Source organism: Zingiber officinale, chromosome 4A (genome assembly GCF_018446385.1).
Source record: "Zingiber officinale cultivar Zhangliang chromosome 4A, Zo_v1.1, whole genome shotgun sequence".
Classification (NCBI taxonomy): domain Eukaryota; kingdom Viridiplantae; phylum Streptophyta; class Magnoliopsida; order Zingiberales; family Zingiberaceae; genus Zingiber; species Zingiber officinale.
In genome coordinates, this window is record NC_055992.1 from 14,735,683 (window position 1) to 14,807,771 (window position 72,089).

The window sequence follows — 72,089 nt, forward strand, 5'->3', positions numbered from 1 at the left end:
TTTTGTCGAACACGCCTTGTGCAAAAGCGCACATCTAAGGTTTCATTACCGCATTTCGTCAAACAGACCTTGTGCATTGAGTCGAGGTTGTCGTCGGAACAGTACCGAGGACGTCGGGGTGTTGGCGGTGGGACCAGACTGCGGCCACCGCACGTGGAAGCCCTGGGTGACGACGCTGCCGAGAGGCCAAGTGTCGATCAGGTCACGGCGGAGGCCCACTACTGCACCACCACGTCGCCTTTCGCTGGGCCGTCATCGCCATCAGTAGAAGCGGGAGCGGGCTCTCGGGGACACGCTCATGCTTCTGGTCGGAGGAGGGCGGAAAGGCGGGCGGCGGAGCATGCTGGGGGATGTGCGACGAGCACAGGAAGCGAATCGAGCAGGCAACAGCGTTCCCATCGCGGCGGCGAATAATAGCGTGGCACGTGTTACGCATCAAAAGCCATCATGTTATTTAGTGTATTCGACGAATCCATTAGATCATAAAACTGATAACCCAGGTTATCAATTGAAGCTCATGTTCCTTCCCTTTATCGTTTTTTTAATAAAATAAACAAGAATAAAAAAGAATAAATAAACAAAATAAAATTAAAAAAAGGAAAAACTCTGGTCCATCATCAATGACGACATACCAGTGCGGGATTTTCAGTGGAGCAGGTGCTTTTTCGGTTTTTCTCTTTAAAAATGCTTGTAAATGCATGAAAAATGTAAGCTATTTTATCCCTACTCTTCAATAAATAATTGTTTAAAAAAAACAATCAGCAGAATAAAACCAACACCGGAATCAATCTAATTACATCGCCCCATCCAGACATGTCTCCTCGCATCAAGACATGCTCATCCGAAGCCATATCCACAACAAGACAGGCTCGGAAATCGCCATTACTCTTCTTAATTAGCTGCATTTATTTGTTTCTTTGTCTCCATCTTCTAGGTTGAGTTTTTTTTGATGATTTGTACAACCACTACAACTAATTTGCACTAGTATTTTCATGTCACTGCGATTTTGGAAGCTTTCTCTTCTTCCTCCTCCTCTACGTTTCTTAGCGATTAATCATTTACGTTCTCTCTCAGACATGGAAGTGGGGCGTTGTAATCATTTCTGTTCTTTCTTATTTAAAGCTCGACCTCATCCATCATCATCACCTCCATTGCCAGTGTCTCCTCCATGCTTGCTCCTGCTCTGCTTCACTTCCATCCTCATCTCCCCCCTAGTGGCCTACCTCTTCATTAATTCCACCACCACCACCTTCCTTCTTATTATAACTCCTCTTCTTGATTCCTCACTTCTTCTGCAGATTTCCCAAGTAGTCCTTCATGGGCTTGGAGCTGGAGATAACGGAAGCCTCGCCGGAGAAAGCGAAACGCTCGGGGGTCCCGGTGTGCCCGCCGGCGCCGAGGAAGCCGTGGAAGAGGAAGAGCAAATTGGTGATAGGCTTCAAGAAGTACCACCCGGTGCCGGAGGATCTCGAATCGCTCTTCCTTCCGCTTCCCCCGTGCAAAAGAATTCGAATGATCGTACCAAAGTTTGTCGTTAATTAAGTGTACCTTTTTTCCTTTCTTTTTTCTTAGTGACGATCAATGAGAGAACAAACAAGATCACTCGGTGTGTTTGTTTTTTTTTTAATATCTCTTTGGCGATGTATATAAATCATGCCTTTGATTGATCTACGGATTGCTTAATCCTCGAGGAGAAGAAGATGAAAAAAAATAATAATACAAGATTGGCACGAGGATGAAAACTACTGGTGAAAGCATTCAACCATTAATGCAGTATCACTGTTCTCAATAGTCTAGAATCTTGCTCTGCAAGTCGCAAGCAAATTTTTTTTTTAAAGAAAACAAAAAAGAAAGAGATCATCTTAAAGTCGATCAAAATGCTACAGTTTTTCAAATCCTCATTAATGAGATTAATTTTTTGCAGCGCGAGAAACTGCTCGAGGGCAAACGGAGCTTCTTTGTCACTTGTGCTGCACTATTTCTGAAGGATTGTTTTGTAAGGAAACTGCAGGAAATTTATGTAATGATTTATTCAAAGATTGATTCCCACATTCCAAATAAATCTCGTACTTAAAATTCCTTCACTAGCCTCATTAAACCACACACAAAAAAGAATGAGAAAAAAACTTCCCTTTTTCATTTCTTCCTCCTCCACTCTATAAATCCTCCCGTCCCTTGTCTTTCTCCTTCCAGGAGTAACCAGGCCACCAATATATCTATCTCCCCTGTTTCAGTTCATGGAAGAAGAACTGGAAGAATGCAACATGAGCCTTGCTCTTGGAATCAGCGGATATGGATCGAAGAAAAGTACTAGTAATCGCACTACCACTACGCTTCAGTTTGATGCTCTGTTTCCGAATCATTCAAAAGAAGTGGAAAATGTAGCGAACGGAGGAAAAGAAACCAGCAATTGCAGCAGCGAGGAGTTTCTCGGCCCCAAAAAAAAGCTTAAGCTGACAAAAGAGCAAGTCTTCCTGCTGGAGCAAAGCTACAGCGAACGCGACACGGTTAATACGGTAATAAAACGTGTTAAAAAAGTGTTTTATATGATTGAATTTGAGTTTGTAATTGCTGTTTAAATGGTTTGTGATTGCAGTCACAAAAGCAGGACTTGGCCGATCGGCTAAGAATTCAACCACGGCAAGTGGAGGTGTGGTTCCAGAACAGGAGAGCCAGGTGCGATGCCCAATTCATTTTCTTGTCCCCCTGTTTCGATTGATTTGGAAGGGAAAAAGATTCTGTGGGCGAAATTGATTGAAAGGTTGGATTTTGATTCAGGACGAAGACGAGGCAGATGGAGTTTGACTACCAGTGCTTGAAAAGGTACTGCGAGAGGCTGTGCGAGGAGAACCGGCGGCTGAAGAAGGAGATGATGCATCTGCTGAAGGTGGCGACAGTCACCGCCTCCATGTGTCCTTCGTGCGAGAGGAGGGACGGCCTCGCTGCCGCCGCAGGAAAGAGCGCGGGTAAGTTGGCGCCGGAAAGAGCGCGGGGCAGTTGGCGCCGGTGAACGCCTTGCTTCTCAGCCGGCGAGGTTAACCGGTTACTATATGAATAAGAGGGAGTGAGTTTTGTATCGCTAAATCGAAGGAAAGATGGAACTTGTTTTTTATTTTTCCTTTTGTTTTCCATAAAAAACATTGTCTTTAATTGAATATATGTGTGTTTAAAATCACATTTTCAATCAAAATGATCATATTTATTACGGGATAAAAGGACAACTGGCATCTAGCTTATTGTAATGACTTCAGATTTTAATAAAAATAAGACATTAAACCACTCTTATAAAAGTAAGAACGACCTTACTCTCCTTACTTTTCTATGTCTACAATCTAATTTATACTATTACTAAAAAGATAAACTCAATCCAGAATATGAACAGTAAAAAACACCTATTAAATTGATCATAGAAATACGTATCCACCAACCAAAGAGAAATTATTCCAATAGTATGGATTATTTTCCCTATTTTTCTCTATATTTTTTCAAATGATCATGCTATAGACAAAACCAGCCATTGATATCTAATTAAATTTTATAGTATTCAAATTTATTTATTAAGATAATCAAGCCGAGTCAAATTAAAAAATAAGAATTTTATTGATAAATATAATTGATGAACATTATTTACTAATTTCATTGAGTTGTGTATTAAACTAATATAAATAAATATTTATAAAATTTAATATTAAATTTATTCACGAATATTTGGTTGAAAGTATATCCACAAGCAACTCAAAATATATATTAAAAAATAGTTTTATCTTTATTTTTACTTTATTATTATTATTTATTCTTTTTTATATCTGAAAATTTAAAATAGGCTTGTTTGAAAAATATAATAATATTTACACTTATCTCATTTTTTTATCGTTCGCCCCCAGATTATACAAAGGAAGATAAATTATGGAGTCAATTTATTGACGATCGTCAAGTGGCTAGGGGATGGGAAAAGTTCGGTTATGTAAAGGGAGGTAATCACGGAATTATCTTATAGGTGATTGTCAAGCGACAAAGGGGTGAGAGGAGTTTTTTTTTAAGAGTATGCACATGATGAGAATTAATCTCTCTCATATTATAGCAAATCTGTTACCCTCTCATTAACTGGACACCCGGGAATAATAATTAATAATCCTTGTCGTTTATAGTAACGGTACCCAACCCATAAACTCTAAAGATAAAATCTAATCCGCTTAATTCTGGAACTAAAATATTTTTTGAAAAAAAACAATTACCTATTTCAATTAGAATGAGCAAATCTAAATAGGCCCCGACAATAATGTTGCAGGCCGTTCCGCAGGGAACGATCTGCAGGTTAATAATATTCACGTCTTCAACACTTATGTACTTGTACATAAATCTTTTTACTATAGTCCTCGATCTCGAGACGGTCTAGTGACTAACGCATGAGGTGTTATCATCATGAGGTCTGAGGTTCAAATCTCAATAAAGTCGAGGTACATATCTCCCTTATGTGCTAGTCATTATTCCAAAGACTAGTAGTCATCAATGATTTACCTTCTTGGTCCTGAGACGAATTGAAAGGGTGTACTTTTACTATAAACCAATAGTATTAGTAAAAACATTTTTTCAGTATCAACCATCATTCTAAATTTAACAGAATTTTAAAAATATGAACATAATATTTCATGTTATCCTTCTCACAAATTATATTAATGATATGTTGATGGTATGAAATTTGTTTCATGTACCATAGAAGTCTTGGGACAAAAAACTCTCATACCCTCGCGAGTTATTTAACCATCGGCTGTATATATATATAAGTGGAACCAGTGATTTATCTCTCACAGTCGGAGGACGGATGAGAAATATCTGAATGAAATAATCGTAGCGAAGTAACCTTATAAGCATCTTGAATTCATCCATAGAAATATTAATATATTATGTGATCGAGGTTATATGAGTTGAATAGTTGAACGAATAAAATAATTTTTCAAATTTGGTTTGTATATTTTACTCTATATATTTCTGGGTGACTGAATAGGAGTCTAGATGCCCCCCATTAATTTTTACTGATTAGGATGCCCGAATAGGCCTCCAAACATCCGGACAGATCTCTAGACACCTAGACTCCTACTTAATCACTCATGATTATGCATGATAAGAATGTGCAGATAAAAATCATATATATATATATATATATATATATTTCCTCTCTTACCTGCATATAATTTTTTTTTCTCTCTTGTATTCATTTTTACTAATTAGGATGTCCGAGCAGGCCTCCAGACATCCGGACGAGCCTCCAGACACTTAGACTCACACTTAATCACTCATGACTATGCATGATAAGAGTGTGCAGATAAAAATCATTATATATATATATATATTTCCTCTCTTACCTGTATATAATTTTTTTCTCTCTCTTGCATTCATTTTTACTAATTAGGATGCCCAAACAGGCCTCTAGACATCCGGACGGACCTCTAGACATCTAGACTCACACTTAATCACTCATGACTATGCATGATAAAAGTGTGCAGATAAAAATTATATATATATATATATATATATATATATATATATATATATTCCTCTCTTACCTGCATATAATTTTTCTCTCTCTCTTGCATGGATATTGGTGCTACAGCCCCAACATGGTGCAAATGTACATAAATCAGCGAACTATATTGGTGCAAACCAACACCATGTTGCTACTACTTTTTAAAGATCAGTACCAATAATGATGTAAACCAGTATAAAATCAACACCACATGGTGCTTGCAGAAATAAGCACCAACATGGTATTGATTTATGCAAATTTACATCAATGTTGATACCGATATTTAAAAATCAGCACCAACATGGTACTGATTTGCACAAATCAGTACCAACATAATACTAATTTATGCTAGTTTGTACCACTGTTAGTGTTGATTTTTAAAGACCAACACTAATGTGGTGCAAGTTTGTGCAAACTAGCACCAATGCAGTACTGATTTGTATAAATTTGCACCACATTGGTGCTAGTTTGCACTAACTAGCACCAACGCGTTAGTGCTGGTACGTAGAAATCAACACCAATGTGCATACAAGAGAGAGAAAAAATTATATGAAGATGAGAGAGTGAAATAAAAAATTAGTTTTGACTGTGTTAGACCATCTTAGATGTCGCCCATCGTCACTCAGGATAAATCATCCAAGATATCATATATATGATACGTTGTGGGTTGTTCTACAAAACAATTCGTGATTACTTGATCCAGACACCTCAATTCTTTTTTAAAAATAAAAAATTATTTAAATCTTAAACCCTAAATACCCCCTCTCTCTCTCTCTCTCTTTCTCTCTCTCTCTATATATATATATATATACACCGTGGGTACTTAAATGCTTTTAAAATTTTTTTGAATAATATAATCTTAACCCCTAAATTATAAAGACAAAATCTGACTTAATCCCAAGCTAAACAAAAGTAAATAAAATAATTGTGTATTTCAATTGGGGTCAGGCGTCCTGATAAAGCAATCACAGATTGTTCCGCAGTGAACGGTCGCTGGTTAATAAATGTTAGATTTAAAAGAAATGGTGTTAATTAATTTCAATCCTATTATTTTATACAATGATTATAGTTAACAAATCACGTGATTAATCATAATTCTTTTCCCACGGGTCAAAGTCGAGGTTTATTTATTTTTCAATTACATTATTTTACAATTTTTGAAAAGTAATGATTTAATTAAGAAAGTTGCTCGGATTTAAAATATTAATTAATGCATGGGTTGGAGATTCTAAATTTACAATTAATACCTAGTGCTTCTTATTTGAAATGCAAGTTTGTCCTTGCCAATCTAGGTAAATAGCTGATATTTTAAGGCATGAATTTTAGAATAAAATTCAACACGTGACCGGTTGGCATTCAATAACTGTAGAGTTTTCGACTCTTAAATAGGGAAGTATTATTAAAAGCTAGTTTAGGGATGTACTCTTAATATTCGATGACACTCTAGATTTCTCCAACATAAAAAAAATCTTTCTAAAACATATAAAATTGCATATGCAGCATTAAAAATTATAATAGTACAGCCCTATTTTTTTAATAATATAAGTATTGAGACTATCAGTCCAATCAATCCAATCTAAAGATAGACTATCGGACTCTAAATATTAATTATAGATAAATTTAGAAGTATGTGCGATTTGTCAACAAATCGAGCAACCTATTAGATTATAAAAATACTAGAAAGGAGGTGAATAATATTCGTTAAAAATTATAATTTAAAATAAGCTACGTAGTAGAATAAAGAAAATAAAAATGTAAGTTAATATAAGTAATTTTTTATTTGATTCGGAATCTTCGACGACTCCTACTCTAAGGTCCATATTTGTTGAGTGCTTTCGTTGGACAATCACTATCAATTCGAATAATGAGTTACAAAGATTGAGTACAAGAATTGAAATTACTTGTCATCGACAAAAAGAAAGGAAATTTGAAATCTTTCGGTCTTCGAACTTCGGAGCATACTTTCAATATCATTAGAGCTATTTTAGACCAGCACGCAAGAATGAAACTTCTAGCAGATGTTATCCTAAAGTTGCTGTACGGAGACCTTTATATAAGTTCATTCCGGGCGCTTGGAGTCCCTCCCGGGCTCCTATACTGTGCTGACGTGGCGAATTCTCTATTAGGGTTGAAATGTAGCTAGAGGGGGAGGGGGGGGGGGGTGAATAGCTCGTCGTGCGCTCGTCGTCTTACTTCTTGATGATGATAGGCAGCGGAAAATACAAGAAACAAAAATACAACACTAACATGAAGGATTTACTTGATATCCACCTCAAGAAGAGGTGACTAATCTAAGGATCCACACACGACACACACTCTCCACTATGAAAACACTCCTTTACGGTAATTACCGAAGGCGGAGAAGCCTGTACAGGACTCACACACAAAGATACACAAGAAGAACAAAATACAAGTTGATACAATACTAAACCTTACATGATTTTCACGGTAGAAACCCTAGCTTGCTTTTCTTCTTGCGTGTTGTTGCCTCTTGAACCTTGGAAGTGCACCAGCACTTGTTTCCAAGAGCCTCCAAGAACTAGCTGTGAGCTGTGGAGAAGATGCTGTGTAGATCGGAGAAGAATCGCATTGCTGTGGAATGAAAACCGTGCGAAGAAGAACGCCTGCCAACGGAGATAACCTGCACCAACGACCGGATCTCAATCTATTGAATTGCTCTCAATCGATTTGGGAGACTTTGGATTGATTGATCGATTGATCCAGAGCGCCTCTGTGCTCTCTGGAACTCGCTTGAATTGATTACCCTATCGATTCACTAACCCTCGTGCGATTTCTGTCTCTCAATCGATCACTCGATCGATTGGTGGCTCCTAATCGATCGGGTGATCGATTGGGAGGCATTCTGTGCAACACCGATTCCTTCCCAATTGATTCACCGATCGATTGGGAGGAAGTAATTGTCGCGGGACTCACCCAATCGATCAACTGATCGATTGGGCATGAGTCAATCGATCAGTTGATCGATTGGACTCACTTGTGACTTGCCAAATCACGTCCAAAGTCCCTAAAACCGACATCCGGTCAACCGTGACATGTTGGGGCATCATGCCTAGCATCCGGTCACCCTCAACCTGCCAGGACTTCCTCTCCAAGTGTCCGGTCAATCCCTTTGACCCACTTGGACTTTTCTCCTCGTGCCAAGTATCCGATCAACCCTTTGACCTACTTGGACTTTTCCATACCAGGTGTCCGGTCAACCTTGATCCACCTGGATTTCCATGTGCCTGGCTTCACTCACCAAGTCTTCTCTTCTGCCTAGCTTCACTCATTAGGACTTCTCATCTGCCCGACTTCACTCACCAAGACTTTCACCTAGCTTCACTCACTAGGGTTTCCCATCTGCCTGGCTTCACTCACCGGGACTTTCACCTAGCTTCACTCACTAGGTCTTTTACTTGACTTCACTCACCAGGATTTCTCAACTGCCTGGCTTCACTCACTAGGACTTCTCCTCTATCTAGCTTCACTCACTAGGTGTTTCACCTGACTTCACTCACCAGGATTTTCCAATTGTCTGGCTTCACTCACTAGTACTTCTCAGTCAAGTATGCAGTTAATCTTGACCTACTTGACTCTTCTTCACATTTAACTGGTCAACCTTGACTAGAGGATAATTGTACCAACAATCTCCCCAAATGAACGATTGCACCTGCAATCTTCATATATTGTCAGTCTCCATGTATTGTCAAACATCGAAATCCAAACATCAAGACTCAAACTTGAGCCTTCTCAAGCTTAGTCAACCAGGTCAACCTTGACCTAGGGAATATTGCACCAACACTCTCGTCGAAACTTGATCCATTAATTTTATCCACTTCCGGGCACCCAAACCCCTCCAGGAGCCTGGACCGTTGACATGGGTTCGGCTAGTCGTCGAGCTCCAACTCATCTTCGGGGTGAAATTTGTGGTCCGGGCGCCTGGACTAGCTTCAGTGCTTGGCAGTTGCCCCCAACGAGGCTAGTCCAGGCGTTCGAATCCCTTTCGGGCGCTCAGACTCTCTTTTTTTAACAACTTCTTTTTCTGTAAAAAAGGGTTAGTCCAAGCAACCAAAAAATATATTTACCCTACAAAACAAGGTTAGCACAATATAATAAGATAATAGTAATAATTAGATCTTGTCTCCCCAAGACTAAGATCTAGTCAAGATTTCAACTTAGGTTTCCCAAATGGACCTAAGTTGGACCGACGCCTACAGTTCCTTCAACGGGGAACGCACCCTCACTTCTCCTCTAGTTGTTTACTTTTTACTTATCAACTGTAATCGCTTGACTTGCCTTTGACCCATCAGGTCTTCTCACCAGTTGTCAAGTCCATAGACCTAAATAGACTTCGGTCGGTTGTCAAGCCTCGCGGACCCAATCGGACTTTCCACAAGATATTGGGACCTATCTGTACTTCACATTAGCTATCGAGTCCTATAGGCCTTGCTTAATTTTAGCCTGGTGTCAGGTCCTTTAGACCCGTCAACTCTTGCACACTTGGTAAAGCAATTAAATTAAAAACATTCTAACTTTAATCCACTTATCATTCATCAAAATCTGAGTTAGATTATTAGTGTAAATTGCACCAACAATCTCTCTCTTTTTGATGTAATGACAACCTGAGTTAAAGTTAGAAAAAATAATATTGAAAAATAATATGCAAAATACAAACAAATGATCTAAGTTATTTTTAAATTTGTTCATTTGATCAAATTTGTTTGTCTTTTTCTACATTAACCCTTAGGCATTCATAAAAAAATCTAAGGTAAAAGAAAGACAAGCATAAGAAATAAGGTCAGTCATTAATGCAAAAAAAAAAGGTAGCCTGGTGCACGAAGCTACTTTAAATTATAATTTAAAGTAACTACTTTATATATTTAAGATTGAGGGAGAGGTTTGGAATAATTTGAAAATATTTTAAGAGCATTTTCTAAGTAAAATTTTTGGCAAAGTTGTTTTCCAAGTAAGGCTAGATAAAAAAGCTTTTAAGGAAATTTCTTCACAATTCTTGAGTAGTCTTTTTTCAAAGAGAAATTTATAAGTTAATTTTTTTAAAATAAGGATTAAAATAATTCTTAAGTAAACTTTTTCAAAAATGTCTAAATAAAATTTTTCAAAAATTTCTAAATAAACCTTTGAAAAAAATTCTAAGTTAATATTTGTAAAAAAAAAATTCTAATCAAGAGTTTCAAAGTAAGAAATATTTTCAAAAAAAAATATCCTAAGTTTAAGATTTTCAAATCAATTTTACATAAATTTGTTTCAAAGTAATTTGTTAAATAGAAAATATTTTTCTAACAAAGATTTTTAAAGTAATTTAAAAAAATATTTTAAAGTAAAAAGAAAAAATATTTTTCTAGAAAATATTTTCAAAGAAATTTTAAAGAAAACTTTTCAACTTTTAAAGAAAACTTTTCAAAATTTTCTTAGTTTCTTCAAACTTTTCAAAATTTTTATAAGAATTTTCAAAGTAAGTTTCGAGAAAATTTTTTCAAGAAAGATTGGAAAAAATTCTATGTAGGATTTTTAAAGTAGTAAAAAAAATTCAAAAAAAAATATTTTCAAAAATATTTTTTAGGTAAACATTTTCTAAAAAAAAGTTTAGTAAATGTTTTAAAAAGGATTTTATGTAAGAAATATTTTTAAGAGTATAGATTTAAAATAATTTTTCAAGAATTGCATAAGTAAAACATTTTAGAATGATTAGATCCTCCCTTGAATTTGATATCTTTATTTAAAAATAATTATTCAACTATCAATATCCTTAGTATATGTCTAACTGTTAGTTACTAACTATCTACAGAAGATAGTAGTGTTCACTTGGTTAGTCAAGTTAAGCAAAATTTGATCCAGCTTATTGTTTATTAAAAAGGATTGCTTAGCTACATTAATGTATTGTTGTATTTATAGCTCAGACTTGTTGCACTGATATAAGTATCTGAAGTCCAGGCAAAAGGCCTACACATCTAACCCATTCTATGTTTTTGAATACATAATCAATGTAGACCTAATATATTTGTGAGATGCTCATTCCCTAGATCTATAGGATCATGCTTTCTATGAGTTCGATCTAGACTAAGGCTAAAACAATTTTGCAACACTAGAGAAATGGAAAACTTTTAGAAAACATAAGTAAATAATTTTCCTAGAATTTGTAAATTACTTGAAAATTTGTTTGATAATAAAAGTCCTAGTCTATCGTGTACATTCCCAGTCATTTTGTAGATTACTGAATTCAGATTCTGGTAGTAGTTTAGTGAAAATGCCAGCTAAATTTGACTTGGACTTAATATAGTTAAGTTCAATATCTCCTTTGGCGATGTGATCTCTAATAAAGTGATGCTTAATTTCAATATGTTTGGTTCTTGAATGATGCACTAGATTTTTTATTAAGTTAATTAACTTGATGTTATCAATATAGATGTTTACATTTTTATATTATAAGTTAAAGTCTTTTAGTATGTGCATTATCCATAACAGTTGTGCTATATACTCACCCATTACTGTTGGAACCCCAAGGTGTTTTGATGTGATCAAACAAGCTAAGTTAGGTCCTGCGTTGTCTAACCCTTGTGTCTAAGTGTGCAGGTGTAACAACCCAAATTTCCTCATTTGGAGTCCTAATAGTGCTTGAAAATATTTAGAAATGCTTTAGAAATATTCTAGAGTTTTTTAGAAATTTTTAGAGTATTTTTATGTAATTTTTGGAGTTCGTTTGATATTTTTACCAAAAGAAACAAGTTACAAAAAAATAAAGAAATTAAGCCGAGGTTCGAACCGGAGACCTCCGGTTAAATAAAGCCTTAAGTTGTCTCGACTGACTAGGAACCTAGCAGGGCTGTGCTGATTAAATAAGGGACGAAATTAATTTAAGTAGTAGTTAAGTAGTAGTAGTTAAACAGAAAATAATTGGGAAAAAAAGGTTCGGCTGAGGATTCGAACCCACGAGCTCCAGCCTGATCCAAACCTTAAGCGAATCTAGCTGACCAAGTGCCCAAGCGGGCATTGCTAATTAAGGAAAGAGCAGAAAATATTTATATGGTAGTAGATAACAAGAATATCGAGGTATTAAGAGAGGAATCGGGTTAATCTTCCGTGACCTAATTTCTTCTTCCCTTCTTGTGCGTCGGCGTTTTTCTTCTCGGGCGAAACCACAGCAGGAGGTTAGGGATCATCTCAGGCGGCCGACCAAGGTGTTCTCCAACGGGTTTTCTTCACTATCACAATCCCCTCGTCGAGGAGATTTCGTGGACACGAAGAGGAGCCGAGATCTTCACTCCTCTAAAATCCTAGAAGCGTTTGAGTCACTCTCTTCGGTTGTGAGTTCAAGAACACGATGTAAGCGTTTCTCACCTGCAGTAAGAGTGGTTTTCGAATTTCGATTTCATTCTGTGTTTTCGGTAGAGTTTGTGACTTTTGAATTTCCTGCCGTGAATCTCAAAAGAGAACAAAGGAAGGTAAATTGTATTTTCGGTTGAAGCATGCTTGAAGGATTTCGTTGCCATATGAAAACCCTAGGATCTGTTGCTATAAGAATATGTGTTTTATTAAATTCATTAGGTGTTTATGAGTAGCTATAATAAAGAGAGACCAAGGTTTGTTTCCTCTTTGCATTGCTGTTGTGGTATGCTCGGATTTTCTTTCAGACTTTGTAATTGGTTTTTGTTTACAGAAAGTGAGTTTAGTTTCCATTTTTCAGAAAGTGAGTTGGATTCTGTTCTGTTTGTGATCTTAATGTGAAAGTCAAGTTGTGCCGTGAAAGGGGCACAAGTAGTTTCTGTTTGGAATTTTTCCTATGCAATCTGGTCAAATTTGGCTATTAGACAATTAACATGAGAAAGTGTACAGATTTAATGTATAGTTTTGGTTTCCAGTAGCATGCTGTGGGTTCTTGTTTTTGAAGTTCTAGTAGTTTCTTTTATTTTAGTTTTAATGCATGAGTGCTTGATTGCTTCAATTGCTATAATCTGAACCCTAGATTTAGTTTGTGCTTATGGCTTTAGAATTTCAGTCTAGGTCTTGTTGATTATTCCAAGCACACAGATTTAATTTTTTCTTGCCGCCACAACATGCATGAGATGGTTTAGTTTTAGTTTCCTATATATATGAAATGGATAGTTTAGTCTTCGGTGTTGGTGTTTTAGTTTCCTTTTTTAATTGCCGAGGCATATGTTTAGAGTCAGCTATTTTAGTCCTTTTAATATGAAGCATGCAGTGTAGGTTTTAATTCCAACAAGTTTTAGATTTAGTTTAAGCTTGTATGCAGATTTTTATAAGTATTGCTTGCAGATTTTTATAAGTATTATATGCAGAACTCCAATCTTAGAGCAGATTTTGATTAAGCTTATAGTGCAGAATTTTGATTAAGTTTATAGGCAGATTTGATTAAGCTTATAGTGCAGAATTTTGATTAGCATAGTATGCAGTTTTATTGAGCATTTCAGTACAGTTTTATTAAGTATTTTCATGCAATACTGTTAAGCATTTCAGTGCAATGTTAATAAGCATTTTAGTGCAGTTTTATATGAGACATTCTTTTATTAGAGGTATTAACAAGTATAAGAGAGATAAAGAAAAGAAAGAAAAAGGCCAAGGCCTTAAGTAGATCCTAAAGTCAAGACTTTAGGGATTTTGGCACACAAGATGCTTGTTAAAATGCCAAGGCATTTAAAGAAGAAATAATTAAGATAATAAGATATTTTACTTTGAAGAGGCTAGTACCCGACTTCCAAGGTTGTCGTTAAACAAATCCAAGTGTCTAATTCCAAGGTCTTGGCCCTGGTAGACCAATGTCTGCTCTTTTAGGATTGGTGGCTCGCTACCTCAACCTATTAGGGAACGCGCATAAGATGGTACTACGCCTGGGCCCAAAAGAAGTTGATTATTATTTTGAAGTATTAAAATATAAGTTTTAAACAAGTGAAATAAAAGAATAAGTTTTAAACAAGTGAAATAAAAGAATAAGTTTTAAACAAGTGAAATAAAAGAATAAGTTTAGAACAAATGAAATAAGTTTCACTTTGTTTTAAAATCAGCAAGTTTAGTTTTCTTTTATGCTAGCATGTTATTTAGATTAGCTTACTGTTATTTGCTAGTAGGTGAGCATGAGCAGCTTTACATGTTTAGCATTTCAGTTTGTTATGATTCCTTTACTATTAGATGAGCATAAGTAGTTTTCAGTAAGCATTCAGTTAGTTTATGTTATAGATATATGTACATGCATATAGAGATTTTGTGAGTTAGATAGCGCTTACTAAGCAATTTTGCTTATAGATTGCATTTCCTCTTACTGCAGATAAAGGAAAGGAAAAGCTATAGTCAAGGAAGGCGACAAGGAGGTGCGGATGGATGTGTGATGCCTGGACTATAGAAGCCTTGGGACTTAGTTTAAGAATTTGTTTAGATTAATTCTTTATTTAGGTTGATAAGAAAATTTTGGAGTAAGAAGTTGTATGTCATTATGTTTCCGCTATTCATTACTTGCATGATCTGATTTTATTAAACTGCGTGGTGATGTTATTTCTTTTGTATATGTATGCTCCATATAGTCACCGGTACAGAGGAGATGCTGCCGAAATTTTTCGGTAGGAATTTCTCTGGGGGCGTGACAAAGTTGAGTATTGTTAATATTAGCATAAGTAACACTAGTAAGTAGAGTTAATAGTTAAGTAACGGTCACCTTAGAGAGTAGTAAGGAAGGTGGGTCGTTACAGCAGGAGCTTAGGAACACAGGAAGTCGAGCGGAAGACGCGGTTAGCGAGAAGGACGGCACGGGAGAGAGCCGACGGGCTCGGTGCGTCCGAGGGATGAGGTGACCGAGGAAGAGTACACCGATGGACGAGAAGAACGTGCGCGGTGTTCGAGGGATGAGAAATCGGGAAGGAAGGCTGCTCGAGGAGAAGGCCGGAACTTGGGTTCGGGTGAGCCATATTCCGGATGGTCAAGATCACCCAAGCGAGCAGATCCGGAAGAAAAGAACCAGACCGAGGCGAGACTGAACCAGAGAAGAGGTCCCGGATGAAAAAGTCAATATCTGTTGACTTTGGGCTCCGGGGCGCTCGGAGCAGTTCGGGGCGCCCGAAGCCCTCCGGGGCGCCCGGAACCATTCCGAGCGCCCGGACCAGGATTTTGACCAGGATCACATCAAACACGATCTGATCGTTGGGGGATAAGATTTTATTCCCCCAGGGCGCCCGAAACCCCTTCGGGGCGCCCCGACCAGTGCTATAAATATAACACTGATATGCACAGTTAAATCATCTCACTTGTAATCAGTTTTCTCTGTGCTTTCATTTCTGTTTCTTTTATTTGTGTTGTCAACGCTGTAAAGAGGCTACTCCGCCCGAAGGAGATAATCAGATAGTGCACTTACTTTCCTTGGATTAGCAATCCCTTGATTGCAAACCAAGTAAATCTCTTGTGTCTGCTCTTTTCTTTTAGTCTCTTAGTTTTATTATTACAAGTGTCTTTTAAATTAGTTGAATATCCGAGAAGAGTTTTTGGTTTAATTTTTGTAGGACAATTCACCCCTCCCCTCTTGCCAGCCTCCAAAGGGACCAACAAGTGGTATTAGAGCAAAGCGCTTCAGGAGGACTAACTGCCGATCGAAGCAGCAAGATGGCCGGACCAAGCATCGTTCCACCAAAATTCGAGGGGGACTTCGTAGACTGGAAGCGACGTATGGAGGTATTCCTAAGAACTAATTTTGAAATTTGGTTTATTATGAAGTATTGTTTTGTAGCTCCGATGAATCAAGATGGAGAAGAAAAAGAAGAAAGCCATTTGACAAAGAAGGAGCTGAATGAGTCTGTAGCGAACAGCCGTGCAGAATATCACTTGCTGAGCGTGTTGCCACCTCAAAAGGTCAACCGCATAGGAAGCTATGCATCAGCTAAAGAACTCTGGGAGAAGTTCCTGGAACTCCACGAAGGCATGTCCGAAGCAAAGCTCGCTAGAAGAGACATCCTCCGGAACAAGCTGATGAACATTCGTTTGGAAAAAGGTGAGAAGGTAGCCAGTCTCCATGCGAAGGTAAAAGAACTGATTACTGGTCTCAAGAACCTCGGAGAAACGGTAACAAATCGGGAAACATTACGCTATGCACTCAACGCGTTTCCTAGAACTTCAGAATGGACATCAATCGTTGACGCCTACAATATTTCGAAAGACCTAGAGGTAAGTACTTTAGAAGAACTATTCTCCACTCTTGAATTGCATAAAACCAGGTGTGTCGAGACAACAAAGGAAGCAAGCCAGATGATTGCACTAAACATAACCAAGAAGGATGAACCCGAGTCAGATTCAGAAGACGATCAGGAAGCATACAGGGTAAGAAACTTTAAAAAGTTTTTTAGATCTAATAAATTTAAAGAAATACATAATAAAAAGAATCCAAGAAATAGAAGAAGGATGCGTTGCTACCAGTGTCAAAAGGAAGGACACCTAAAAGAAGATTGCCCATAACTAAAGAAGGACAAAGGCAAGATTCCCAAGAAGCACAAGAACCTAAAAGTTACTTGGGATGACATTTCTTCATCTGAGTCCGAGATTCAAGAATATGCCGGGATAGCACTGATGGCAGGCTACGAAGGACAAAGTACATCAGAACCCAACATCGATGAAGGGGGAGCGACCTCAGATGGAAGTAGCGAAGCAGGGGGAGATTTAGGCTTCAAGTCTGATATGGTAAGTGAGGTATGCCTCTTACCCCCTGATGAATTTTACTTTGGTATTAAGGCAATGAAAAAATCCATATATAAATTAGAAAATGAAATTTTATAAACAAAAAGAATTTTGGCAAAATAATATCTTATAGAGGATTTTGAAAAATTGAAAATTGAAAATGAAAAACTAAAAGAAGAAATAGAAAGATTGAAAAAATCTAATGGTTCAAATATTTCTACTTTTAGAAATTATAGAGGTTTAAATTGGTATTATAGATTTCATCAAAGTCAAATTAGAAATATATCAAAAATCTATGTACCTAGGAAATACTTGGTTAATCCTGTAGGTAGGAACCTCTACTGGGTTCCAAAAACATGTTTAATTTAAAATTAGACTTAGCAATTTCAGCAAGGAAATTAAATAACTAATTTCTTTATGAGGCTTTGTCTAAGGAAGTGGTTGTTGCTCCAATAACCAAGAAGGCCTAGTGCCTCGCCACAACCTGGAAGCCAAGTATCGAAATGAAAAGTTTAATTGACTAACTGAAAAAGTATTAATTTAATTTACTTAATGCTTTAAAAGAGTTATTTAATTTGTGTTAGAAAATATTTAAAATTGATTTAGAAATTTTTACCTTAGAATTTTTTTTTTATGAAAATTGCCTTAGAATGTTTTTTTTTAAAATTAGATTTTTTTTTTGAAACTGTTTTTAAGATTTGCCATAGAAAATTTTGTTACCTTAGACTTGTTTAAGAAACCCTATTTTTTATGTGATCAAAGGGGGAGACAGATGTTAAGTCTAGGGGGAGGTATATAATTTTTAAATTGAAATATCTTTGGACTTAATTGCAAATATATTATTTTTATTGCATATATTTTTCCTAACTTAACTTGGGTTGCTCACATCAAAAAGAGGGAGATTGTTGGAACCCCAAGGTGTTTTGATGTGATCAAACAAGCTAAGTTATGTCCTGCGTTGTCTAACCTTTGTGTCTAAGTGTGCAGGAGCTTAGGAACACAGGAAGTCGAGCGGAAGATGCGACAAGCGAGAAGAACGACACGGGAGAGAGCCGACGGGCTCGGTGCGTCCGAGGGACGAGGTGACCGCGGAAGAGTACACTGGTGGACGAGAAGAACGTGCGCGGCATTCGAGGGACGAGAAGCCGGGAAGGAAGACTGCTCGAGGAGAAGGCCGGAACTTGGATTCGGGTGAGCCCTATTCTGGATGACCGAGATCACCCAAGCGAGCAGATCCAGAGGAGAAGAACCGGACCGAGGCGAGATTGAACCAGAGAAGAGGTCCCGGACGAAAAAGTCAACATCTGTTGACTTTGGGCTCCGGGGCGCCCGGAGCCCTCCAGGGCGCCTGGAACCATTCCGGGCGCCCGAACCTGGATTTTGACCAGGATCGTGTCAAACGCAATCTGATCATTAGGGGATAAAATTTTATCCCCCTAGGGCGCCCGGAACCCCTTCGGGGTGCCCCGACCAGTTTTATAAATATAACACTGATCTGCACAGTTAAATCATCTCACTTGTAATCAGTTTTCTTTGTGCTTTCATTTCTATTTCTTTTATTTGTGCTGTCAACGCTGTAAAGAGGCTACTCTGCCCGAAGGAGATAATCAGATAGTGCGCTTACTTTCCTTGGATTAGCAATCCCCTAATTGCAAACCAAGTAAATATCTTGTGTCTACTCTTTTCTTTTAGTCTCTTAGTTTTATTATTACAAGTGTCTTTTAAATTAGTTGAATATCCGAGAAGGGTTTTTGGTTTAATTTTTGTAGAGCAATTCACCCCTCCCCTCTTGCCGGCCTCCAAAGGGACCAACAATTACTATGTACTCGACTTCAGTAGTAGATAAAGCAACACAGTGTTTTTTTCTACTAAACCAGCTGACAAGTGATGGTCCAAGCAATTAGCATTTGTTGGGGTTGCAAGGTTGCAAACATAGTCCCACATTGAAAACACATAGAAAAGATCATGGGTTTATAAGAGAAAAGATATCTCCATTGGCATGAGGCCTTTAGGGTAGAGCTCAAGAGCAAAATCATGAGGGCTTAGGCCCAAAGTGGGCAATATTATACCATTGTGGAGATATCTAAATTCTTTTTGATCCTACAATTGGTATCAGAGTCCAGACTACAAGAAGGTTTAACCACCGACTGTGCACAAGAGCTATGGTATTGAGCCATGTGGGTACAATAATGACCTCGAACAAAGAAAGTGGGGGCTCCTATGTTCAGATCAAGAGGACCAGATACCAAGCAGGAAGTCCTAGTTGCGGTTAGGCAAGGAAGTTCTAGTAGGTCGGGTGGACTGAGGGTCAGGAAGACCTGGTGGGTCGAGGATCGGACGTGGGAAGCATGTGGTCCTTTGTTTGAGGGGGAGGGGGGGGGGAGGATTGTCGGGGTTTCAAAGTTGCAAATATAGTCCCACATTGAAAACACATGGGAAAGATCATGAATTTATAAGAGAAAAGATATCTCCATTAGCATGAGACCTTTTGGGTAGAGCTAGAGTAAAATCATGAGGGCTTAGGCCCAAAGTGGGTAATATCATACCATTGTGGAGATATCTAAATTCTTTTCAATCCTACAACATCCACCACTTGTACTTTTATGATCTAGTTTATAGCCAATATAATCTAAGTCAGAGTAACCTATCAGTTCAAAATTAGGTGTTCTAGGATACCAAATTCCTACATTTAGTGTGCCTTTCAAATATCTATTTTTTTTACATTAGTCAAGTGAGATTCCTTAGCACAAGTTTGGCATCTAGTGCATATACTTGTTGGATAGTAAGCGTTTGATAGAGGGGGGGGGGGGGTGAATATCGATTAAAAAAAATTATCGAGAATATGCGGCGGAATAAGTAAAGCGAAAAAGAAATGACACAAGTAATTTTTTACTTGGTTCGGAGCTTGTGTCGACTCCTACTCCAAGGCCCGTATACAAGGGTGCTTTCGATGGGCAATCACTAATAATTCAAAATGTAGATTACAAAACAAGTACAGGAATTATTAGAGAATGAAAGAACCAATAATAAAAAAAATTACAAACAAACTAGCAATTTGTCGGAGAGCTTTCGCAGCGTCGCAAGAGTGCAGAAGAGCAGATCGTGAGTTGTGTTTCTGACTTCAGCCTTGACCCTCCTTATATAGGAGGTTCGGGGTGCCCGGAACCTTCGGGGTGCCCGGAACCTTCAGGGTGCCTTGGATGTGACGTAGCCGAGCCAATCAATGAGCTCCACTTGGCGAGGCGACGTTGGGATAAAATTTCATCTCCCAAGCGCCCGGATCCCTCCCGGGCGCCCGAACCTCCAAGGCCCCGAACCATCTCGGGCGCCCGGACACAAGTTTTCCAGCAGCTTCCTTCCTGCAAGAAAACATTAGTTCAGAGGCAAGCATATGATATATATATCCTGCAAAATAAGATGTTAATACAGTTTAAGTTTAACAAGTAGAGTATTACTTAGATTTCGTGTAATTTATGCGAAACTATTTTTAGGGTTATTGTGGAATAACCTTAGGAAAAATTTTAGGAAATTTTAGAAATTTTTCTGGATTTTTCCGGAGGTCGTATGACTAGTTTTGCGGGGATAGGAGTGGAGGTCTGTTTAGAAATACATAGGGTTTAATTTCCTTAACCATAGGTGGACCATGTTAATAAGGGTTCCCTCACTCACTCGAACCCGATAACCCGTTTTTTTTTCTTCTTAAACCCCTTCTCCCTCGCGCACAGTAGCCCGACCCGACTCTCTCTTCCTCTCTTCTCTCTCGCACGATCGCCCTGACACCGACGCTTACCCGACGATCAGCGATTCTCTCCTTTATCCCTCGGTGGCGCCGGCGAGGAGGGATCTCGGAGCATTGGGAGGGAGGGGATCCTATTCTTTCCCCTAACCTTTCCTTCTTCTCTGGTCTCGGCGAACCGCGGCGACGCACCTTCGATTTGGGGTTTTCGCCTGCTGTCGGAAGGGGATCGAGGGCGTCGGCGTTGGATCTGGGCAGCGTCGGCCGAGTAGAAGAGGTAACAACCATTGTCCCTCCTCGATCTCTTCTCTGTTCGTTAGCAAGAACAAGACCGATCGTGCCCTAGCCGCGATCTTGAGGTAAGAGGTTTGGTTTTCCGTGTTGATCGTGAAGTTTGAAACCCTAATCCATCTTTTGTGAATCGATGCTGGTGATCTTTCTAGGAAGCAGGAGGTTGTGGGGTGATTCTGGCCACCACAGCTCAATTGGATCGATTTCTCCACTGTATCAGTGATCAAGAAACAGAGGTAAGGAAATCAATTGGTTATTATTGTTCACAGAATTTTTAGTGGTTTCCTATTGTTCTGTTCTTGATCCGATCAGTGAAGATGCTAGGTGTAGTTTATTGCTCGTAGGAGATTGATATATTATTGATTTCTTGCTCGGTTATCTTAATCGAACAGTAAGGGCAGTATGTACTGTGTACTCCTTGATCTAGATTAATGCTGGAATCAACCCTACTTGTTCGGTTTGGTTGTTAGAAGTCTTGGTGTACGGTTTCACTGGAATTTCTGTGAGTTAACTTGATCTAGAACTTTGTTTAGCAGAAATTGGCAGACAATGTTCTGTCTAATTGCTTCTGTGGGTTGTATTGGTCAAAACTAGTGAGCAGTTAACAGTGAGCTGAGATTTTGGCTTAATAAGGGGTTTGCAAATGTGGATTAACCTAAATCTGAAATGAGATTTCCATGATGTTTAGGTTTACTTCGGGTTAGGTGATAATGGAAGATTGGAATTAGTTAAGGATCTAATAGGAATTTAGTTTTTGGATGTGTTCAGCTAGGTTAAAAGTTTAATCTAGCTTTACTAATGGAAAAAGGGTAGTAATCACCGCTAGCTATTACTTCTTAGTTGGCTATTTATTTGTAGGTAATTCACCTACTTGTAGTGTACACATATTTAGTTATATATTACATGGATTGTATGTGTGACACAGGACCTTGATCTATACGAGCAGCGTGACGTGGGGTGGTTCTGTTGATTGCGGGATATATCGAGGCGGGTATTTCTTCCTTAATTTCTATTTAGTTCTTTGAACTTTAAAGCATGGTTATATTTGGATAATTAGGTTGCATTCCTTAAATCTGATTATTTGTTTCTTTCCTGCTTGTCACTCTTGCTTGATCTTTGATATGATCGGGTTTGATTCGTTACAGTCTCTATTCTTGTTATCTGTGACTCTATTGTATATACACATGTAGGGTGTTGTAGGGATGACTGTATTGGATATTTGTGGTCTATACCTGTCTAGGTTGTGATTGGTACGTGTTATGGGCTTTACATGATTAACCTTCCATTTGCATAGTGGTATGTGTAGTTACGTCTGTTGTGGTTATTGGAGGTGTTTATGAGGTTTGAGGTTGTTGCATGGATGATGATAATATATATATATATATATATATATCATGTTCATCATTCATTGCATCTGATGATCGTTGTCTCCCTTGTGGTTGAGAGAGTCATCAGTTAGTTTGGTTTAGCGCGCACACTCGGCCACTCATGGGTAGTGGTAGCTGGAGCAGTTGCCGCTTGTCCTGTTGTGCCACCCGGTCACGAGGTTTAGTGAGATCCGGCGTTGTGAGCAGTCAGGGAGCCTGATGCTATATAGTTAGATAGCTACTAGCGGACTGTCCACCTCGACCACTCTATTGTGGGCTGGAGGGTAGTACAGTCGTCACAGACCCAAGCCTCTCGGCCATACAGGGGTCGTGGTGTCTAGAGAGGTGGCGGGGGTGACCATGGAGCATGCATGCACTTTTGCATATGATGCACGGTGCATCTGTGGGGATATTTTTGCATACATGCTTACTAGATATTAGTTGCATGTGATTGTGTATTGTTGCATTTGTCTGAGCTATGTATGCTGCATATGGATGCCATGCTGCATACATGTCATTTACTTTACATATATTTGCAGTCGTATACGTATTGCACAGGTGTCAGGAGTATGTTGTTGACTCGGTGGGTTTACGGATCATGGTATCAGGGTATTGGTTCTGTTCGGGTATGTACATTTATGTTATGTGCATTTATTATGTCAGGTATGTTCATGCACAGTTATTTTATCAGATATGGATAGATGAGTTATGTTATGATAGCATATTCTTATTCTTTACTTATGGAGACTGTATTCTTTGATTCCTATCTCATTATGTAGACCATGCTTTATCCTGTCTGTACCCGCTGAGTTCCCTGTACTCACCACCCCGTCTATATTATGTTGGTTTCAGGCAGTAGGTAGATGATATGGAGATGCTTGGAGTATGTTGCTGGCCGGTCCCCTGTCCCACGTCATATCCGAGGACCTTTATCGGTTTTGTTTCTCTTTTCCTACACTTCGTATTTGTTGGGTTTAGAGTTGTGAGAACGAATTGTATTTTTGATACGTGTATTGTGGACTTGTATCTGTGATGTGTTTCGTTGACTTTTGTATTTGTGGGTTTCCTCTTCGCCTTTCCGTTGTGTTTTGATATGGCCGTGTGGGCTACATATTAGTCGTATGCTTGTTTTCATTTCTTTTATCCAGCCGTGTAGGCTGTGGATTTTAACTGCGTGGTTGTGTTTCTTTTGTGCACATATATTCCAGCCGCTTGTGGCTGATGTATTTTGCTTGTATGTAAGATTCAGATTGTCACCGATATAGGGGAGATGCTGCCGAAATTTTTCGGTAGAGACTCACCCGGGGCGTGACAATTTAGTGGTATCAGAACGAGTTTACGAGGCCTATTTCTTTTCGTGTTTTGGATTTTTGGAGGTTTTCGTTATTTTGTGTTTTGGATTTTGAGGTTACGATGTCTATTTCTCGAGTCTTGGATTTCTGAGGATTGCGAGATTTATGAGTTTTACGAGGACTACGAAGTTATGAGGTTTTACGCTTGGGATTCATATTTTTCCGGTGTGACAGTTCGGATATTGGGACCAGGCAGCGGCAGGATATCTCCAAGCTATAGGATATAAGTTAAATTACTGTTGTATTATATTGTTGTAGTCTTACCTTGTTGTTCATACCAGGAATGAAGCGCGGAGATACGACCCCCCGTCCGCGTCGTGGTCCGGGGTGACCACGGAAACAACCTATCGAGTCAGTGGAGGCCGAGTCAGAGGAGTACGAGGCGCATTCTGTTAGGGATCCTACAGAGGTCGAGATTGATAGTAGTAGGCAGACTCCTCAGGTTCCTATGAGAGATCCAGGTTTTCAGCCTCAGGTGGTTTCTCCTATATTACCCCCAGTTATCCCCACTCCGGTTGCTACTCCTTGGGTGAGGGATAGAGCACGTATTCCACTATTGGCTCGGTCGGTGAAGGACCGATTCACTCTATTTCATGGGGTTCCCGACCCGACTGTTGCTCGGTCTTGGTTGGGGAATGTGGAGGATACTTTTGAGTATTTAACGTGTACTGAGGAGGAAAAAGTTGAATTAGCCGCGTACCACCTATGGGATCAGGCTGTTACTTGGTGGAAGATGTAGAAGACACTATTCGGAGATCGGAGTATTACCTGGACTTTATTCCGAGATGCATTCGAGAGACAGTATTTCCCAGCTCCTTATCGTATGGCCCGTCGACAGGAATTCTTACATTTGAAGCAGGGGGATAGATCTGTGATGGAATATGATGCAGAATTTAACCGGTTAGCTGAGTATTGCCCTCATTTAGTTGCCCAGGAGAGTGATCGGTTAGATCAGTTCACTCTGGGTCTTGCAGTATATATCCGTATCAGGATGTCTGGATTCACTCCTAGTACGTACCGGGAGGCGTTGGATAGAGCTTTGATGATTAAGATGACACAACAGCAAATTTCCCTAGAAAAAGGAATGGATAAGCAAAATGCCCAGGGTACGACTCCAACACAGAAACAACAGAACCAAGGTCAGAAGAAACGGAAGAAATGGCAGGGATCCCGGGCTACTTCAGGGGAGTCCTATCGATCATCAAAGACAGGACGATCATCTGCTGGTTCTTCTAGACCTTCTCAGAAGGACTCTTTGGGTGGACTTAGATGTTTTAGATGTGGTGTTGAGGGTCACGCTAAACCTGACTGCCCATTGAGCCAAGATATATGTTACTACTGCAAGCTTCCGGGGCATGTGAGCCGCGATTGTACCCTGAAGGCTCAGCTGCAGGCTGCCAAGGTTACTGCTCAAGGAAGTCATAATACTCAGACTCGACGGCCGAAGGGACCGCAGAAGACGCAGAGCACTCCACATCAGCAGAGTATACCACCTTCTCAAGCACAGGTATACCATATTTAGAGTCAGCAGTACCCAGCAGTACCGATGGCTATGCAGTATTCCTCGACTGTCCCGTCACATCAGATGCATCCAGCACATCAGTATTTTCCGACGCCACCTAGCTCTTGTCCGGTGATCCAGTCTCAGCAGTTAGCTACTACTCCATCAGCACAGTTTCAGACTGGCACTGAGATGCCGCCGGCATGCACGGAGGCAGGACGGGTTTATGCTATTACTCGAGAGGAGGCACAGCGGGCCGAGGGATCGGTCTTTCGGGGTATGATTACTGTTTATTCTTTTCCTGCTGAATTGTTGATAGATACTGGTAGTTCCCATTCTTTTATTTCTCGGGTATTTCTGAGTAAGATTTGTAGATTACCAGTTCGTCGGACTAATATATTAGCGGTATCTTTACCCTCGGGAGAGATACTAAATATCAGTCAGGAGATTAGAGATTGTCCGTTGGATTTCGAAGGTCAGACCCTTGTGGTGGACTTGCAGGTTCTAGATATGCTAGAATTTGACATCATTTTGGGTATGGACTGGTTAGCCAGATATTATGCTACCGTGGATTGCAGCGCGAGAGTGGTTACATTTAGACCTCCGGGTCTACCATCCTGGGTATTCATGGGTACCAAGGATGAGGGGATTTTTGTCATCTCAGCAATGCAAGCTCAGAGATTATTGTCTCAAGGATGTCGAGGGTATTTGTTATCTATGATTAAGATCGATCAGGATACTACCACACAGCTATCAGACATTCCTATAGTTCAGGAGTACCCTGACGTATTTCCAGAAGAATTACCCGGCTTGCCCCCGAAAAGGCAAGTGGAGTTCACGATTGAGTTGATCCCGGGGACAGCACCGGTGTCCAAGGCTCCGTATCGCATGGCACCTAAGGAGTTGGAGGAGCTAAAAGTACAGTTACAGGAGCTGCTGGATAGAGGGTTTATCCGTCCTAGTGTGTCTCCGTGGGGAGCTCCGGTACTCTTTGTGAAGAAGAAGGACGGATCGATGAGATTATACATCGACTATCGGCAGCTGAATGCAGTGACTATTAAGAACAAATATCCACTGCCACGTATAGAGGATCTGTTGGATCAGCTCAAGAATACTTGTGTGTATTCTAAGATTGATCTGCGCTCTGGCTATCATCAGCTCAGTGTGAGAGATTCAAATATACAGAAGACAGCCTTCCGTACCCGATATGGACACTATGAGTTCTTGGTAATGCCATTTGGGCTTACCAATGCTCCAGCAGTCTTCATGGATCTGATGAATAGGGTATTCCTTGAGTTCTTGGATCAGTTCGTGATTGTGTTTATCGATGACATTTTGATATATTCTCGATCCGAAGAAGAGCATGGGCGACATCTTCGTATAGTATTGGAGACGCTCCAGCGAGAACGTCTCTATGCAAAATTTAGCAAATGTGCATTCTGGTTATCTTCTGTGGGTTTTCTGGGACATATTGTTTCTAGCAGTGGTATATCCGTGGACCCACAAAAGATAGAGGCTGTTACCAGTTGGGAGCAGCCAAAGTCTGTACAGGAAATTCGTAGTTTTCTTGGTCTGGCCGGGTATTATCGCCGATTTGTTGAGGGCTTCTCTAGCATAGCTCTGCCGTTGACTCAGTTGACCAGGAAAGGGGTGAAGTTTTGCTGGACAGAGTCTTGCGAGACGAGTTTTCAGGAACTTAAGCGAAGACTCATTTCTGCACCTATATTAGTACTTCCTTCTGGAGATGATGGCTTCGTACTTTATACAGATGCATCATTACAGGGGTTAGGCGCAGTACTCATGCAGCATGGCCGGGTAGTTTCTTATGCCTCACGTCAGTTGAAAGAGCATGAGAAGAATTACCCAATGCATGACCTGGAGTTAGCAGTTATTATATATGCGTTGAAAATCTGGAGACATCATCTATACGGGATCACCTTCGAGATATTCACGGATCATAAGAGTCTGAAGTATCTATCTACCCAAAAAGAATTGAACTTAAGACAGAGAAGATGGATGAAATTCTTGAAGGACTATGACTGTACGATCAACTACCACCCAGGGAAAGCTAACGTGGTAGCTGATGCGTTGAGTAGGAAATCTCGAGGAGTTCTTGCTTGTCACCGTGTGATGGTTACAGAACTGGTACAGAAATTTTCTGAGTTGGGATTAGTAGAGCAGGGTCAGACTGAGCGGGGTATTCTGTTATCTATGGTTGCCCAGTCACCCATTGTAGAGAGGATTAAAGAAGCTCAGGCTACTGATCAGCATCTGCAGTTTTTGTGTAGCAGAATTTCCCCAGAACAGCAAACAGGGTTTTCTTGCGATGGAAATGGAATTCTATACTTCCGTGGGAGATTGTGTGTTCCTGAGCTACCTTCTTTGAGGGAGGACCTACTTCAGGAGGCACACCGATCCATATTTGCGATTCATCCTGGTGGTACATGTATGTATAGGGATCTGAGACGTTCTTATTGGTGGGCTGGCATGAAGAAGGACATCGCGGATTTCGTTGCACGATGCCTTGTATGTCAGCAAGTGAAAGCTGAACATCAGAGACCCGCTGGTTTACTCCAGAAGATACAGATACCGGAATGGAAATGGGAGCATATCACGATGAATTTCATCGTGGGTCTACCTAGAACTCGGCGAACACATGATACGATTTGGGTGATCGTTGATCGATTAACCAAATCTGCTCATTTCCTTCCGATCCGTAGGATGGACTCATTAGATCGATTGGCAGAGTTGTATTGTAGAGAGATTATCAGACTTCACGGTGTACCTCTCAGTATTATTTCGGATAGAGATTCGCGGTTTACCTCACGTTTCTGGCAGAGCTTACAGCAGGCTATGGGTACAGAGTTACGATTCAGTACCGCTTTCCACCCCCAGACAGACGGTCAGTCAGAGCGTACTATACAGACATTAGAGGACCTATTGAGATCATGTGTCATAGACTTCGGAGGTAGTTGGGAGGATCATTTACATTTAGTAGAATTTGCCTACAACAACAGTTATCATTCAGCGATACAGATGGCACCTTATGAGGCATTGTATGGCAGAGCATGTAGATCTCCCACCTTATGGATAGAAGTTGGGGAAACACAGATTTTGGGGCCACAGAGTCTTCAGCGTGATGCAGAGATGGTTTGTACCATCAGGCGTAGGTTGTCAGAGGCTCAGGATCGACAGAAGAGTTATGCGGATCGGAGACGGAGACCTTTAGAGTTTTCTGTTGGTGATCATGTATTCTTACGAGTATCCCCTACGAAAGGAGTAAAAAGGTTTGGGTTGAAGGGTAAGTTGACACCTCGCTACATTGGACCCTTCCAGATTCTCGAGAGGATAGGTGAGGTGGCATATCGACTGGCGCTACCACCATCACTTACTGGGGTGCATGATGTATTCCATGTATCTATGTTGAGGAGATATGTACCGCACCCTTCGCATATTCTCACTGATGTATCAGTTGTACTTCAGCCGGATATATCTTATGAGGAGATTCCAGTTCGGATTTTGGACCGCAAAGAGCGTCGGTTGCGGAACAAGACAATTCAACTGGTCAAGGTCGGATGGCGGCATCACTCAGATGAAGAAGCCACCTGGGAGTTGGAAGATAAGATGCGAGCCAGTTACCCACACCTATTTACTGGAGGTGAGTAAAATTTATTTCAGTAACTAGAATAAGTTTATCTACTACTTGCTTTTTGTTGGTAATGGTAAATTTGGAGACCAAATTTTTATTAGTGGGGGAGAATGTAATATATGCGAAACTATTTTTAGGGTTATTGTGGAATAACCTTAGGAAAAATTTTAGGAAACTTTAGAAATTTTTCTGGATTTTTCCGGAGGTCGTATGACTAGTTTTGCGGGGATAGGAGTGGAGGTCTGTTTAGAAATACATAGGGTTTAATTTCCTTAACCCTAGGTGGACCATGTTAATAAGGGTTCCCTCACTCACTCAAACCCGATAACCCGTTTTTTTTTCTTCTTAAACCCCTTCTCCCTCGCGCACAGTAGCCCGACCCGACTCTCTCTTCCTCTCTTCTCTCTCGCGCGATCGCCCTGACACCGACGCTTACCCGACGATCGACGATTCTCTCCTTTATCCCTCGGTGGCGCCGGCGAGGAGGGATCTCGGAGCATTGGGAGGGAGGGGATCCTATTCTTTCCCCTAACCTTTCCTTCTTCTCTGGTCTCGGCGAACCACGGCGACGCACCTTCGATTTGGGGTTTTCACCTGCTGTCGGAAGGGGATCGAGGGCGTCGGCGTTGGATCTGGGTAGCGTCGGCCGAGTAGAAGAAGTAACAACCATTGTCCCTCCTCGATCTCTTCTCTGTTCGTTAGCAAGAACAAGACCGATCGTGCCCTAGCCGCGATCTTGAGGTAAGAGGTTTGGTTTTCCGTGTTGATCGTGAAGTTTGAAACCCTAATCCATCTTTTGTGAATCGATGCTGGTGATCTTTCTAGGAAGCAGGAGGTTGTGGGGTGATTCCGGCCACCACAGCTCAATTGGATCGATTTCTCCACTGTATCAGTGATCATTTCCGGCAATTGAAGAAACAGAGGTAAGGAAATCAATTGGTTATTATTGTTCACAGAATTTTTAGTGGTTTCCTATTGTTCTGTTCTTGATCCGATCAGTGAAGATGCTAGGTGTAGTTTATTGCTCGTAGGAGATTGATATATTATTGATTTCTTGCTCGGTTATCTTAATCGAACAGTAAGGGCAGTATGTACTATGTACTCCTTGATCTAGATTAATGCTGGAATCAACCCTACTTGTTCGGTTTTGTTGTTAGAGGTCTTGGTGTACGGTTTCACTGTAATTTCTGTGAGTTAACTTGATCTAGAACTTTGTTTAGCAGAAATTGGCAGACAATGTTCTGTCTAATTGCTTCTGTGGGTTGTATTGGTCAAAACTAGTGAGCAGTTAACAGTGAGCTGAGATTTTGGCTTAATCAGGGGTTTGCAAATGTGGATTAACCTAAATCTGAAATGAGATTTCCATGATGTTTAGGTTTACTTCGGGTTAGGTGATAATGGAAGATTGGAATTAGTTAAGGATCTAATAGGAATTTAGTTTTTGGATGTGTTCAGCTAGGTTAAAAGTTTAATCTAGCTTTACTAATGGAAAAAGGGTAGTAATCACCGCTAGCTATTACTTCTTAGTTGGCTATTTATTTGTAGGTAATTCACCTACTTGTAGTGTACACATATTTAGTTACATATTACATGGATTGTATGTGTGACACAGGACCTTGATCTATACGAGCAGCGTGACGTGGGGTGGTTCTGTTGATTGCGGGATATATCGAGGCGGGTATTTCTTCCTTAATTTCTATTTAGTTCTTTGAACTTTAAAGCATGGTTATATTTGGATAATTAGGTTGCATTCCTTAAATCTGATTATTTGTTGCTTTCCTGCTTGTCACTCTTGCTTGATCTTTGATATGATCGGGTTTGATTCGTTACAGTCTCTATTCTTGTTATCTGTGACTCTATTGTATATACACATGTAGGGTGTTGTAGGGATGACTGTATTGGATATTTGTTGTCTATACCTGTCTAGGTTGTGATTGGTACGTGTTATGGGCTTTACATGATTAACCTTCCATTTGCATAGTGGTATGTGTAGTTACGTCTGTTGTGGTTATTGGAGGTGTTTATGAGGTTTGAGGTTGTTGCATGGATGATGATTATATATATATATATATCATGTTCATCATTCATTGCATCTGATGACCGTTGTCTCCCTTGTGGTTGAGAGAGTCATCAGTTAGTTTGGTTTAGCACGCACACTCGGCCACTCATGGGTAGTGGTAGCTGGAGCAGTTGCCGCTTGTCCTGTTGTGCCACCCGGTCACGAGGTTTAGTGAGATCCGGCGTTGTGAGCAGTCAGGGACCCTGATGCTATGTAGTTAGATAGCTACTAGCGGACTGTCCGCCTCGACCACTCTATTGTGGGCTGGAGGGTAGTACACAGACCCAAGCCTCTCGGCCATACAGGGGTCGTGGTGTCTAGAGAGGTGGCGGGGGTGACCATGGAGCATGCATGCACTTTTGCATATGATGCACGGTGCATCTGTGGGGATATTTTTGCATACATGCTTACTAGATATTAGTTGCATGTGATTGTGTATTGTTGCATTTGTCTGAGCTATGTATGCTGCATATGGATGCCATGCTGCATACATGTCATTTACTTTACATATATTTGCAGTCGTATACGTATTGCACAGGTGTCAGGAGTATGTTGTTGACTCGGTGGGTTTACGGATCATGGTATTAGGGTATTGGTTCTGTTCGGGTATGTACATTTATGTTATGTGCATTTATTATGTCAGGTATGTTCATGCACAGTTATTTTATTAGATATGGATAGATGAGTTATGTTATGATAGCATATTCTTATTCTTTACTTATGGAGACTGTATTCTTTGATTCCTATCTCATTATGTAGACCATGCTTTATCCTGTCTGTACCCGCTGAATTCCCTGTACTCACCACCCCGTCTATATTATGTTGCTTTCAGGCAGTAGGTAGATGATATGGAGATGCTTGGAGTATGTTGCTGGCGGGTCCCCTGTCCCACGTCATATCCGAGGACCTTTATCGGTTTTGTTTCTCTTTTCCTACACTTCGTATTTGTTGGGTTTAGAGTTGTGAGAACGAATTGTGTTTTTGATACGTGTATTGTGGACTTGTATCTGTGATGTGTTTCGTGGACTTTTATATTTGTGGGTTTCCTCTTCGCCTTTCCGTTGTGTTTTGATATGGCCGTGTGGGCTACATATTAGTCGTATGCTTGTTTTCATTTCTTTTATCCAGCTGTGTAGGCTGTGGATTTTAACTGCGTGGTTATGTTTCTTTTGTGCACATATATTCCAGCCGCTTGTGGCTGATGTATTTTGCTTGTATGTAAGATTCAGATTGTCACCGATATAGGGGAGATGCTGCCGAAATTTTTCGGTAGAGACTCACCCGGGGCGTGACATTTCGTCTCTCCGAGATCGAAATCTAGTCAAGATCTCGACTTAGAGTTTCAAAATGGTTCTAAGTCGGATCTGTGCCTAAGTTCCCTTCTCAGGAACGCATCCTCACAGTCACTCCCCTCCAGTGACTTACCGTCACTTACCTGCCAGATGTCCGGTCAGCCCTTCGACCCGTCTGGGGCTTCGTGTTAGCTACCTGGTCAGCCCGTCGACCTAGCTGAGCTTCCCTGCAACACTGAGTTAGCATAGTATTAACAGAATTCAAGTATAACCTAGAGTTACCTTTTAGGGTTGCCTAGCTTCACTCACTAGGACTTCCATTGCCTGGCTTCACTCAATAGGACTTCCTCCACCTAGCTTCACTCACTAGGGCCTGACTTCACTCACTAGGACTTCCTCCACCTAGCTTCATTCATTAGGGCCCGACTTCACTCACCGGGACTTCCATCACCTAGCTTCACTCACTAAAGCCCCGACTTCACTCACCAGGACTTCCACCACCTAGCTTCACTCATTAGGGCCCGACTTCACTCACCGGACTTCCACCACCTAGCTTCACTCACTAGGGCCCGGCTTCACTCATCGGGACTTCCACTTTGCCTAACCTTTGATTAGGACTTACCTTTGCTAGTCATCTAGTCCTGACTAGACTTCTCACTCCCAAACATCAAGTCCTGTTTGGGTCAACCCTTGGTCATATTGTCAAACATCGAAATCCTAGAGGTCAATTGCACCAACAATCTCCCCCTTTTTGATGTTTGACAATTTTCTTAAGTTAGGCTTGAGTCTTTTAAGGGTTAATTCTCAAGATTTGAGAAATTCGAAAAAGTTTGAGAGTAGGTTAGGAATGTTTCTAACTTAACTTAAGATTTCTCTAACTTAAGATATCACTCTCCCCCTTTGACACACATCAAAAGGATATGAACTTAAGGGTTAGCTTCTATTAGGTTTTGCACCAACAATGCACGAAAAACTTTTTGAAAGTGAGTTTTCTAAGTGATAAAAAGTGACTTTTGAAAGTTTAAGTTACTTTTTGATAGTGTATTTTCAAAATATTTTTCAAAGTGTTTTCACAAAAATTTGTAAAGCAAAGAGTAATTTTGTAAAAGATTATGAAAATAATTTTTCAAACTTAGTTTCAAAGATTTTCAATAGTAATTTTTTAAAGATTACTTTTAATCAGGGCTCCCCCTTAACTTGACACATTCTTAGGATTTCTTATTAACCACAAGTAAAAATTCCTATGTGTCTAGGGGTTTGATCCAAATTAAAAGAACACGAAGTTTGAAGGTGAGTTTTCAAAATATTTTTCAATACAAAAAAAATTAAAAATGATTGTGCACAAAAACATTTTAAGCAGAGCTTGTCAATTTAAGTTTTAAAAATGTTTACTATGTAAATAAATAATTTTTCAAAAATATATTAATTCAAAATAATTTTTGAAAAGCACAGAGTGTATATATATATATATATATATATATATATATATATATATATATATAAATTTGGACAATAGTTTTCAAAGTGATCAAAAAAAAATTATGAAAATATTTTAAGAGTATTTTTCAAATAAAGTGTGAGAGTGTTTTTCAAAATATTTTATAAAAATAATTTGTCAAAAGATTTCAAAAACACCTCCCCTAACGTCAACACTCCCCACTCCCCTTGAAGTTAACACTTCCCATGAAGTCAACACTCCCCCAGAAGTCAACACTAGGGTTTGGGCATAATTTCAAGGGTTTAACATATTTTTCTACCTAAGTGTTTAAGAGATTCAGTGTTAGTAATACTTATGTTTATCGAGTATATTATTTACATAAGTACAGTTAATGTTTGAAGTTTTTACTTTAATTATTTACTTATTAATTATTTAATCAAATTTTAATTATTTGTAAAAATTTAAGTTTTAAATTAGTTTGATCTAGTTAAATTTTAAATGGAGTTTAAAATTTCAAGCTTAAGTTCAAGTTTGAAGTTTAATTTGAAGTTAATCAAATGTCAATAATTTCATTATGATTTAGATTAAGTTTAACTTTAAGTTTAAATGAAATGCTTTCTATGCTTAAACTAAGTTTTATTAAACTAATTTAAATATTTTTTTAAAAAATAAATTTTAAGTTTAAATGAATTTTTAAAATAAATTTTAAGTCTAAATAAATTTTAAGTTTAAAATAATTTTTAAAATAAATTTTAAGTTTAAATAAATTTTACGTTTAAAATAATTTTTAAAATAAATTTTAAGTTTAAAATAATTTTTAAAATAAATTTGAAGTTTAAAAGAATTTTTAAAATAAATTTTAAGTTTAAATAAATTTTAAGTTTAAATAATTTTAAGTTTAAATAATTTTAAGTTTAAAAGAATTTTAATTTTAAATGAATTTTTAAAATAAATTTTAAGTTTAAATAAATCTTAAGTTTAAATGAATTTTTAAAATACATTTTAAGTTTAAAAAAATTTTTAAAATAATTTTAGAATGATTTTTATAGAATTTCTAAATTATTTTGAAAATAATTTTTAAATAATTTTTTTTAAAGAATTTTAAAAATAATTTTTTAAAGAGTTTTTAAAATGATTTTTAAAATAATTTTTAAAATAATTTTTAAAATAATTTTAAAAAAAATTAAAAGAATTTTAAAAATGATTTTTAAACGAATTTTAAAATGATTTTATAGAGAATTTTTAAAATGATTTTTAAAGAATTTTTTAAAATGATTTTTAAAAATAATTTTTTAAAATAATTTAAAAAATAATTTTTAAAAGAAGTTTTGAAATATTTTTTAAAGAATTTTTAAAATGATTTTTAAAAGAATTTTTAAAATGATTTTTAAAAGAATTTTTTAAATGATTTTTAAAGAATTTTTTAAATATTTTTAAAAGAATTTTTAAAATGATTTTTTAAAAGAATTTTGAAATGTTTTTTAAAAAAAATTTTAAAATGATTTTTAACGAGTTTTTAAAAGAATTTTTGAAAGATTTTTAAAGAATTTTAAAATATTTTGAAAAGAAATTTTAAAATATTTTTTAAAAGAATTTTTAAATAATTTGTTTAAAATCATTTTAAAAATGATTTTTTAAAGAGTTTTTTAAATGATTTTAAATAATTTTTTTAGAGAATTTTTTAAAAAATTTTTGAAAGAATTTTAAAAGAATTTTTAAAATGATTTTAAAAATAATTTTTAAAATATTTTTTATATAATTTTTAAAATGATTTTTTATTTTTTTTAAAATAATCTTTAAAGAATTTTAAAATAATTTTTAAATAATTTTTTTAAAAGAATTTTTAAACTGATTTTTAAAATGATTTTGTGAAGGATTTTTAAAAGAATTTTTAAAATGATTTTTAAAGAATTTTTAAAATGATTTTAAAAAGAATTTTTAAAATGATTTTAAAAAGAATTTTTAAAATAATTTTAAAAATAATTTTAAAAATAATATTTAAAGAATTTTTAAACTGGTTTTAAAAGAATTTTTAAATAATTTTTTTAAAGAATTTTTAGAATAATTTTTTAAACAAATTTTTATAATAAGTTTAATTTTATTTGATTTTAATTTAATTTTATTTAGTTCTATTCAATTTGATTTGTTTCGATTCGATTTGGTTTGATTTGATTCGAATTGTTTTGATTCGATTCGAAGTCCTTAGTCATCTCACCTGATCTAGGTTTTCAATCAGGGAATCATTTAATTTTTGTGAGATGAGTTGGATTCAATTTTAGGATTTAGTTTAACTTTGTGTTAGATTCAGGTTTAGCTTTGGGCTCAACAAATAGGCATTCTCTAGATAAAGTTTTGGGCTATGGTGAGCCACTTGGACATCATTAAAATAACCATGCCTTTGAGGTTTTTCAAATATTCCTATCCACTAAATTAATACAAAACCTTGGTCTAACTAGTTAGGATCCGTAAAGGGTAGCTTCGGTTAGTTCCACTAAGCCAAATGCACCAGGTCGAAGCCATATCTTCCTAGACATGCATAGACATAGTTTTCCTAACATACTATCATCTAAAACTTCACCAGTACCGTAGGTCAAGTTAAATTTTTATTCCTTTTTAAGCTAGTCTTAATTACTCTACCAGGTAGGTTGGTTTTGGTTACCCTATCGGGTAGGTTAATTTTGAAGGTGCTAGCTATTTTGGAGTCTCCCCCTGAATTATTGGTTTGTTATTTTTAAGTTTTAGTGAAGATTTAATGTTTAATTTCGAATTTAAATTTACGTTTTAAGTCTTAATTCAATTTAAGTGTTAATTTAATTTTAAATTAATTAAATTGTTTGAATTACATCTTGTTGATTAATTTTATAATAAAAAAATACTTGATTATATCTTAGATTTGATTTAGACTTGTAATTCAAGTCTAGATTTAATGATTTAATTATTTGTTCTTTTGAATACCAGGTAGGTTGGTTTTGGTTACCCTATCGGGTAGGTTAATTTTGAAGGTGCTAGCTATTTTGGAGTCTCCCCCTGAATTATTGGTTTGTTATTTTTAAGTTTTAGTGAAGATTTAATGTTTAATTTCGAATTTAAATTTACGTTTTAAGTCTTAATTCAATTTAAGTGTTAATTTAATTTTAAATTAATTAAATTGTTTGAATTACATCTTGTTGATTAATTTTATAATAAAAAAAATACTTGATTATATCTTAGATTTGATTTAGACTTGTAATTCAAGTCTAGATTTAATGATTTAATTATTTGTTCTTGTTTATTTTTCAAAAGATTAATTTATTTTTCTAATTTCCTAAATCTTGAATAAAAGATTAAGGAATTACATTCTAAATTATTGCTTAGATTTTTATTTTTTAATTTATTTGGTTGAGCATGCACATCTAATTGTTGAGGTACATCTAACCTAGAGCAATGATAATTATCTAATTTATTACTATGTAGAAAAAACTGGATTGTCATGTATAGTAAACTTACTAACCTTTGCTCCCCCTAGATCCTTGGGTCTTTTTTCTGGATATTGAAGTTTGTAGTGACCCATATTTTTGCAATTGAAGCATTGGATATGCTCCTTCCCTTTTTGAATTTTAGGTGTCGACTTCTCCTTTACCTCTAGTTGTGTGACTCGAGTCTTATAGGTGGGACACTTACTTTTATAATGCCCTCTTTCACTGAATTTAAAACATATTAAATGATATTTAAATTTTGAATTTTTAAATTTACCTTTAGAATCCTTGTTAGGATTCTCCTCCTTGTCCACCGTCATCTCAGATTCGACTTTTAAGTTTTGTTCTAACTCTAATTCAGATCCTTCCATCTCTTCTTGTGCCATTAAGGCCATAAAGCTTGTTTGGTCTGATTCTGAGGATGACTCTGGGGATTCGGACTCAGATCCAAACTCTAATTTGACTTAATCCTCTAGCTCCATCGGCTCGTCATGAAGCTTGGTCAGGTAGGTCCAAAACTCGTAGGCATCCTTGACTTTTCTTATCTTGCAATTAACTTTGTTAGGTAATAATTCTGAAACTAATTTTATTACCTTTTGGTTTGCTTCCGAGTTTTGTGTTGATCTTCTCAGTGCCAAGCCACTATCAAAGTCGTTCATGGAGATGAAGCTTTCCATCTACATCCTCCATAAATTGAATTCATGCCTCTCGTACATCTCATATGGAGGTGGTTCATGGATGCTCCGTCCTTCTAGAAGAGACATGATCTTGCACACAAGGAAACAAACAAAAAGAATCCCAAGACTTGGTCTTGGATTAGCAGTGCTGGAGGAAAAGAAATATGCGTGAAAAAATAATATTTTTTTTAAATAATAAAATATTAAAAAAATATTATTACAAATTTTTGAAAATGCGATATTTCGCTAATACCGACCAATGGTGAAAAGTTGAAAATGAAGTTTTCAAAAATGATTTTGGTGGGAAAAAATGAAAGGCGTAAGAATATTTTTTAAACCCAAACGATATCTATTTTACTTTTGAAAAGGACCCCCCTTGCTTGATTGGTGGTTGCACCAAATCATAGCAGTACCTGCTCTGATACCACTTGTTGGATCGTAAGCATTCGATAGAGGGGGGGCTGAATATCGATTAAAAAAAATTATCGAGAATACACAGCGGAATAAGTAAAGCGAAAAAGAAATGACACAAGTAATTTTTTACTTGGTTCGGAGCCTGTGTTGACTCCTACTCCAAGGCCCGCACACAAGGGTGCTTTCGATAGGTAATCACTAATAATTCGAAATGTAGATTACAAAACAAGTACAGGAATTATTAGAGATTGAAAGAACTGACAATAAAAAAAATTACAAACAAACTAGCAATTTGTCGGAGAGCTTTCGTAGCGTCGTAGGAGCGCAGAAGAGCATATCGTGAGTTGTGTTTCTGACTTCAGCCTTGACCCTCCTTATATAGGAGGTTCGGGGTGCCCAGAACCTTCAGGGTGCCTGGAACCTTCGAGGTGCTCGGAACCTTCAGGGTGCCCTGGATGTGATGTAGCCGAGCCAATCAATGAGCTCCACTTGGCGAGGCGATGTTGGGATAAAATTTCATCTCTCGGGCGCCCGGATCCCTCTCGGGCTCCTGAACCTCTGGGCGCTCAGAACCATCCCGGGCGCCCGGACCCCAGTTTTCCAACAGGTTCCTTCCTGCAAGAAGACGTTAGTCCGGAGGCAAACATATGATATATATATCCTGCAAAACAAGGTGTTAACACAATTTAAGTTTAACAAGTAGAGTATTACTTAGATTTCATCTCTCCGAGACCGAAATCTAGTCAAGACCTCGACTTAGAGTTCTGAAATGGTTCTAAGTCGGATCGGCGCCTAAGTTCCCTTCCCGGGAACGCGTCCTCACAGTCACTCCCCTCCAGTGACTTACCTTCACTTACCTGCCAGACGTCCGGTCAGCCCTTCGACCCATCTGGGGCTTTGTGTCAGCTATCTGGTCAACCCGTCAACCTAGTTGAGCTTCCTTGCAACACTAAGTTAGCACAGTATTAATAGAATTCAAGTATAACCTAGGGTTACCTCCTAGGGTTGCCTAGCTTCACTCACTAGGACTTCCATTGCCTGACTTCACTCACCAGGACTTACTTCACCTAGCTTCACTCACTAGGGCCTGGCTTCACTCACCAGGACTTCCTCCACCTAGCTTCACTCACTAGGGCCCGACATCACTCACCAGGACTTCCACCACTTAGCTTCACTCACTAGGGTCCGACTTCACTCACCAAGACTTCCACCACCTAGCTTCACTCACTTGGGCCTGACTTCACTCATTGGGACTTCCACCACCTAGCTTCACTCACTAGGACCCGACTTCACTCACCGGGACTTCCACTTTGCCTAACCTTTGGTTAGGACTTACCTTTGCTAGTCATCTAGTCCTAACTAGACTTCTCACTCTCAAACATCAAGTCCTGTTTGGGTCAACCCTTGGTCATATTATCAAACATCGAAACCCTAGAGGTCGATTGCACCAACAATACTAACTGCAAATAAAATATTAGGTTGACTTGCAGTTAAGTGCAAAAGGCTGCCTACGGCACTCCTATAATATCTTAGATCTATAGGTTTTCCTTTTTGGATCATTATCTAAGGTTGTGTTAGTTGTCATTGATATTTTTATTTCTTTGGTATTTTCTATTCCAAATTTTTTAAATAATTCTTTGATATATTTTTGTTGGTAAACATAGTTTTCTTCATTTGTTTGTTTGATTTGTAATCCTAAGAAATAAGTTAGTTTACCTACTAGGCTCATTCAAATTCTTATTCCATTAAAATTACAAAATCTTGCAAAAATTCGGAGTCAGTTGAACCAAAGATTATGTCAACTACATATACTTGGGCTATGAAGGTATCTTGTTTGACTGATTTTACAAATAGAGTTTAATCAATTTGACCTTGGTTGAATCCTTTGGCAATTAGATACGAGGTCAACCTTTCATAACAGACCCTAGGTGCTTGTTTAAGATCATACAAGGCTTTCTTTAATTTAAACACATAGTCAGGATGATCTATACTTTCAAACCCAGGTAGTTGACCTACATAAACTTCGTCTTTTATTAGCTTATTTAAGAAGGCGGATTTAACATCTATTTGATAAAGTTTAAATCCTTTATGATTTTCTTCTTGCCTGACTAATGTTGTGTTTTGTTGTGCTTGACCGGGTGCTTGAGCTATTGGTGCAGGAAGCATTCGACGATCGAACCTATGTTTTGATTATGTCAAAGAGATCAAAGTTAATGTGTTTTGTTTACTAATATGTTGAATGAGCATTGCAGGAAAAGTCCTAAGTGCACTTAGGCAAAAGTCCTAGCTGCGATTAGGCAAGTGGAAAACCCTAGGGGGCGGTAACCTTAGGTCATAGGGGGTGGTAACCCTATGCGGAAAACCTTGGAGGGTCGAGGTCTTCGGGCAAAAATCCTAGGGGGCGGTAACCCTAGGTTGAAATCCTGGTGTCGTGAATCGGGTAGAAGACTGGACGGCTTGTGGACCGGACGTCCAGCATGAAGACCAGAAGACTTGAGCACTGAGCAAAAGTCCAGTCGGTCTGGAGGACTAAACTGGTGAAAGGTAAACTCTCCTGAGTGGAGTAGGTGAGGACGCGTTCCCTGGAAGAGGGAACAGTAGGCATCGGTTCGACCTAGGGTTTCCGGTCAGAAATCCGAAATCAGAATCGGATAGTCCGGAGACTGTCAAAGTATTTCGATTATCATATTTATGTTTTGCAGGATATGTTTGTGTTTTGGGACTAACATGTTTTGCAGGTACAAGAAAACAAGGTTTTCCCTCGGATGAATAGTGTCCGAGGCATCTCCATGGAGCTTAGAGGCGCCTCGGGTGCAAAGGAGCTGAGTTTACGCACAACATAGCTGGAGGAGCCTCAGACTGAGCTGGAGGTGCCTTGGATAGCTTGGAGGCATCTTCAAGGTTGAAGGAGGTGCCTTCAACCGGATCAACGAAGAAGATTTTCAGCGCTCATTAGTGCGGTTGACTCGGCGGGTTTGAGGTGCCTCAGTGAAGCTATGAGGTGCCTCCAACAGTGCATAAAAGGGGGTTCGAGCAACACCTTTGAAACAGACTTTTATAAGCCATCTTTGTGCAACGAGCCGCTCAAGAAACGACCCAACGACGCTACAACACGAAGCCGACAACCCGAAACTCTGAATCTACTATTTATTTTGTTGTTGGTAAATTTAACAGCTTTTATTGTACGTAATTTGTAATACCTTTTTGAAATTATAGTTGTTGCCCAGCGTAAACGCTCAACGAGCGTGGGCCTTGGAGTAGGAGTCACCATCGGCTCCGAACCAAGTAAATAGCTTGTGTTCGTATGTTGTTTTCGTTCTATTTTCGTTGCATTTACTCGAACGATTTCCGAACCCGAAACACGTGAAAGCCACGAGCACTATTCACCCCCCTCTAGCGTGGCATCGATCCAACATGATCTTGCCTGGCCAAGAGTGGCAGAAGTCCTGTTTGTAATTGATCCATCCGGTACTTTAACTTAAGCAGACTATTTTACCGTAGATACTGTCGGTGGTTTGGGGTTGGAGAACACTGCCGATATCGAGGATTACGAGCTTGCTGATTCCTCAGGGTATAACAATTTTCTGTGCTATGAGTACTCGTTAGATGGTATGTGCACCATCTTCGTGAGATCTCTTGAGGAACCCCCACGTGTTGCACAGCTTGTGTAACGACCACCCTTCTTACTACTACTCTCTAAGCGCGACCGTTACCTAACTATTACTCTACTTACTAGTGTCACTTATGCTAATATTAGCAACACTTAGATTTATCACGGCCCCAGAGGAAGTCCTACCGAAAAATTTCGACAGAATCTCCTCTGTACCGGTGACCAAATCAACCATACAGACACTATATACACAGCCACAGGCGGCTGGAACATACTTTTTTTTTTTCACAACCACGCAGTATAATAACACAATAAGAAGAAGGAAACTACTCTAGCAATAGCAAACAACTATATCACTCCAACAATAGGACCCAACTACAAGTGCGGAATAAACTTAATTACAATCTCAACTCATAATAATATTTAAAGAAACTAAAAGAACTCTAAACAGAAGAGTCTTGACAATTTGCCAGCAAACTCTGGATCTCTCCATAGTCTAGTCATCACACACCTTCATCACCACCACCTTATCGCCTTCTTTTCATATTTTAGCTTTTCCTTTATCTGCAGTAGGAGGAAAAATAGATCTATAAGCGAAACACTTAGTAAGTATTATACTATCTCACAAAAACTCGAAGTGCATAAAAATGCAAACGATACTGAAACTGAAATGCTAAAAGAAATCTACTCATGCTCATCTAATAGGAAAGTACTCAAATAAACTGCATACTCATGATATACAAGAATAAAGCTGAATACTGGAAATAATACTAAACATGCTCACTAAACTGATAAGAAAGTAATGAAACAAATGCTGTATGCTTAGAAATAAAGAAACTAAACTTCTGTTGATTCTAAACATAGGTGATACTTGCTTCATTTACTTATAGCTTTATACTTGAAATTAATCTTTTAATTTCTTTTACTTTTACTTTTCTTTCTTCTTCTTTTTCTTTGGGCCCAGGCTTAGTACCATCTTATGCGCGCTCCCTAATAGAGACTGCTGTAGTCCCACAGGGTAAAGACCTCGGTCTTACCAGGGCCGAAACCTCGGAAATGGTCACCTGGATTTGTTTAACGACAACCTCGGAAGTCGGGTACTAGCCTCTTACTTTAATTTACTTGTTATCTCTTTTTAAGTAGACCTTAGTCTTTTTCTTACTTATAGCTGCTCATTATAGCAAGGAAAGTCCAAACTAAATGCTATGTGCATACATGTATATGCTAAAATCTGTTCATGCATATCTTAAAGCAAAGGGAAACAAAAATCAGCATACTACTATATGTTATAATCTGTTCATGCACATCTTAAAGCAAAGGGAAACAAAAATCAGCATGCTACTATATGCTAAAATCTGTTCATATGAATACTAAAAATCTGCACATGTGAATAACAAAAATCTGCACACGTGAATCATTAAAAATCTGCGAATGAAACAGAATTAAAAACTAATACTGCTCATGCTATTCTAATACTGCCTACTTTAAATAAAGGCTGCCCTTCTAACTAAATAAGGGTTGTTTTTGCCCTTTGAGTTGCAAGGAAAATGCTAAACCATTCTAACTAATTAAAAGGCTGTTCTTGCCTTTTTGAGTAGCAAGGAAAATGTTAAACCCATTCTAACTAAATAAAGGGCTGTCCTTGGATAAGGAACTACTCATGCTTATTAAGAAACTTTTCTGCTTAAAACAAAGCTGTGAAATTTCGAAACTGAATCGCATGTTGAAATGCAAAGGAAACTAAGCAACTGAAATGCAAAGAAACCAAACACTGGAATGCTAGATAAGGTAGCAAAATAAGCTAACTCTGAATTGTTATAACAAGGTTGTTTATGCCCATCTGCACAGTCCCAAAAGAAAGACAAACTTGCTGGAATTTATGGGCAACAGGTAGATACACAAGGGTACAACACTGAAGTGCTAAAGACATGCTTAAAACATAACTAGGTGCTAGGACTAGAGGCTGTTCGGACATCAAAAAAAATTGGAAAACAGAAATACTATGGCAGGAAATGCTCTAATCTGCATGGCATAAAGAACTAACAGCATAGGCAGAACATGCTATCACTTAACTGCATAAGGAAATTAACAGCATAAGCAAGAAATGCTACAATCTACACGGTATAAGGGAACTAATAGCACAAGACAGCTACATATCAAACCCTAAACCTTTCCCCTCTTGTATCCTTAATGAACTCACGGCAGGGGCTTTTTAAAACCATTTATATCCTTCTTTGAACCTCACGGCAGCAAACATGAACTGGGTGATCTGTACAGTATGACCCAAACACAGGGAAAGCAAGGAAACAAACCGAAACATAGAATGCATGGCAAAATACCTAGTAGCAACTGAAGGAAAGAATGAATAACAACCCTAGCATCATCTATTCAGCACTGCAAATTCCGTGAGCAAGGAAAACGAAAACCTAACATTCAGAGCTACTCCTACCACAGGTGAGTAGTACTTACCCTTGCTTTTAGAACTTACAACCGAAGAGAAGAGGCTTCTAGGGTTCGGATAACTCGAGTTTTCCGACCACTTCTTGCGCCCACGTCTTCTCCTTGCCGAGAGGATTGTGAAGATGAAGAAATCTCTCGGAAAAAACCCTCCACCGATCGCCAGAGTGAAGCCTAGCCTCCGCTGTGTTTCTGCCTAAGCAGCGCCGTCGCGTGAAGGAGGAGAAGAAACTTTCGGGTTCGGGAAAAAATTTAGGTCTTTTTAAAACTAGGGTTTTTCCATTATAACTATACCTTAAATATATTTCTCTCCATACTTGATTAACAAAAACCCGCGTAGCTCAGTTGGTTGGCTGCGTCCGGTTGGGTCAGGTCCGGCCGGAGGTCTTGGGTTCGAGTCTCACCTTCAACGTTTTTTGTCAAAACTTATTTCTTTTTGTAAACCTACTAAACGACCTCCAAAAATTACGTAAAAATACTCTAAAAATCCCTAAAAATCTATAGAATATTTTAAAAGCATTTCCAAATATTTTTATGGACTTTTATAACTTGAAATAGAGAAAATTAGGCCATTACAGCTTGAGGTCGAGGTTCAGGATGCCCTAGGGGAGGAACTGCGCTAGGCCTTCTGGGTGGCTGAGCAGGCAACACCGGACGATCCACATTTAGAGTGAGAGTGGGAGCAACCTCTTTCCTTCGAGTAGCTTGAGCTTCCTCCACATTGATGAACTCAGTTGCTCGTTTGATCAATAAATCGAAATTGGTCGGACAGTTTCTGACCAAATCCTTAAAGAAATCATTATCATTAAGCCCTTGAGAGAAGACACTTATCAAGATTTCAGTGGTATCTGTAGGTACATCTATGACTACCTGATTGAACCTCTTAATATAGGCTCTACTAGATTCCTTTGGCCCCTATTTAATTGAAAAGAGACTTCAGGGGATCTTGTGATATTGCTAGTTGCTAGAGAAATGATGAAAAAAATACCTTGTGAAAATCCTTGAAGCAGCAAATAGAATTATTTAATAGCCGCTTAAACTGCCTCTGAGCTGCTCCTCCAAAGGTAGTAAGGAGCATTTGACATTTGACACCATCAATGAATTATTGCAAAAGAGCAGCATTCTTAGATTTAAGAAGATGATCTTCTGGATCGGTTGCTCTAGAATATTCTCTGATATTTAGGTTTTGATAATGCTTCGGCAGAGGATCATCCAATACTCGTTGAGAGAATGGAGTAACGATCATCTCAGGAGAACTATCGCTGGCTACGGTCTTCCCTTTATGTTTATCCCACATAGGCACTTCTCCAAAAGATTCTTAGGGAGCATCCCTCCGTCCTCCTTGCTCAATAGGCGTGCGAAGAAATACTTGAGGATGTTGGTTTGGGGAGAGAGGAGTAGGAAACAAGCAAGCAGGATCCCCTTCCTCACCTCTTCTCTCCCTTTGACAAGCAGTTGTTGATATTGCCGGATTTGGAGCCATGGGCAATGTACCACTAGTATTGACTTGCTGTTATTGCTACCATAGCTTCTGTACTCTAGCATTGAAGAGCAACTCCAGATCTTCTTGTGTCATGGTTACGGTGTTAGGTTTTCTAGCCTCTTCCATCTCGTAGCTTCAGATCTAGGTGAAGATTCCCACAGACGGTGCTAAATTTGATCTTGTCTGAAATCTGCGAGGTGGTGCGCTGGCTCTGGTGCAAGGGGGTTTCAAAGATGATGAACTCTTAAAGATCCGAAAGAGCTCCTCAACGATCCTGCGCACAGTGAGATGAACCAACAAAGCATTAGTGACCTAAGACTGGGGTGGGGATCCCTGCTAGGCCCTCCAACGCTCAAGTCAATTCCTCTCTCAAAGGTGGAAGAAGCAGAAGAAGAAGTACAACCATGAAAGTACTTAGAAATAGAGTTTTGGATGCTAGAGTTTATGTACCTTTCCAACGGAGAGGATCCTCCTTTTATACTATCTCATATAACCTCTGTAGTCATGAGGTGGTCTCCAGTTTGTTAGAGTTTGTTAGAAGATGAAGTCACCCTTTAGGCTTCGTGCAATAATCCTTTAAGGAATATTTTTTATACCCATATGTACCTCTTTTGTCATTTATGACTCATATTCCTGATGAAGTGTGAACAGGAATATGTTCCCATAACTGAAGAAGTTTCTAGAGAATATTTCTTGCCAAATTTGCTAAGCTTATGCCAAGCATGTCTCGTTCGAACATATATATATTGAGAATACCTTCTCTTAAGCATATCTCGGCCGGTCATTCAAGCCGATCATATATATATTGAGAATACCTTTTGTTAAGCATGTTTTGATCCAGAATATACCAAATGCTTTATAAGGTTAAGTGCCCTAAATCTCGGTCAGGCTTTGCCCGGCCAAGTGCATATAAGCACATTGGTGCTCGCTCAGCCTTCACTCGGCCGGTAATATACTAAAGGCTGTATAAAGCTAAGTGCCTTTAAGCTCAGTCAAGCTTTATTCGGCCGAGCACATTATAAACATATTGGTGCTCACTCAGCCTTCGCTCGACTGGTAATATACTAAAGGCTCTATAAGGCTAAGTGCTTTTAAGCTCTGTCAGACTTTGTATGACTGAGCGCATATAAGCACATTGGTGCTTGCTCGGTCTTCATTCGGCCGGTAATATACTAAAGGCTGTATAAAGCTAAGTGCCTTTGAACTCGATCGGGCTTTGTCTGGCCGAGCGCATATAATCACATTGGTGCTCGCTCAACCTTCGCTCGGCCAGTAATATACTAAAGGCTCTATAAGGCTAAGTGCCTTTAAGCTCGGTCGGGATTTATTTGGCCGAGCACATATAAGCACATTGGTGCTCGCTCAGCTTTCCCTTAGCTGGTAATATACTATAAGTTCTATAAGGCTAAGTGCCCTAAAACTCAATTGGGCTTTATCTGACCGAGCGCATATAAGCACATTGGTGCTCGCTCGATCTTCGGTCTACTGGTAATATACTATAAGCTCTAGCTCGATCGAGCTTCGCCTGACCGAGCACCTACAAAAAACCTTTTATTTGGTTAGTCATTATCCTATTAATCATATATTCACCCCACTATGGGCCTCTCCTTTTTCTCTCGACCCTAACCCCAACGTCATCCAACATGCCAGCTTATCATAACCCATATCATCCCTCCACTTGACTAACCCCTTTATCTACTAGTCTAGCCTTGTTTCTAATAATTTTTTCATTTTCACTTAATTTATTTCTAAATACCCATTTTGTTTCTATTACATTTTTATTATTAGGTAATGTTAATAAATCTCAAACTTCATTTCTTGCAAACTAGGCTAGTTCTTCATGTATGGCTATGATCTAGTCTGGGTCAAGTAAGGATTCTTCTACTATTTTGGATTCAATTTTAGAAATTAAAGATAAAGATGATCTAGTCTAAACTCTTAGGTCTAGGTCATCTATAATTTGTTCAATTGGGTGGTCTGAGCTAACTCTTATTGTTCTAGGCTTAATTTATGTTTGTTCATTTTCTCATGGTTGATTTTGTTCATCTTCATATTCGTCTATTGGGTTTTTACTTACTTCCCCTAAATCAGTGCTTGCTCTAACGAAATCAATTGGTTGATAATGAGATTAAGTTGAGTTAGATTCTTTAGAGTTAGTAATTTTATTGAATTTTACATTAGTTATTTCCTCAATTCTTAGAGTGATTTTATTGTAAACTCTATATCCTCTACTATTTAGGGAGTGCCCTACAAAGATTTAATTTTCTACTTTAAGATAAAATTTCCTAAATATTCTCTTGTATTTAATATGTAAACAGGACATCCAAATATCTTTAAATATTTAATATTAGGTAATTTACTAAGGTAAATTTCAAATGGAGTTTTATTATATTTCTTGTTTATTGTTGTCCTATTTTGTACATAGCAAGCTGTACTAACAGCTTTTGCCTAGAAATATTTTGGTAATTGGTATTCATTAAGCATTGTTCTAGTGGCTTCTTAGAGAGTTCTATTTTTTTCTTTCCACTATTCCATTTTGTTGAGGTGTATTAGGACACGAGAATTCTTGATGGTACCCATTTTCTAAGCAGAATTTAGTAAACCTATGATTTTTAAATTCTCTACCGTTATCACTCCTAATTCTTTTGATTTCTGAGTTTTTTTTATTTTCAGCTTGTTTACAAAAATTACTAAATATTTCAAATATTTCATCTTTATTTTTTAAGAATTTTACCTAAGTAAATCTTGATTAATCATTAATTATTACTAGACAGTACAAAGTTCCATTAATATATTTAATTCATGCGAGTCAAATAAGTCTAAATGTAATAATTCAAGTGTAGAATTGGTTTAAGTTTGATTAGTTGGTTTATGGGTTGATTTGATCTGTTTTGCTTGTTGACAAGCATTACAAATTGTTGAGTCTAAGTTAGGTAGCTTTGGTAGTTCTCTAACTAAGTCATTTAATTTGGTGAAATTTCTAAAGTTAGTGTGGGATATTCTCCTATGCCACAACCAGATTTCTTCTTTTTGTATCAAGTGACACTAAAGTGAGGAGCTGGAAAGGTTAATTGTATAAATGTTATTATTCCTAAGTTATTTTAATTTTATTGTAGGATCTTTCATATGTTTAATTAAGTATTCAATGGATATAAACCTAACCTTATATTCTTAATTACATAATTAGCTGACACTGAGTAAGTTAAATTTGAAATTTTCAATAAGAAGTACTTTATTAATAATGAAATTAGATTCTAGTTCAATGCTATCTATTCCAATTACTTTTATTTTGTCGTTGTTTCTAAAGGCAACTGTTCCTAGTATTTTGAAGGTTAATTTTGTGAACATTGTTTGATCTTAGGTCATGTATCCAGAGCAACCACTGTCCAATATCCATTTAGATTCCTAAAAAAATTAGGAAAAATAAACTTTTAGCTTATGTGTGAACTTGATTATAATTTAATTTATTTTAAATTAAATTAATTTATTTTTAATATAATTTTTAATATAACTTAATTTAATTTATTTTTAATTTAATTCTTATTCATCTCACCTGATATATGTTTTCAATCAAGGAATCCTATGATTTTGTGAGATGATAATTAAATTAAATTTCAAGATTTGGTTTAACTTGTGTTAGATTCAAGTTTAGTTTTGAATTCAACAAAAAGATATTCTTTGGATAAACTTCTAAACTATGCTGAGTCACCTGGACATCATTAGAGTAACCTGCTTTCGAAATTTTTCAAATAGTCCTATCCACTGAACTTAATACAAAACTTTGGTCTAACAAGCAAGAATTAGTAAGGAGTAGTTTCAGTTAGCTTCACTAAGCAAAATACACCAGGTCGAAACCATATCTTTCTAGACATGCAAGACATAGTTTTTCTAACCTACTATCATCCAAAACTTCTCCGGTGCTATTTTTTAAGTCAAATTTTTATCCCTTTTTTAACCTAGTCCTAATTACACAGTTAAGTTGTAACGCCCCAAATTTCCTCAATTAGAGTCCTAAAAGTAATTTTAAAATATTTAAAAATGCTATAGAAATATTCTAGGGATTTTTAGAAATTTTTAGAGTATTTTTATGTAATTTTTGGAGGTCGTTTGGTATTTTTATTAAACGAAGGAAGTTTCGACAAAAAAATGTCCAAGCCGAGAATAGAACCCGCGACCTTTGACTCGGTCAAAACACGACTGACCAGGTGGGCAAACAGATTTTTCTGTTTAGAAAAGGTAGCGAATTTATTTAAGATAGTTAACAAAATATTGGATTATAAAAGGGATAAGTTGATCTTGGATTTGTTTGTTTAGAAAAGATAGCGAATTTATTTAAGATAGTTAACAGAATATTATAAAAAGGATAAGTTGATGTTGGATTTGTTTGTTTAAAAAAAGTAGCAAATTTATTTAAGATAATTAACAGAACATTAGATTATAAAAGGGATAAGTTGATGTTGGATTTGTTTGTTTAGAAAAAGTAGCAAATTTATCTAAGATAATTAACAGAATATTAGATTATAAAAGGGGATAAGTTGATGCTCTGTTTTCCCGTGACTTAAACCATTCTCTCCTTCTCTTGTGCGTACGATGGCGGAGCTCGGGCAGAAAATGAAAGGGAGTTAGGGTATCATCTCCGGCGAGCGGCCAAGGTCCTAGATGCCCTTTTTGTTCGGTTGTGAGTCCAAGAATCAAGGTAAGTGCTTCTCACCTGTAGTAGGAGTAGTTTCGGACCTTTGTTCTTCTTGAATTCGAAGCATGAGAAGCGTTTATAGTGCAGATTTTTAATTAAGACTGTAGTGCAGATTTCTTAGAGCTTAAAATGCAGATTTCTTTAGAGCAGATTTCTTTAGAGCTTGTAGTGTAGATTTCATAAGAGCTTATGGTGCAGATTTCTTTAAAGTCTATAGTGCACATTTTTTGTGGAACTTGTAGTGCAGATTTTTGGTGGAATTTATAGTACAGATTTTTGGTGGAACTTGTAGTACAGATGTTTTGTGAAACTTATAATGCAGTTTTTAAAGAAAAAGATTATAGTGCAGTTTGGTTAAGTATTATAGTGCAGAATTTATGTTTGCATAGTATGCAGAAATAGTGTAGCATAGAATGTAGAATCTTGATTAGTATAGTATGCAGAATTTTGACTAGCATAGTATGCAGATTTTAGATAAGCTTAGTATGCAGATTTTAGATAAGCTTAGTATGCAGATTTTAGATAAGCTTAATAGGCAGATTTTAGTTAAGCTTAATATGCATATTTCTGTTTAAACTTGTATGCAGATTTTGTTTAAGCATTTCAGTGTTAGAATTTGTTTAAACATTTCAGTTTTGTAAGAAGCATTCTTTTAAAGAAAAGTATAAGAAAGATAAAGAAAAGAAAGAAAAGGCCGAGGCCTTAAGTAGATCCCAAAGTCAAGACTTTAGGGGTTTTAGGCACACAAGGTGCTAAAGAAAATGCCGAGGCATTATATAGAAGTATTAAAAGATAACAAGTATTTTACTTTTATCAGTGGCACTGTACTGGACTCTCTGTCCTTGGGCTGGGCTCCCATAGTCGTCCCTAGGTTTAGATAACCTAGTAGTAACGGCTCGGCCGACGGTCGACGGTCGACGACCATAGGGTCGCCAAATGGGCCGCCGAATGGGTCGGGTCGTTACAAAAGAAAAAGCATAGTTGCCGGGCCCAAGAAAAAGTTGATTATTATTTTGAAATATTATAAGTATAAGTTTTTGAACAAGTAAAGCAAGTTTTACATTAGTATAAAGTATTTAAAGAATAAGTCTTTAAACAAGTGAAATAAGATTCAGAAGGCGTTTAGAATTCAGTAAGCTTAGTTCTTTATGCTAGCATGATTGTATAGATTTACTCTACATGTTTAGCCTTTCAGTATGTTTCTTTCACTAGTTGATGAGCATGAGTAGATTTCCTTTTGAGCATTCAGTTTTAGATTTCAATATGTCCTCATGCATATCGAGATTTTGTGAGTTAGATAGCGCTTACTAAGCAAATTTTGCTTATAGACTACACTTCCTCTTACTGCAGATACAGGAAAAGAAAAGATATAGAAAGAAAGGTGACAAGGAGGTGTTCGAAGGATGTGTGATGCCAGGACTATAGAAGCCTTGGGATTTAGCATAAGAATTTATTAACAAAGAGTTGAGTAGAATGTATTAGATGAGTCATTTAGTCTTCCGCTGCTAGTTAATTGTAAGTTTTGAGTTCTCTGAGAGTTTTAGGAATTACTATCAATATGTGAACAAGGATAGTTTAGTAAAGGTAGTAGTCCAGTAACGCTCCACCCTCGCAGTCCAGTAGCGAGGAGGGTGGGGTGTTACATAAGTAAACTATTATTTTGGAGGTGCCAACTAATTTGGAGCCCCCCCTGAATTATTGAACTTTGGGTTTAGGTTTTAGGTTTGTGTCGATATGTTTTATAGTTATAGTAGACTTTGTTATAGTTTGAATTTAGATTGATTTTGTATTTGTTGGTGTGGTTAGCACTGACGGTCTGACTGAGGTTTTGATGAATGACAAAATAGGTTAAGTTAGTTTCGTTGTGATCTAACACTTTGACGAAGTGTGTAGGAGAATCCCAACTAGGTCGACGGGCCGACCGGATAGCTAGCACAAAGTCCAGACTGGTCGACGGACTGACCTGATGTCTGGCACGAAGTCCAGCTAGGTCGACGGACTGACCTGATAGCTGGCACAAAGTCCAGACTAGTCGACGGGCTGACCTGATGTTTGGCATGAAGTCCAGCTAGGTCAACGGGCTGACCTGATAGCTGACACAAAGTTCAGACGGGTCGACAAGCTAACCGAACGTCTAGCAGGTAAGTTAAGGTAAGTCACAGGAGGGGAGTGACTTGGTGAGGACGCGTTCCCTGTTTGAGGGAACAGTAGGCGTCGTTCCAACTTAGAACCATTTCAGAAATCTAAGTTGAGATCGTTATTAGATTCCGGTCTCGGTGAGACGGAATCTAATTACTATTCTTTTATTATATTTGTGCTAACTTTTGTTTTGCAGGGTAGTTTAGCTTTTATTTTTGCCTCGGACTAACACTTTCTTGCTGGAGAAGAACTTTCTGGAGAAAGGTGGTCCGGGCGCCCAGAAGGCAAAACTCTATCTCGTCGTCACGAGGAGCGCACTGATTGGCTGGGCCTACGCCATGGTCCGGGCGCCCGGAGCATCCTATATAAGGAGGTCTCACTCTGGAGCAAAATACACCATCATCTTCCAACGACTGCTCTACCGCGTTGTTCTCCTGTGACATTGCAATGCTGTGAAGCTTCTCCGACAACCAACTGCTAAAAGTTTCCTTTCTTTTATTGTTGTCAGTACTTCTTCTTTAAAAGTTCTTGTACTTACATTTGTACCCTTTTTGTGAACTGCTAGTGAATTACCCAACGAAAACACTCGACGAGTGCGGGCCTTGGAGTAGGAGTCGATGAAGGCTTCGAACCAAGTAAAAATAATCTGTGTTAGCATTATGTTTTGCTTTTATTTTTCCACTGCTTACTCTACTCTTGAACAAATTTTAAATCGCTATTCACCCCCTCCCCCCCTCTAGCGTACTCTACGATCTAACAAGTAGTATTAGAGCAGATACCGCTCTGATTTGGTGCAACCACTAATCAGACAAAAGGGGTGGATTTTTTTTTCTTTTTCGGCTTTAAGTTTTTCAAAACAATCCAAACTGGTATTGTTGCCTTTTTGGACCTTTTTTCTAAGCAAGTTAAAATAAATTGGTGCAACACCAATTCAGTCTTAAAATTTCTTTCTTTCTCCCACACTGCTAATCCAATACCAAGTCTTGGGATTTCTCTTTTCTTGTTTTTTTGTGTGCAAGGTAAAATGTCTCAGATTGAAGGTTTCAGCACAATCCGCCCCCCTCTATTCAACGGTAACGATTTCCCCTATTGGAAGAAGCGAATGGAGGTCTATTTGAAGATCGACTTCGACCAGTGGTTTAGCATCACCAGAGGATACAAGGCGCTGGTCGACAACTCCGAAAATCCACTGGACCCAGAACAATGGAATCAAGACATGAAGAAGAAAGCCCAGACGGATTTCAAAGCACTCAACACTTTGCAATGCGGGCTGACGAAGGAAGAGCTGAACCGGGTGGACCCACACCAAAATGTGAAGGAACTATGGGACAAGCTCGTCGAACTACACGAAGGAACAAGCGACGCCAAGGTAACTAAACGTGATCTTTTTCTAAATAGATTATTTAATATTAAAATACAGGAAGGAGAGACGACAAGTTAGCTCCATGCAAGGATCAAAGACATCCTCAACGGACTTCACGTCATAGGCCACCAAATGGAGAATCACGATTTGATCAGGTACGCTCTAAACGCATTTCCTCAAAATGTATTGTGGGCATCCATCGTGGATGCCTGCAAGATTTCGAATAATCTTTCTAAGTTAAAATTAGATGAGCTGTTTTGCAAACTTGAGCTACATGAGCAAACTAACGCCAGAACCGAGAAATGTATCGCTTTGTTTGCAGGTTCCTCCAAGGAAAAGACAAAGATCAAGCCTAAACCAGAAGATGAGTTTGACCAAGATTCAGAAGACGAAGAGTACTTGGTGAACTTAGTAAGGAAGATGTTCACCAGGAGGAAGAAGAACTTTAGCAAAAAAGACCTGCAGAAGATCAATTCCATAATTGAACCAAGAAACGTGACCTGCTTTGGGTGCAACAAGAAGGGCCACTACAAACACGAGTGCCCAAAATTGAAGAATGAGAAGTCAAAGACGACCAAGAAGAAGGCACTCAAAGCGATGTGGGATGACTCAGCTTTAGAAGAATCGGAGGTCGAAGATCAGAAGCACCAAAACCACCTCGCGCTAATGGCTCGCGAATCAGAGGATGAATTGGAAGACTGGTCCGAATCCGAATCGAGCCACGAGTCCGTACTCATTTCCGAAGGTCCTGAAGAGGTATACCTTAGTTTAAATAAGAAATTTTTTAAAATCATTGCATGTTTAGATAGAAAATTAACTGCAATTGAAAATAAAAAAAAATGCTCCTTGAGGAAAACCAAAACCTCAAGGAACAAATTACAAATTCTAATCCAACTCAAGCCTTAACACTTGAGGAGGAAAATTCAACACTAAAAGTTGAAATTAATAAATTAAAAGGGCTTTTAGAGAAATTTACAACTAGATCTAAAAATTTAGATCTTATATTAAATAATCAAAAAGTTGTTTACAATAAATCTAGACTTGGATACAAGTCGAATTCAAATAAGTCGTTTATGTCTCTAATAACTCAACACAAACAACAAAATAAAGCTTGGGTTTCGAAAACGTGCTTAACCACGCAAGTAGGAATTAACCAATATTATATACCCAAAGATAAAATATATTATATAAAATCAAATAAACCAAATCAAAAGCCAAAATATAAACCTAGATCAACTAAACCAAAAACAAACTATTTTAGAACCTACCAAAAATTGGATTATCATTAAGTTAAATACAATTATAAAAGTAATCGACATAAACCCAAAATTAAAACCTAGATCAGATTAATAATTCAGGAGGAGGCTCCAAAATAGTTGGCACCTCCAAAAATAATCTACCCGACAGAGTAACCAAAAATTAACCTACCCGGTAAGGTAATTAGGACTAGTTTAAAAATGTACAATAGTTTAACTTGACCTACGGTACTGGTGAAGTTTTGGATGATAGTACATTAAGGAACTCTGTCTATGCATGTCTAAGAAGATATAGCTTCGACCTGGTGCATTTGGCTTAGTGGAACTAACCGAAGCTACCCCTTACGGATCCTAACTAGTTAGACCAAAATTTTGTACTAAGTTCAGTGAATAGTACTATTTGAAAAACCTTCAAGGCATGGTTACTCTAATGATATCTAAGTGACTCACCATAGCCCAGAAGTTTATCCAGAGAATGCATATTTGTTGAGCCCAAAGCTAAACCTGAACCTAATACAAAGTTAAATCAAACCCAAAAAATTGAACTTAACTTCATCTCACAAAAATTATAGGTTTCCCTTATTGAAAAAATAGATCGGGTGAGATGACTAAGGACTTCGAATCGAACCAAATCGAATCGAATCAAATCGAATCAAATCAAATCGAATCGAATCGAATCAAATCAAATCAAATCGAATCAAGTCAAATCAAACCAAATCAAATAAAATTAAATTAAAGTAAATTGAAATAAAGTAAAATTAAATCAAATCAAATTAAATTAAATTAAATTAAATTTAAAACTAAATTAAAAATTATTATAAAAAAAATTTATTCTAAAAATAAATTTAACTTAAAAAAATTATTTTCAAAATTAATTTAACTTAAAAATTATTTTCAAAATTAATTTAACTTAAAAATTATTTTAAAATTAATTTAACTTTAAAAAATAATTTTAAAAATTAATTTAACTTAAAAATTATTTTATAAATTAATTTAACTTAAAATTTATTTTAAAAATTAATTTAACTTAAAAATTATTTTATGAATTAATTTAACTTAAAAATTATTTTAAAAATTAATTTAACTTAAAAATTATTTTAAAAATTTATTTAACTTAAACATTATTTTAAAAAATAATTTAACTTAAAAATTACTTTAAAATTAATTTAACTTAAAAATTATTTTAAAAATTAATTTAACTTAAAAATTATTTTAAAAATTAATTTATCTTAAAAATTATTTTAAAAATTAATTTAACTTAAAAATTATTTTAAAAATTAATTTAACTTAAAAATTATTTAAAAAATTAATTTAACTTTAAAAAAATTATTTTAGAAATTATTTTAACTTAACATTTATTTTTAAAATTAATTTAACTTAAAAATTATTTTAAAAGTTAATTTAACTTAAAAATTATTTTAAAAATTAATTTAACTTAAAAATTATTTTAAAAATTAATTTAACTTAAAAATTATTTTAAAAATTAATTTAACTAAAAAATTATTTTAAAAATTAATTTAACTTAAAAATTATTTTAAAAATTAATTTAACTTAAAAATTATTTTTAAAATTATTTTAACTTAAAAATTATTTTAACTTAAAAATTATTTTAAAAATTAATTTAACTTAAATATTATTTTAAAATTTATTTTAAAAATTAATTTAAGTTAAAAAATTATTTTAAAAATTAATTTAACTAAAAAAATATTTTAACTTAAAAATTAATTTAACTTAAAAATTATTTTTTTGACCGTTTAAAAATCTTTACTTAAATAGCTAAACTTAAAATAATTTCAAATAAAATTCAAACTCAAACTAATCTTAAGTCCTACCTATTGTAGGAAACCAAGTGGATCTTGGACAGTGGTTGCTCCAAGCATATGACTGGGGATTACATCAAATTCACTGAACTAACCTACAAAAGCTTAAGAAGAGTTGCCTTTGGGAATAATGGTAAACTCAAGGTAATTGGTATAGGTAACATTAAACTTAAAACTAACTTTATTATTACAAAAGTATTACTCGTTGAAAATTTCAAGTATAATCTTCTTAGTATTAGTCAATTATGTGACACTGGATATAAGGTTAGGTTTTTATCTTCGGAATGCTTAATCAAGCACATAAACAACCCTTCTATAAGTTTAAAAGGGTTTAGACAAGACAATATCTATACAATTAACCTAATTACTTCTTCAATTAAGTGTTACTTAACACAAAAAGAAGAAACCTGGTTATGACATAGAAGAATATCACACACTAACTTCAGAAATATAAGTAAATTAAATGGATTAATTAGAGGATTACCAAAATTACCTAACTTAGATTCAACAATATGTAATACTCGTCAACAAGGAAAACAAAGAAAATTTACTCATAAGCCAACTAATCAACTTCAAACAAACTCAATACTAGAACTTTTACACTTAGATTTATTTGACTCCCATGGGGTCAAATCAATAAATGGTAGCTTATATTATCTAGTAATAATAGACGATTATTGTAGATTCACCTGGGTAAAATTCTTAAAAAATAAAAATGAAACATTTGAAATCTTTACGAATTTTTGTAAACAAGTTGAAAATGAAAAGGACTTAAAAATTAAAAGAATTAGAAGTGACAAATGAGGTGAATTTAAAAATCATAACTTTAACTAATTTTGTCTTGAAAACGGATACCATCATGAATTCTCCTGTCCTAAAACACCTCAACAAAATGGAATTGTAGAAAGAAAAAACAGAACACTACTTGAAGCCTCTAGGACAATGTTAAATGAATATAACTTGCCTAAATATTTTTGGGCAGAAACTGTTAATACAGCCTGCTATGTAAAAAATAGAATCACAATGAATAAAACTCATAATAAAACATTCTTTGAAATATATTATAATAAACAACCCAATATCAAATACTTTAAAGTATTTGGGTGCCCAACCTACATACTAAACATAAGAGAACACTTAGGAAAATTCACTCCTAAAATATAAAATAGAATTTTTGTAGGATACTAATTGAATAGTAGGGGTTACAAAATATATAATAAGGTTACACTAAGAAATGAAGAAACCTCAAATGTAAAATTTGAGGAGTCCAACCAAAACCTAGAACAAACCCAAATTCAGCCAATTGATTTTGTCCAAGGTAACAATAATCAAGAGGGAGCCAATGAATATTTAAATCACGAAGAGGAAGATCAACTTCAAGTAAATCAACCCTCTACAACTATAAGAGTCAACCCAAATCATCCAATTGACCAAATAATTGGTGATCCAGACCTAAGGGTTCAGACTAGGTCATCCTTTAGAAACCTAAGTCAAATACATCTAATTTCAAAAATTGAACCCAAAACTATAGATGAATCCTTACTCGACCCAGACTGGATCATAGCTATACAAGAGGAACTAGCCCAATTTGAGAGAAACCAAGTCTGAGACTTAGTACTGCCACCTAAAAATAAAAAAGTAATAGAAATAAAATGGGTGTTCAGAAATAAATTAAGTGAAACTGGGAAAATTACTAGAAACAAAGCTAGGCTAGTGGCTAAAGAATTCAGTCAAGTAGAGAGACTTAACTATGATGAAACTTATGCCCTAGTAGCTAGACTAGAGTCCATTAGAATGTTACTCAGCTATGCAACCCATAAAGGATTTAAACTATATCAAATAGATGTCAAATATGCGTTTCTAAATGGACTAATAAAAGAAGAAGTCTATGTAGAACAATCACCTGAGTTTGAAAATTTAGATCATCCTGACTATTGTAACGACCACCCTTCTTACTGCTACTACTACCTAAGGGTGACCGTTACTTAACCACTAACTCTACTTAACCGGTGTGATTAAAAACCACATGGAAACCCTACTGAAAAATTTCGGCAGAATCTCCCCTGTACCGGTGACCTTAAACTGATATACAAACACTGTATACATCAACCACAGGCGGCTGGAACATATATCAGACAACCACGCAGTTTATATATATGGAAAAGAATCAAAATACTGAAAGAGATAACTCTATCAATGCATGATAAAAACATTCCAATGAAAATAGCATATACAAGTTCTAAACTCTCTTAACAATTCGACGGAAGCAATCTTAATAATTATTTTTAAGCTAAGTCCCAAGATCTCTCCATAGTCCTGGCATCACACACTGTCACAGCATCTCCTTGTCGCCTTCCTTCTTATACTTTTCCTCTTCCTTTACCTTTTATCTACAGTAGGAGAAATGCAGACTATAAGCAAAATGCTTAGTGAGCGCTATCTAACTCACAAAATCTCGATATGCATATATATAAATAAAAGAAACATGCTAAAACTGAATGCTAACATGTAAAGCTACTCATGCTAATAAATAGCAAAGAAATCAACTAACTGAAAAGCTAACATAATAAGCTAAACATGCTCATCAACTAGCAAATAAATAACATGTAAGAAACTAAACATGTAAAAGCTGCTAGCATAAAAGAAAGCTAAACTTGCTGATCTTTAAAACAAAGTGAAACTTACTTCATTTACTCTAATCTTATTCTTTTATTTCACTTGTTTAAAATTTATACTTTAATACTTGAAAAAAATAATCAACTTCTCTTGGGCCCAGGCATAGTACCATTTTATGCGCATTCCCTAATAGGTTGGAGTAGCGAGCCGCCAATCCTAAAAGAGCAGACCTTGGTCTACCAGGGCCAAGACCTTGGAATTGGACGCCTGAATTTGTTTAACGACAACCTTGGAAGTCGGGTACTAGCCTCTTCTTAAAAAGTAAAATACTTATTATCTTAAATTACTTCTTCTTTAAATGCCTTGGCATTCTAATAGCATCCTGTGTGCCAAAATCCCTAAAGTCTTGACTTTGGGATTTACTTAAGGCCTTGGCCTTTTCTTTCTTTTCTTTTTCTTTCTTTTTACTTGTTAATGCTTCTAAAAGAATTTGATAGAACTCTCATTTTCCCACTAGAATACATGGTTGTTCATGCTTATTAAAATAGCAAATAAAAACCAAAGAAACTGCTCATGTGTATCTAGTAATAAAGAAAACTGATCATGCTCAACTCATAGTAATTAAAAACTGCACATGCTCAATAATAGCAAATGAAAACTAGAAAATCTGCATATAAGACTAATACAAATCTGCGCTGTGAATGTTACAAATTCTACACTACAATGCTTAACAAGATTCTGTTCTACAATGCTTAATCATTCTATTCATTCTGTAAACATTCCTACCTCGAGAGGAAACTATTGAGACATATATGCACCTAAGAAAACTAGGCTGAATTCTATACCAAAATCATGCCTAATGAGCTAGAGAAAAATGTATATTGCTTCTACTTAAACTCGATGTTCACTAACTACTCAGCTAAATCCATAGCAACCATTCTGCACAATAAATTGCAACATAAAGGAATCAAGCTTGCTGAATTCTTGCAACAGAACACTTGGAACAGGATACTAGCAACATCAACTACGGTTTCATTCCAACATCAACAGGATACTTGGAACAGGATACTTGAATCAAGCTTGCTGAATTCTTCCACTAAACCTGTTGGAAACTTGGAACCTATATAAAGCTTGTTTCGTTCCAAAATCAAAACCCATATCTAGCAACAGGATACTAATTCTAGCTGCCACAGAATTTAAAAGAAAGAAAACCAAGAATGCATGCTACTAAACTTCAATTAAACAGAACCCTAATAAAAATGGGAACAACATGGCAGCAACCAACACAAGCAACCCGAAACTACAACTCTTCCCCTGTTCAATGTCAACTGCCCTATATCTAAAGGAACAAGAATGCCTAGTTCATACAATTATTTCCCTTCTTTGAAGTACACGGCGGCAAACACACAAGCGATTTCACAGCATGCTTCAAAAATCAAACTCACGGCAATAGCATAAAACCAAAATCCTTAAATCACGGCAGCAAGGAAAACAAATCTCGGAGCTATCCTACTGCAGGTGAGTAGCAACTCACCGTGATTTGCTTGGACTTACAATCGGCGGGAAGAACTCTAGGGTTCCGGTTTGCTCGGAGCTTCAACCTCCCTTGTGCCCACAGACCCTCCTCCATGAGGGAAACTCGGATCCGCGAGGGTTCGCCGGAGAGAAAACTTCACCGGCCGTCGGAGGGAGGAAACCCTAGGAGAGGCTGCGGTTTTTGCCCGAGCTGGAGTCGGCGTCGCCGTGTGAGAAGAGAAAAGATTTTTGAGAGGAAATTCTGATTTTCCGAAATCCCAAAACCTAATTTTCTTTTCTTATACTAGGGTTTAAATCGAAACTATACCTTAAATAAATTTATTCCCATATTTAGTTAACAAAACATGCTTAGCTCGATTGGTCGGGCCGGTTGTTCTTGGGTCCGAGGAGCTGGGTTCGAAACCTAGCTTCTACAACTTTTTTTTTTTTAACTTTCTCCTCTCGGTAAAAATACCAAACGAATTCCAAAAATTGCATAAAAATACTCTAAAAATTCCTAAAAATCTCTAGAATATTTTAAAATCATTTCCAAATATTTTTAAGGATATTTAGAACTCAAAATAGGGAAAATTGGGTCGTTACAATTCCCCATACCTTATAAAAAGTTCATCCTCGAACTTAGAATAGTTCTGGATATTTCTGTCTCATGTTGTCCTCCCGCTCCCAAGTGACTTCCTTGTGCTTCTGGTTCTGCCAGACGACCTTCACTAGTGGTACTTCTTTGTTTCTTAGTCTCTTGACTGCACTGTCCACTATCTGTGTAGGTCTGCTCTCATAACTAAGATCCTCTTGGATCTGCACTGACTGAGACTCAATCACTTGACTAGGGTCATGGAGACACTTCTTTAGCATGGAGACATGAAATACATTATGTATTGCTGACATGTCTTGTGGTAAATCCAGCTTGTAAGCTACTTTCCCAATCCTTTCTGTGATCAGGTAAGGTCCTACATAACGAGGACTTAATTTGCCCTTCTTGCCAAATCTCATCACTCCCTTCATAGGAGCGACCTTAAGGAAAACTGAATCTCCTACTTGAAATTCCAATAGCCTACGGCGTGTGTCAGCATAATTCTTCTGTCTGCTCTGGGCAGTCTCAATTCTCTGTCTGATCTTCTGGATCACCTAAGTGGTCTCGTCTATCAGCTCTGTCTGAATGCCCAGCTCTACTTCCATCTCTTTTCTCTCTCATGCTTCTTGCCAGCATATGGGTGATATGCATTTCCTGCCATATAGTGCCTCATAAGGTGCCATCTTGATGGTGGCCTGATAGCTATTGTTGTAGGCAAATTCAGCTAAGCATAGATACTTGCACCAACTTCCTTTGAAATCTAGTGCACAAGCTCTGAGCATATCTTCTAGAATCTGATTTACTCGCTCTGTCTGTCCATCAGTCTGAGGATGGAAGGCTGTGCTGAACTTGAGTTTGGTGCCTAGTGCAGTCTGAACACACTCCCAAAAGTGAGAGGTGAAGCGCCCATCTCTATCAGAAACAATAGATTTAGGAACTCCGTGAAGTCGGATCACCTCTTTAACATACAGCTGTGCCAACTGCTCTATAGAGTGGGACACCTTGATGGCTAGAAAATGAGCAGACTTGGTCAATCTGTCCACTATCACCCATATCGCATCATATCCATTTGTGGTTCTTGGGAGACCTGTTATGAAGTCCATGGATATGTCTTCCCACTTCCACTCTGGTATAGGAAGAGGCTGTAGAACTCCTCCTGGTCTCTGGTGTTCTGCTTTGACCCTCTGACATGTCAGGCAGGTACTGACATATTTAGCTACATCTCTTTTGAGTCCAGACCACCAGAATCTCTGTTTCACGTCTTGATACATCTTGGTAGAACCAGGATGCATGGAGTAAGGTGTACTATAAGCTTCTTCTAAAATTTTCTTTCTCAGCTCTTCATCACTGGGGACACACAGGCGGCTCCCCTGATAAAGAATTCCACTGTCTGATACTCGAAACTCAGAATTTTCTTCTTCTTGTATCCCTTGCTTGATCTTCTGGATATCTGGATCTTCACTTTGCTTTCTCTGTATATCCTCAAACAAGGTAGACTCTAAGGTCAATGTAGAGAGTTGCCCATAAATAATTTCCATTCCAAAATCTGACAACTCCTTCTGCAGTGGTAGGGCTAATGATGACAAAGACATCAGGGATGCACTGGATTTTCTGCTTAGTGCATCTGCCACTTTATTAGCTTTGCCTAGGTGGTAGAGGATTTCACAGTCATAATCTTTGACCAACTCTAGCCACCTACGCTGTCTCATGTTTAAGTCCTTCTGAGTGAAAAAGTACTTAAGACTCTGATGGTCTGTGAAAATTCTGCACTGAACGCCATACAAATAATGTCGCCAGAGTTTTAGTGCAAAGACCACAGCTGCCAGCTCAAGATCATGAGTGGGGTAATTCTTCTCATAGTCTTTGAGTTGTCTGGAAGCATAAGCTATCACTTTTCCTTCCTGCATGAGTACAGCTCCTAAGCCCATCTTGGAAGTATCACTGTAAATGTCAAAACTCCTGTCACTTTCTGGAACAGTCAGAATAGGAGCACTGGTCAATCTCTTCTTGAGCTCTTGGAAACTCTGCTCACATTTATCTGACCATTCAAACTTCTTGTTCTTTCTGGTGAGGGCTGTTAGTGGAGAGGCTATCCTGGAAAAGTCCTCCACAAATTTCTTGTAATACCCAGCTAAACCAAGGAAGCTTCTGATCTCCCTGGCGTTCTTGGGTCTGCTCCAGTTGTTGACTGCTTCTATTTTGGCTGGATCCACTTCAATGCCTTCTTTAGAAATTATGTGACCTAGAAATGCCACCTGATCTAACCAGAACTCGCACTTTGAGAACTTAGCGTAAAGCTGCTTTTGCTGAAGAGTCTGCAATACTATCCTCAAATGCGTGTCATGCTCCTCTGGGGTTCTGGAATAGATTAGAATGTCGTCGATGAACACAATGACAAATTTGTCAAGGTACTCTCTGAACACTCTGTTCATCAGGTCCATGAAAACTGCAGGTGCATTAGTCACACCAAAAGGCATGACTACGAACTCGTAGTGTCCGTATCTGGTCCTGAAAGCCGTTCTGGGTATGTCTCTTTCCTTCACTTTTAACTGATGGTACCCAGAGCGCAGGTCTATCTTTGAGAATACTGTCGCCCCTCTCAACTGATCAAATAAGTCATCGATTCTGGGAAGGGGGTACTTGTTCTTGATTGTCACTTGATTCAGAGCTCTATAATCTATGCACATCCGCATAGATCCGTCCTTCTTCTTAACGAACAACACGGGAGCTCCCCATGGTGAATGACTAGGGTGGATGAAGCCTTTGTCAAGCAGCTCCTGAAGTTGTTCCTGTAGTTCTTTCAACTCTGCTGGAGACATGCGGTATGGAGCTTTTGAAATTGGACCGGTACCAGGAACCAGTTCAATCTCAAACTCCACTTCTCTGTTCGGAGGTAGTCCAGGTAGTTCTTCTGGGAATACCTCTGGATACTCACAGACTACCCGAACTTCCTCTGCTTGGGTCTTTCCTGTTCTTCTGTACTCACAATGTGCGCAAGAAAACCAGCACACCCTTTAGCTAACAACTGGTGAGCTGTGAGAGAAGAAAGGAACTTCTGGGTCTTTCTCTTTGGCACCCCTGTGAACTCAAAGGATGATTCACCTTCTGGACTAAAGATCACTTTCCTTCTGCGGCAGTCCACTGAAGCACTGTACTTGCTGAGGAAATCCATACCCAAAATGATATCGAAATCCTGCATGGCGAGGACCACCAGATTTATACATAGCTCACGGTCTGAAATTCTGACTGGTACAGCCCGAAGCCACTGGTTGGATTCCATGACTTCCCCAGAAGGTAAGGTCGTCAGGAACTTAGAGTTCATGCTTTCTGTAGGTACCTGTAATTCTTTGGCAAAGGGTACTGATACAAAAGAATGGGTCACTCCAGTATCAAATAGTGCAGTAGCTAAATGCTGAAAAATAACTACTTGACCTGTTACGACCGTCTAGGCACTGGCTGCTTCTTATCTGGCACTGGCTGGAACTGGTGGGGCTTCCAACCTTCCTTGACTGATCTGAGGTCCTTCCAGAGTTGCAGGCATATAATGTAGCTGAGGTTTGCCTCCATATTGTATTGGCTGTGGCTGAGGTGCTTTGAGCTTGTTAGGACATTCTTTAGCCATGTGTCCTTCCTGCCCACATGCATAGCATCCAGTCTTACCCAAAAGATAGGCTCCTGGATGTGTTCTCCCACATTTAGGACAGAGAGGGATCTCGGTCTGCTTATTTGCTGGTCCTCATTTCTGGTTACCTCCTGAGTTCCACTGCTTTCTTTTGTTACCCTTGCCTTTCCAGTTCTGCTTATTTGCCTGAGGTTTCTGACTCCCAGCTGTCTTATCTTCGATCTTGACTAACTTTTGCTGTGCTCGTTGTGCTCTGATGCTGTCCAGATAGTGCTCAGCAACTAATGCTCTGCTGACCAGCTCTTCTCCAGTCTGAGGCTGATGAGCTCCACTACTCACATTAAGTGCTATCACTGGCCTCAGCATCCTGAGCATCAGTCTGACTCGTTCCTTCTCCGTGCTTACTAACTCTGGGCAGAGACGAGCTAGCCTATTGAATTTCTTTACTGCTTCTTCCACTGACAGGTCACCTTGTCTGAATTCTATGAACTCCTCATAATGCTGATTGGTGATCCGCTGACGGAAGAATTCTTCATAAAACTCTGCTTCAAAGTCAGTCCAGCTCATTTGATTGACTGCTCTCTTGCTTTTAACCCTCTCCCACCACATACGAGCATCTCCAGATAGGCAGAATGAGGCACACTTGACCTTCTCGACTTCTGGCCAGTCAAGAAGCTCCATGGTGCTCTCCAGTGTCTTGAACCAAGCCTGGGCATCCTAGGGCTCAATCGTGCCTGAGAAGCTCTCTGGTTTCAGTTTCAGCTTCAGCCACTGTATCAGGTAGGCTTCTTGTCTCGGAGGTGCTGTGACGACTCCCAGGGCAGCTGGTGGAACCTCGGTTACCCTTGGAGTCTCCACAGTTACTGTTGGAGGAATAGGAGGGACTGGCTGTTGATTCGCCATCAGATTGACGATCACTTGCTGCTGCTCTGCCACCTGTCTCTGAAGTTGAGCAACAACTTCAGAGAGATTCGGTTCAGTTGCTCTGGGCTCTTCGTTCTCCTGAGCCTGGTCCTCAGTATGAGCGGTACGGGGGCGTCCTCTTCTTGACATCTAATTATGCAAAGAAAAGAAAGACTTAATGTTGGATTGAGATCGCGCTAGAGGGGGGGGGTGAATAACGCTCGTGGCTATTTCGTACGTATCAGAATCGCAAACAGCGTTAGAGTAAACAAAGCAGCGGAATAAAAGCAAGCACACAAGAACACAGGTCGATTTTACTTCGTTCGGAGCCTAAGGCGACTCCTACTCGAAGGCCCGCGATCCTAGATCGCTTCCGGTGGGCAACAACTATAAGCTCGATTATTACAGACTAAGTATTACAAGAGATGCGATAAAATAAATCTATACCGACGACGAAAAAGAGGAATCTTGGAGCTCTGGGCCGTCGTAGACTTGTAGCAGCACTTCGGGGAGTCTTTCGGAGCAGCACATTGAGTAAAGAAGACTTGGAACTCGTTAGTTTGAGCTACTAGTCGAACCCCCTTTATAAACAGTGTTCAAGTCACCTTAAACTCTTTCAAGGCGCCTTAAGCCTGAATTTTATCCCGTTCTGCTCGCTGGGATAATCCTTTGACTGCCGCGACCTGAAGGCGCTTTAAACCCATTCAAGGCACCTCCAAGCTGTCTAAGGCGCCTTAAACCCCTCCAAGGCGCCTTAAGCCTGCTCCTCGCGCCAGCTCAGGATTTTGAACCCGAGGCGCCTCCAAGCCCCATGGAGGCGCCTCGGACACTGTTCATCCGAGAAAAATCTTTGTTATTTTGTACCTGCAAGATATGTTAGTCCCAAACAACATCCTGCAACACAAAGTTAGCACAAAATAACAGCATAGAAAATAAAGAATGTTTAAGACAGTCTCCGGACTGTCCGGGTTTGACTTTGGATTTCCAACCGGAAACCCTAGGTCGACCCGACGCCTACTGTTCCCTCTACGGGGAACCCGTCCTCACCTACTCCACTCAGGAGATTTACCTGTTGCCAGTATGATCCTCCAGATCGACTGGACTTTTGCTCAGCACTCGATGCTTCTGGACTTTCTGCTAGACATCCGCTTCTCGGCTAGTCCAGTCTTTCACCTGGCTCGCGACACCAAGACTTTCCACCTAGGGTTACCACCACCTAGGACTTTTTGTCTGAAGTCATCGACCTGCCAAGACTTTCCGCATAGGGTTACCACCCCCTATGATCTAGGGTTACCACCCCCTAGGGTTTTAGTCCTTTGCCTAACCGCAGTTAGGACTTTCTTGAAATCCTCAAGTAGACTTGTTAGAATACAAAACATCTTAACTTTGAATTCTTTGCTATTATCAAAACACGAGTTCGATCGTCGGATGCTTCCCGCACCAACAATCTCCCCCTTTTTGATTATGACAACTCAAATTCAAAGTTAAGTAAACCAAGAAAATAAATAACCACTTAATACCGGCAAATTTCCTAATTATAGGTGACCATATTAACCAAAGCAAATTTTGCTAAACTCTATGCTCCCCCTTAACTGTTGCTCCCCCTTAACTGATGTTCCCCCTTTTTATTAATTTAAAATTTGAATTTTGCTACTCTCCCCCTTTGCCATCTATAAAAAAAAAAGAATAATAGACTAGATATTTCTTAGTTAAGTGTAAAGATAGATTTTAAAGTTAGATAGGCTCAGTAAGGATGAGAACATTAAGATTGTAATGTTGCATAGATCTTTTTAGAAGTATTGAATTTTAAAACTTAGGTTCAAATTCAGTTGGTCCTTAAGTCCAAGCATGAGTTATATTCAATTAACTGACTAGGTATCAGAACCCTAAAGATCAAAACATGCTTAAGCAGAAAACTGAGTGTACTTTTCCAACTGTCTAACCTTTAGCTACTTGCTGACTGCCTATAGGGCAACAACTTTCACATGGTTAGTCAAGTCAAGTCAATTTGGTCCAGTTAGATTTGACTAGAGCTGGAAGACTTGACTTGATTGATGTTTATTGCGTGTTTAACGCCCAGACTCATATCGATGCACAGATATAAGCATTCTTGAGTCCAGGCTGAACCCTATGCATCTCATGCCGTTCTATATTTTTCAAACACAATTAAGGTAAACCTAGGTGTTTGTGAGATGCTCTGGCTTTGTAACGACCCGCCTTCTACTAACTAGGCTGCGAGGCCGATCGTTACATTATGCTGTGCTAACTATTCCATGACCATCATTAAATCTAAGTACGGAAGCTGTACTAATTAAAACTGTTGCTAAACTACTAATATTTCTTGATTCTATACATGCTAAGGGGTGTAATCTAACTATTCATGTCATATTTTACCTCCCCCATGGTCAAGGAACTGAACTAAAGGCTTCCCAGCAAATTTCAGACCTCCCAATCGATCCACAGATCGATTGGAATGGTTGAATCGATCCAGTGATCGATTCAGCCAGCTACTGTATGCGGGACTTGGGTTGGATCGATCCAGCGATCGACCCAGCACGCTACTGTGCTCGGGGCGATATTCTGGATCGATCGGCTGATCGATCCAGTCTGGCCAATTGATCCAGTGATCGATCTCAGAGCCTTCTGTTCGCGACAGAATTCGCTGGATCGATCGGCTGATCGACCCAGAGGCCTACTGTTCGCGAGACAAGTTGCCCAGTCGATCCCTCGATCGATTGGAAACTCTCGAATCGATCAGCTGATCGATTCGAGTTTCTGATTTCGTGGCAAAGGTCTGATTTCAGCACTGTTTCGTGCCTCAATCACATTACAAGGTCTAACCTAAATGCCAAACATTCTAATATCACAAAAAATAGTGTTCTAAACATGATAGGATGCATAATTAACTAATTCATGACACTTAACATACGAAAGTGCAAAATGACAAAATGCTAAAGGTTCAAATGCTTAAGCACAAGCTTGCTGAAATTCCCTAAGATCTCTATTCCAAGTTCCATCCACACACATCTTCGTAGCATTGCCCTCCAGCCTCCGCTAGTCCATTTTTCCTTTACCTTTATTTGCAGTATAAGGAAAAAGTATCTGTAAGCTTGAGAGCTTAGTAAGAAACCATCTACCTCACTAAAACATGCAAACGACGAAATTCATGGTTTCAAAACATGATATTTAAAATATGTGCTGAACATGCTAAGACATGGCATTCTGGCATACAAAACATGGAACTATGAAACTGAACATGACAATAGAACTAATCATAAACTATCATGTTGTATCAACAAGGAACAAAACTGATAGAAAAGCTAAACTGAGCTACTTCTAGATAGTGCTAAAGCTGTACTGGATTCACCTAACTGTCTTGTGAGAGTTTGAAAACTATGTACATATAATAGGTGAAAATACTAATCATGCTGCTGATGGGCCCGACATCTGTACGTGCTATGCGCGCATCCCTAACTAGATCCGGATTTGCAAGTCCCGAATTCAGTAGGGTTACTAGGTTATCTGAACCTAGGGACGACTATGGGAGCCCAACCCAATGGATATCTAATCCAGTACAGTGCCACTGAGAAAGTAAAATACTGAACGTAAGCTAATAAATTCTTGTCTTGCTTTTACTAGGTTGTCCAAACCCAGAACTAGGTTATCTAAACCTAGAGGCGACTGTGGGAGCCCACCCATTGGACATCTAGTCCTGTAAAAGCTGAAGCAAGGCTAAATAGGCTGTGTAAATGCTTCTAGTGCATTTATCCAAGCTAATATAATGCCTAGCTTGCATTCTGACTGTACTAAACATTCTATCGAGCACTTGATGTGCGCTAGTGCACACCCTACGTGCCAAGTTTGCATACGACTAAACTAATGCATAAAAATCACATGATTAGCTACTTATACTGCAGGTGAGGGGTTTCTTACCTCCTGCTCGAAGTTTTTTACGATTCTAATCGCTAGATTTTCCGGAGAAGACGATCCTTTCGACGATCTTCTCGCGTCTATGCGTTCCTCTCGCGGAGGGGAGCGTCCTCGTATCCAAGATGTCGCTGGAAGGTCCTCCTATGGCCCTAGGGGACAGAACCCTAGCCTTGGCTTGTGGTTAGCGCCGAGAGAAGAAGAGGAAGGGAGAGGGGTCGGTGGAAACTAGGGTGAGGAGGAGAAAAGTCACGTTAAAAGAAAGTAACTCTTCACTTAATTCCTCCCTATTTATATTAAGTAGTAATCTCGGCCCAACTTGAATATAAATTTAATTGTTTCCCTTTCCTTTCAGCACGGCCTTGCTGGGTTCACTTGGTTACCATGGTTCACCATAAGTCATAGGACCTAATAGGTCTCGGGTTCAATTTCCGCGTAAGCTATTTTCGTTTTTTATTTATTTTTGCTACTTCCGCTATTCTAAAAATTTCATAAAAATATCCTAAAATTCTAGAAAAATTATAGAATATTTCTAAAATAGTTTTGAGAATTTTTCGGGCGTTACAATCCCCCATACCTTATAAAAAGTTCGTCCTCGAACTTAGAATAACTCTGGGTACTTCTGTCTCATACTAGCTTCTGTCTCCCAAGTTGCCTCTTCTGCTGTGTGATTTTGCCAAATGACCTTTACTAATGGTACTTCCTTATTCCGCAATTTCTTAACTGCTCGATCTACTATCTGAGTAGGCTGACTGTCATAGCTGAGGTCTTCGCGGACTTGTACCAGCTGGGGCTCAATCACCTGGGTGGCATCTTGGATATGCTTTTCAGTATAGAGACATGAAATACATTGTGGACAGCTGACATTTCCTGAGGTAGCTCTAGCTCATATGCTACTCTGCCCACTCTTTTAGTGATAAGGTATGGTCCCACATATCTGGGACTTAGTTTGCCCTTCTTCCCAAAACGCATTACTCCCTTCATGGGAGCTATTCTGAGGAACACTGAATTCGCAACTGAAAACTCTAAGGGTCTGCGCCGTGTATCAGCATAGCTTTTCTGGCGGCTCTGAGCTGTCTCTATCCTCTGGCAGATCTGTTGTATAGCTGCTGTGGTATTTGCCACTAGATCTATCTGAAGTTCTAGTTCCTTCTGTTCACCACTCTCATACCAGCAGATTGGAGATCTACACCTCTGCCCATAGAGAGTCTCGTAATGTGCCATACCGATAGTGGCTTGATAGCTGTTGTTGTATACAAATTCTGCTAGACTCAGATATTTGCACCAACTTCCTTTGAAATCTAGGGCACATGCTCGGAGCATATCTTCGAGTACCTGATTCACTCGCTCCGTCTGACCATCTGTCTGAGGATGGAAAGCTGTGATGAACTTTAACTTTGTGCCCAAAGCTGACTGTACACACTCCCAGAAGTGTGATGTGAACCTACTGTCTCTGTCTGATATAATGGTTCGTGGGACTCCATGGAGTCTAACGATCTCCTTGAGATACAATTGTGCTAGCTGTTCCATGGAGTAGGATATCCTGATAGCTAAGAAGTGGGCTGATTTAGTCAATCTGTCGACTATTACCCAGATGGTATCGAAACCATTCGTGGTTCTGGGTAGTCCCACTATGAAATCCATAGAAATGTC

At 38.2% G+C, this 72,089-nt stretch overlaps 2 protein-coding genes across 3 annotated transcripts; both read left to right on the plus strand.

Moving 5' to 3' along the window:
- Positions 1 to 1,061: 1,061 nt before the first annotated feature.
- LOC121969603 (homeobox-leucine zipper protein HOX27-like) lies at positions 1,062 to 3,175 on the plus strand. 2 transcript variants are annotated; one of them, XM_042519787.1, is made up of 5 exons: positions 1,062 to 1,526; positions 1,925 to 2,020; positions 2,235 to 2,516; positions 2,597 to 2,676; positions 2,779 to 3,175. In XM_042519787.1, exons 1-5 carry the CDS (start codon positions 1,077 to 1,079, stop codon positions 3,008 to 3,010), a joined length of 1,140 nt encoding a protein of 379 aa, XP_042375721.1. In that variant the 5' UTR covers positions 1,062 to 1,076; the 3' UTR covers positions 3,011 to 3,175. The 2 variants fall into 2 exon arrangements, with proteins under 2 accessions (XP_042375721.1, XP_042375722.1); XM_042519788.1 differs by having other exon boundaries at positions 1,925 to 1,996.
- Positions 3,176 to 24,778: 21,603 nt separating this feature from the next.
- Positions 24,779 to 54,263, plus strand: LOC121972256. The gene is made up of 7 exons (XM_042523944.1): positions 24,779 to 25,462; positions 25,541 to 26,506; positions 26,765 to 27,250; positions 27,488 to 28,084; positions 28,940 to 29,114; positions 53,842 to 54,158; positions 54,243 to 54,263. The coding sequence occupies exons 1-7, from the start codon at positions 24,779 to 24,781 to the stop codon at positions 54,261 to 54,263; spliced, it is 3,246 nt and encodes a 1,081-aa protein (XP_042379878.1).
- Positions 54,264 to 72,089: the final 17,826 nt, after the last annotated feature.

What these genes read in the sequence shown, in the direction of transcription:
- LOC121969603 (XM_042519787.1), top strand. Translation starts at nt 1,077, where the DNA reads ATGGAAGTGGGGCGTTGTAATCATTTCTGTTCTTTCTTATTTAAAGCT. An exon ending in ATTCGAATGATCGTACCAAA is followed by an intron (nt 1,527 to 1,924) that starts GTTTGTCGTTAA and finishes AATTTTTTGCAG; the next exon opens with CGCGAGAAACTGCTCGAGGG. An exon ending in AACGCGACACGGTTAATACG is followed by an intron (nt 2,517 to 2,596) that starts GTAATAAAACGT and finishes TTGTGATTGCAG; the next exon opens with TCACAAAAGCAGGACTTGGC.
- LOC121972256 (XM_042523944.1), top strand. Translation starts at nt 24,779, where the DNA reads ATGGCCCGTCGACAGGAATTCTTACATTTGAAGCAGGGGGATAGATCT. An exon ending in CATTACAGGGGTTAGGCGCA is followed by an intron (nt 27,251 to 27,487) that starts GTACTCATGCAG and finishes AAATTCTTGAAG; the next exon opens with GACTATGACTGTACGATCAA. An exon ending in ATATCACGATGAATTTCATC is followed by an intron (nt 28,085 to 28,939) that starts GTGGGTCTACCT and finishes GTTGTACTTCAG; the next exon opens with CCGGATATATCTTATGAGGA.